Genomic DNA, 72,089 nt, shown 5'->3' with positions numbered 1-72,089 from the left:
GGTGGTTCTGTGGGCTCGGCACTGCCTAAAACTGATAGTCATTCACTTGTTGGATCAGTGATCTCCGGTATTCCAAGAGTTCAGTCAGTAGGTACCTGTCTAACTGGACATAATTCAGGATTTCCAGTGGGGGCTGGCACCACAGAACATATGGAAAGGGGTTCCCATGCAAAGCCCTCTTACATTGATAAATTCCACATACAAAGATCTCTGGTTGTGTGGGGTACCTCTGGATTTAATGGAAATAAAGAGCTATTAGACGCAGTTTGAGAGGTTACAAACCTCCAACTGAAAAGAGTTGGCAGCAATATGGTACGCTCTTCAGGAGTTTCCTCACTACATTGTTGAGAACCCATTTTTTAAATATCTGTTTTAATTGAGTTTGTGTTAAACTTCAAAATATACAAAACAAAAGCTGGCATCTTAGAAATAATTTGCTGAGGACAACAGAATTATCCAGTTGTATGAACACAGGAATCCACTTTGGACTCTAGATAATAGGGAAAAAGGTCCCCAAACAAAGTAAATATTGTGGTATGTGTTCACATGCCTACTATTCCAACAGTAAAGTAATATGTGGAAAACTGGGTGACGGGGTAACTGGAAGGGACTGGTGGCACCCCAGTGGATCCATGAAAAGATAGTGAAATGATGACAGAAGTAAAATGGGTATGACAGGGGAATACAGGATGAGGCTTTTTCTGAACCAAGGGACAGGCTTATGAGGGGAGTGGCCATAAGTAAGTAGATTGCAAGGAGGGTCACCAACTAAGGAGGGAAGGGGAATGCTCATTGGTAACTCACACAAATCAACTGTATCGGACAGAGCAGCCGGGCCCAAGGAACAATAGAACCATCTAAACAGGTGAATGGGAAAGCAACTCACCACGAAGGAACTCATGTGGAAGAGGAGCTAACCTCCCAAGCTCAAAAAAACAGGGACAAAGGATGGTCCCACATCAGGGCTATTGGGTGGCGGTGTACACCCCCTGGGTCCTGGAAACCCATTTCTCAGAAGGACAGACATTCAAGTAGAAAAATGCTACATAAACCAACGAGGGGGACAAAAAGCAAATGGCATGCTTCATTTGTTCATGGGCAGAGACACATCTGCTATCCCTAAGGTCAATTTATATTTCCGGGAAGGAAATATCCATGTAGACAGCTTAAGTTGGAACATACCGACTTTAGTAATACTTCATATCAGCCAACAGGAATTTCAAATAGTGGGACGGAGCACTTCGGCCAACCTTGTTTAGACCTATTTGCATCCCAACCAAATGCCATTCTTCCACACTTCAGTATAGAGATCTGGTGCCAAGCAGACTGATGGGTAGATTCTCTAGCAATTCTGTGGCTTAGGGGTTACTATATGCTTTCCCTCAAAATCCCCTCCTCACAAGGGTTCTGCCAACGATTTGGGAGGAGAGGCTGTGTGTACTTTAAATAGCTCCATTCTGGCCACTGAAGCAGTGTCCCAGACACTGTGGTTGTTATTGGTGCAGCAGCATTTTGTTCTCCCTTTTCTTCAACTTCCTCCACTACAATTTAATTCCCTATCCTAGAAGCAATTTCTGCAGCTTTGGTTAGATGCTTGGAAGTTGTGAGGACTGAGTTACAACACCTAGGGTGTTCAATGGATTTGGAATTTGAAGTTCAGGCTTCTAGAAAGAAATCTACTTTGAAAGCATTTCCTGAACACTGGAAATTGTTTAGATGCAGTAAGATGGGATCATGTAAAAATACTAGAATTCTTGAGAGATGTCTCTTGGAGGAGTTTGTTCCACTCTATCTTATCAGCCCAATAGACTGTAATAATAATAAGTGGCTTCAGGTTTCCTAGGGAGCCTTTATCTAAAGTCATCCAGATCGCTTCTGGTCTCCTTTAGAGTTTGAGTTCAAGTAAACCACTCGTTTCTAATGCTCTCTGCTTTGAGACTTAACAACTTTTATGAGCCCCTAGAAGATGCAAAAATGTGTTGGTTGACAGCTAAAGTAGCTGATGGCTATGCTAGCACGGGCCATGGCCAACTAATTTTAATCCCAGTAATCCATTATCGTATTAACATTGTTTTCCACGCTAAATCATTCTTCTTCCTCTTGCTGGACCTTGAAATGTATATTTGGAGCCAAAGAGCAAATCAGTCGTCTGAAAATTGAAATAGTATCAACAGTTTTAAGTTCAGTCAATTTTTCCAATACCTTTATTCTCATTAAGAGATTAGCAAGGTTCTCTTCTTATTTTTGTCTTTATTTCAGTTAGTCCATGAATGAAATAAGTTTACAGAAATCTCATCAAAAGAATGGTTAGAACAAGGCATCAAGTATATATTGTATAAAGCTTATTCCATAGGGGAATAGATTCCCTATTCTAAAGATCAGAAATTTCATTCGCAAGTGAATTCTCGACCAGCATGAAATGACCCTAATCAATGCAGCTTCCAGTGTTTGCGCAAATAGGTTCTGCTAACATCAATCAATATCAGAAAACAGATTATTAATATTTCTATTCCAATTTGTGTAGGTGGTGGTACATTACACTCTACACCACAAAATCCCTGCAAACAAGAAATACCATTTGACAATGGCTTATTCGAGTGTCTTCTACACGTGTCTCAATCTTTTATTATCCTAGGATCTTACACTATGCTGAGTCTGAATTTTTCTCTTCGCAAAGACACATAAAGGTCCTCTTCTTTTCGTCTTTATTTTTATCTTGTTTCAGTTAGTCCATAAATCAAATAAGTTTAAAGAAATCGCATCAAAAGAATGGTTAGAACAAGGCATCAAATTATTATTGCATTAAGCGCAATCCATAAAGGAGTGGATTCCCCTTTCTAAAGATCATGATCAGAGATTTAGATTTCAAGACCTCATGAAGAGTTCTATTTTACAGAAAATAGATCAGGGGAGCATGAAGCTTCAAAGTCAATTTAAGTAGCTATACTTCCCATAAAGGGTAGTCCATAAGACTCAGCCGAGTCTCAATATATCCAAGTACATCAGGATACAGGTGCAGAAGCAGTCTGTGAATTATCAATTAGCAAAGGTAAGGCAGAGAGGGAAACAGTAGTATCAGTAGCCGCAAAAGTCAGGGATCCGGCAAAGAAAAGGGAAAATGTAAAAGCATGAAAAGCATTGCCTCTACCTAGGAACATGCACTAATATAAAAGTCAGGAAAACATGTTAAAACATTGTATGAGGCTTCTTTCTCCACGAACCAAAAGGATAGTAAACGGGTTCAGCTCCTCCATTCCCACAAAAATATGCGCAGCTCGTACAGATTTATCACAAGGTTAGCTTCAGTCAGTCTTGCGTAGTTAGATTCTTTAAACATTGGACTTGCTTCCCATAAGCCTTAAAACACAGATCGACCTTCTACATCTATGCTTGTTTCCCTGCAAGAACAAGAAACTATTAACTACAAGACAAAATCACTGTTAGGTAATGCATTCTTTTTACTATGAATCAAGCATCATTGTTTAAATGCTCACATTGTTCTATTTAAACATTATATGAAACACAAGAAAGTAGTTTGCTTATAAGATAGCACATTTGTTAAACTGGCTCATTCTGCAGTAACTTATAACAGTATTTCTAAGCATGTCAATTTAAGGTCAAGTTTCTAATTCACGTTATGCACATTTCAGCAATATTAGGGTTGTTTCTAGTTAAAAGAAAATTGCTTCATAGCTTTTCTATGGCCTACTGGGGTAACTATGACTGCCTATTGCAAATCGGCACATTTCAAATATGTCGATTTTTCTGCATCACGTTTTATATTTATCATTGCACCTTTAACTACTAGAATAATTATTTTCATGTTAATTAATTAACTTTCCCGGTTATTACTTCAGTAAAGAGTCTGGAGGAGTTAGGAGCATTATTTATTCCTTATGTCTATTAACGTTTTTTCCCCAATAAGGTAGTTCTTCATATTTATCCGAATTATTCACTCAAAACTGAAATCTCTATTTCATTATTCTCAAGGAATGATGCAGCACAAAGAATAGCTGAATCGTTAGGTTTTAAAGGATCTATTTTATTCTGTTTGGACAAAACTAAGAACTTTTGGGGTTTCAAAATCCCTGTAGGTCTCTTATTGGCCAGCAAACAGAGGTAAGCATACCTTGTCAGTCACTTTGAATGGGTGGGTGAGGCATGCTATAGCCCAGGCATACTGTTCAGAGGGGTTGGTTGTCATGTATACTGCTTGGGTAAATCCTTATAATAGAACTGACTGTGACGAGGGGGCCTGATGCTGGGGTAATGAACATATACTTACCAGTAATCTTCATTACCCTAGTTCAAGTCCTGCATGTCCTCGTTCGCTTTTAAGTTTTGATATAGCAAGAAGAGGGAGAAGAAGAGAGGGGCTTTGCCTCTTTGGGCAGCATGCTACACCTCTCAGGTTGGGTGGTTGAATGTGTGTTGTGTTTTTTTTTTTTTATCCTAAGTGCGTGATGACCACCGAAGTGGGGTTATCATGTTGTCTGATGCATCGCTTAGCAATGTGATGAATGAAGAACTGTGAGGGAGAAGAGCACAGTTTTGGGTTTTTCAGTTAGCCTTCAGCTTTGGACCGCTTTGCAGTTCCTTAATATCATTTATGATCATAACCCACTTTTTAGATTTCTGTACTAGGTGTCCAGTCTGAGATATTTTATTTAGAGTTTATGTTCTTGAGCAGGCATAAGTCAGAGTGTGAAATGGTGGAGAGATCTACTGGAACAAACTTTGTTAATGTCATCACATATCTGATTGTCATTGTGAGATGTCAGGTAGTGTTCATAGTATGTAGCTTGTAGGAGCCTGCTGTGGTGAACTAAATTAAAGTCCTTCGCTGGTCAGCATTGTGTAGCAGTCCTTTTCAGTTATTGCACGCCAGTTCAATTGGTGATGGGTTGTTTGTTGCTGTGAGGGACTGGTGGACTACTGGGTGATGGACATAACCCATGGCAGTTTTCTCTTATGTGAGTGTAAAAGTGTCAAGAATTATAAGGGAGTTATTATGCAGCTTCTATGAACTACAATGTCCTGACCAACTCCTGAGTGTTATGATATTATTGTGGGCCAAGAGGATTATATATTTAATTGTATTGTCATTTCAATTGTCTAACTACCCCTGAAAACGCACAGAAGCACTGTACGCCAGACAGCACGCTGCTCAGGAATTCAAAGTTAGTGGTTATTGGAATTGGTCTTGTGCTCTTAAGAAACCCATCCCATGCATTTGCGCCAGTTTCTTTTTGGTGGTTTAAATTAACAGCAGCTATGTGTGACCATTAGTGGGGGGAGGGTATGTGAGTTCATGCAGATGCTTGGTGGGATTAACAGTTGAGATAGGAGAGATTTGGTATTGTTAGTGTACAGGTATGACTTTCAAAGAAGGAGAGGGTGTGATTTCGAAAGTTTGGCATGAAATGAGGGCCACTGGCAGAAATACAGTGATAAAGATTAAGGCAATCATGCACGTGACTTAAAGTAGGCTGTGCTCAGAAAGAAGAGAAAAGCAGAGGATGGAAAGTAAGAAGAGGATCCCTCGTAATAAAGGGAGAGGAGAGTTTTTTGTGCAGGGTTGGGAATACAGAAGAGGTTTTTTTGAGGTAGCATTCAATCTGAAGGTGCAACACTGTAGAAGGAAACAACATTATTTGCAAGTGAGATAGTGCAGTAATATGTACTTTGACAGAGACTAGAATGCGTGAACAGTCTATTCGCTGGTGGGCTACCACTAAAACACTACTCATGGAGGCCAATTCACCAAAATGCCAATGGTAGCGGAAGTGACATTGCACCCAATATGACCTTTAAAGAGACTCGCACACACACTCTAACACACTCTCACCCACAAGCATGCATACAACATGCATTTAACTGCATTTTTGACTTACCTTAGCTGCCACATAGGGTCATATTCCAGCTAATGTACTCTATTTTTACAGACAGAGAGAAACCAGGAAAGTGGAACTCCAATCAGCGTCCATTAGGAAGAGCTGTCCCTCTGTTCCAGGCACTGATTTTGCCACCCCTGAGGCCATGGTTCGCAAAAGTAGTGGCAGAAGTAGCAAGGGGGTAGCCAGGGGTCGCAGCCACTACCCCAGGGGACCTCTAAATGACATCCATGCCACTACTTCTAAAAGGACAGCTCATCAGCTCAGGGGTTGGAAGGGAAAGTTAATGGCTGGGTGCATATATAGGAAATGGCTAGAGCTTTAAGCAGCACTGGCAAGAACCAGTAACTTCATGATCATAGCATCCGTATAGACATTGAAGAAGATGGAGCTTTGAGAAGAGCCTAGAGGGACTCTGCAAACCGAAGGCTGATAAGACAAATAAAAAGGGGGAAGATGCACTGATTGAAAGTGTCCTTTCAGGAAGAAACTAAACAATATAGGATCCAAATTGCTAATGCCCACATCAAAAAGGTGGATAATCTTGGAATCATTCCTAAAACTAGTAAGGAAAATGTTACTTGTCCTGTAAGCATCTGTTCATAGCATGTAGTGCTGTAGATTCACATTCTCCTCACACTCCTGCCATCGAGCACCGGGCCTGGAAACCTTCAGGCTACCTTCCCTCGAAGAAGCCACCGAGTCACGAGATGCACTGCGACTCGCGTTTCTTCTGCAACTGCAGATGGATCTTCAGCAGGATCGATGGCTGCTGGAGAGCCAAATCATCCTGGCATATTAAAACTGGCATGGCCAAGCTGGCCTCGGAATATCAGCGTGCATGACTCTGCTATGGCCTTCCTCAGAGCTCTAGGACTGAGAGGAAATGACAGAAAGCCACAAGCAAAGCATGTTTGCCAATGACTGCTTGTGTACTCTAGATTTTCCTGATGTCAAACAGGTCTAAGGTAGTATGTAAGTGACTGTGACGAAGACGTGAACCAATAAGTAAATGTTCATTATACCTTGGTGGGTTGGTCAAGGTGGACATAATTTGCACACTTCGCCTGGTCTGCCGAGACGTACTTAAAACCTCTGGCCTGCCTCCTCGTTAACAAAGTTTTGCTCCAGGGTGTCAAGTGTGGAAGAAAAACCTGGAGCAGGAAATCATGGCAGCCACACCAGCTGCCACCATGCGCATTTCACCCATCACGCTGCACTGAGTGATCAGTAGCGCAGGCAGTGTGCCAAAGGGCCTAGTGCAAAGGAGGACGTGGTCCCCTGGCTGCTGCTACTTCAATTACAAAACAACAGCGATAATCTGGGCACAGGGGTCACCTCAGGCCTCCCGGTTCCACTGCGCCTGCTGCACCAATGTAAGCTCGCCCCTGCCCAGCTGCAAAGAGCCGCCTGCACCTCATCGCGCAGCTCATTTACAGCAAAGGAGCGACACACACGAACGGCGCGAGCCAAGGTGGCACTGCCAATACTTAAGCTGCCGTTTGATGTTTGGTTTGCTCATATTACAGAGCGCAAGCCGAGCTGCGGCCTTCTCTGACTCATGCCCCATCCCCGCCCCCGCTCACTCCACTTCCAGGGAAAGCGGATGGAGTCTGATTATTTCCTGACTCCTTCCTGGCATTCGTTTCCACGCATAAGCCCGCGGAGTCATGAGGTCAGCGCTCTGTGCCTCCAGTGAACCCTTTCCATTCAGACGGAGTCCCAGCGAGCGGCAGAGCTGCAGATGTGTATATCAAGGGGATAAGTGCACAACGCGGGATCATTATTCCGTTCCCCTGCTACCGCCGTCATCTGCTGAACATATGCTTCCCAGCAGTACTGCCACCGCAGTGCCCCCAGATCGGACTGCTCGGCTCTAATCACAGCCCTAACTTTAAATTGGCGGCATTATGCTGCAGAATCCCCGCTGCAGCGTTCTGTCTCTTCTACCAGGAGGCCCCGCTCGCGCAGGAAGGACTGCGTGTTGTGTTTTTTTTTCTTTTCTTTTTTTGTTTTGTTTAATTCAACTACCGTTTTGGATACATGAAACATTATGCGATGCGACCCTTTCAAGTGTTTGAAGTAAAGCATTACAAAAGGCTGTTCAAAAACCTACAGGCTGATTCACAAAGAGCATTTTGGACCACTAAACTGGTACACTGTCCTTTTTACAAACCTATACGTGTGTATCGACACATCCACCTCTCCTATCTCTTCTTGGAGAGATCCTCACACATGTAAGTCTACTATTTAGTAGTAAATGTAGGGGAAACCAGAGGCAGTGGCTGGAAAAAGGGACACACTTCCTAAATTCCTACTAAATGGGAGGTGTTTAGGGAGGAGTAGCGAGGGGTTTAAGGAGGATTAGGAAGGGGTTTAGGGAGTAGCATTCACCCTTCCACAAAAGTGTAATAATGTTAAAATAATTAAAATTGTTAAAATATACTCATATATATAATTCAATGTAAAAAGAATCTAAAGGTAAAACACGCTCACTTTTTAATTTTAAAATATTTTAACAATCTTTTTTGAATGTATTAATTAATGTAACATTAATGTTTATTAAAATATAATTAAATTCGTTTACAATAATACTGTACATCACTTTTAATAATTATTGATGGGAATTTATTTTTTTATTTTTAATTTTTTAATTTAAGCTTCAGAAAAAAATAATTTAACTGATTTGAATTAATTAAAGAATTTTATTTTAAAAATTAAATTAAAAGTTCTGTTGCATTTTTTATTTTAGTTATTTAAAATAAATACATGGAATTAATGTATATATTAATATTTAACATAAACATGTTTTTACTAATGTGTTTTAGTTAAATGTACACTTTTTTACTTTTCTTCATATTTTACCATAGGGAGACTCCACCGTCTGGGTGGATTTCTCTTTATGGTAAAGTATAGGGAAAATTAAAACAGTTTATAAAACTTGATAGTAAACTAGTATGCATATTTTTATGTTAAATATTAAAGTAAATTAGTTTTATATATTTATCTTAAATGTAGAACAAAATAAAAAATGCTACAGGCCTATTAACTTCATTTTTAGTTAAATAGTTCAATACTTTACACAAACTAAATTAAATTAGAATTACTTTTCTTAAGTGTAATCCAAAAATCTATTTCCACCTAAACTAACAAAGTATTTTATATTGTTCATTTATAATTATTAAAAGTAATGCATAGAATTAATTAAAGGCAATTTAATGGAATTTTAATAAAATCCATAAATCTATTATCTTCTATAGGAGATCATGTTTGATGCTCGAATTACTACTGTTTCTTTTTTGTAAGTATACACTTTTGAGTAACTTTACACTCAAATTATGTTAATTGTCAAAAGTAGTAAAGTTATTCAAAAGTGTATGAGTAAATTACATGTGTAATTTGCTCATAAGTGTAAGGTTCTTTTGTGAGAGAGCCCCTCATATCCTGCAAGGAGGCCCCATCATTTTGCATAGGGCACCAAGTGTGGTAAGCAACGGAACAGTACATTGGTGGTAGGGAAATGGATGTACATTATAAAACATCTACCCCTAAAGCATAAGAAATGCAGAAGTAATCATGTACACAGTAAGTGTGGGTGATTTGTATATATCTTGAAGAGAGAGAACCAAAAATTACATCTGGTAAAACTGAATAATGTACACAATGTGCAACAACTATTTTTTTCTATCATGTAGATTGTGAAAAAAACGGAGGATCTGATTACGAGTTTGGCGATGGGGAGAGGGGCAGCACGACACCGCCCTGCTCCCCTACCGCCAAACTCGACTGTCATCCACCAACCAGATTAGAAGGTTCCTTGTTGTCTGGTGGGCGGTCCTTTGGCGTTCCCACTGTGGTGCCTATAAAAAAGGTGCCGCAATGGGAACACCAAAGCAAGTTCCTGCACGCCATGGAAAGGTAAGTCCATGCTGTGCAGGTCCTGGGCATGCATGCGGACAGGGGGCACACCATGTGCCCACCTGCATGCATCCCCATGGCAAGAGGCACCTGGGGGCCCTGTAGGGCCAGCTTAGTTTCCTCACAGCCAACAGTTTCATCGAGTAAACACCGCTATGAGACCGCTGGCAGTGAGGAAAATTGTAATATGCTTGGCGACCAGGCATATTGTGGCCTCACACCGCCACGCAAGCACGGTTCCCTGGCAATTGCGGTGGTGCCATGGAGGTCTCACCGCCATAGTTGTAATGCGGCGGTCGGACTACTGGTGCGGCGGTCCCCCACCGTCACCGAACCTCCACCACTGGTTCAGACTGCCAAACTGATAATCAGGCCCGAGTATTTATCTAATGTATTGTCTCCTCCAAAATGGAGACTGTGCATTTCGTTAGGACTGGCGAATAAGTCTCATTACCTTTTGGCTTCCATTCCTAAAAGTAGACGAGCATTCACTGTTTCTTTCCACTGTAGCTTTGCAAATCCTTTCCATGTTGACCGTTTTCAAGCTGGATTTTATCTATCCTCTTTGGCTCCCTGTAAATAGACGTCCTACTTCCCTGAGACTCGGGTTGCTTCACTTGCCCAAGATCCCCTATATACCATGTACCACTCCTTACCCCTCATTTGCAGTTCTAGCAGAGTCTTACTAACTTTGGTTTAACCATACTGTTTCATAATACACTCCAGTTCCACTTGTACTTGCTGATTTAGATTCAACCATGTTGGCACTAACTATGTTCCTGGAAATCAACCAAAGGCACAAAGGGAGACACCCTATTACAGAGCCTGGGCTGGTACGATAGGCCCACTGCATGCTTTTTAGAGCAATTCTTCAATGAGTGACATTCACTGTTGCTAACTGAAGACATTCATTTGTTAATTGGTTCATGCTTTCTACCATCTCATTAGCTCATAAACAATTGAGAGAAGAGTTACAATATTTAATTGACATTTCTTGCAGGAACCTTTTTGTATAATCTGAACTGAGTTGCCAACCATTTTCTGTTGTACTGTCCTCGATAAAGGCATCCTTCAGAAACTCAACTAAGGTCTGCGTGGTGGTTGGACTCACAATCTTGATTATAGCCCACCTGGAGTGGTAATCCAATTGAACTAACATTAATCTACGTGCAACCCCTAGTCCCTTGATCAGTCCAATAATATCCTCCATGGCAGGTTTGCACTTAGGCCTCTATTATTTAGGATTCAAAGGCAGTTCACTTGTTACCTTAACCTGTTTCTGATGCACAACTATCACACTTTCATACTTTGTGGTTCACCATAAAATCCTGGCCTGGTATGAGTAACTATTTCTAACTCTGCCTTTAGTTAATCTTCTTCCTAACTGCCTCTCATGTGCTAGATCCACAAAGTTCTCGCTTAGCAAGGTAGGAGGTACAATCTTCACCCCTCTCAACAACCTTCCTTCCCAGTGGCGGCTGGTGGATGGGAAAAGTGGTGAGCGGAAAGTAACAACCCAGGTAGAACATGCAAATGAGCAGGAACTGAAAGAAGAGGGTGGGGTGTGCACAGTGGGAAAGATGCATTTCACAGCATACATTTCTAGAAAATGTAATAGGAAATTAAACATAATTAGTACAAATTGTGCATTTTACAGCCAAAACATGCCTTTAGCCCTAATCCCCAATCTCCGAAAAGCCCTCCAAACCCCAAGTCAAGCTCAAACCTACCCAAACAAGCACACAGTCTTTCCTACCTGTAAAGCCTGCCTTGCACGTTCAGATTAGGATGATCTACATTCCGTCACTTCTTCATTTCTAACCACACAGTGATTGGTTATATTTCTGTCCTTTTGCTCGTGACTAAGGACTCTCATAGGCCTCATCCCTCATAGCACCCGGCAAGTGCTTTTCTCCATATTTCGAACCGGAGGTAGCAGCGGGGCGCAGGATCTAGGAAGGTGCGTGGCTGAACAGAGGGAAGACAGCGACTGAAGCAGGTAAAAACATCCCGTCTGAAAGTGTGCACAAAGTGTTCCAATAAAAAGCAAGGACTGAAAAAGGTAATGTTTTACTTCTGTGTGCTGCCAAGTCCAGCTATAAAAAAAAGCGGCATTCTGCCATGGCATTCTTCATAGTGTAATGTGGGAGCCTTCAAGTAGCACACCACAGGATGGGGATCCCAGGGGCGCATCACATGAAGCTCTGAGGGGATTTAATGGCTAGCTACAGTGGTATTTTTGTTGTAGGTGTTATGGCACCACTAAGGAGAATACCACTAATTAATTTCTTGGGGTAATTATATCTGGGTGACGGTGCTTGCAGGATGGGGAGTACCACCAATCTCCTCAAAATCTTTGTGACCAAAAGCCAACAAATATATTCAAAACTTTTATAAATCCCCAGCACACGTCAGACAATAACTTTCGGATTAGAAATCAGTGCATAGCAGTAAGCATAAATTATCTTCAACATATGGAAATGTTCTTGTTTTTTTATTCTTGTGTGTCTTCAGGCTGAAAGACATCTTAGGACAGCAGCAGCCGACACGTGTTTCATCGCAAAAGGGAAAATATCCCGCGACTTTTTCAAGGCTCTGTCCTTTCAGAAAAAGCTTATGAATCGTGGTTTTAATTCCGTCCCACGAGGGATTCTATGTCTTCCAAACCCTGACTGTATGGGGTCCTATGGTTCGGATTAGCAAGTGGTAGTAAGATGTAAAATCTTTTGTGCGAAAATCCAAAATCGAGGATCCAAGGCGGTCTCTGTGTGAAGCCGAGTACGGTACATCTTTCTACCACTCCAAGACAAGACATAGAATCCCTCGTGGGACGGAATTAAAACCACGATTTATAAGCTTTTTTCTGAAAGGACAGAGCCTTGAAAAAGTCGCGGGATATTGTCCCTTTTGCGACAAAACATGTGTCGGCTGCTGCTGTCCTAAGAAGTCTTTCAGCCTGAAGACACACAAGAATAAAAAAACAAGAGCATTTCCATATGTTGAAGATAATTTATGCTTACTGCTATGCACTGATTTCTAATCCGAAAGTTATTGTCTGACGTGTGCTGGGGATTTATAAAAGTTCTGAGGGGATTTATCTGCAGTATGGTGGGCAGAATTAAACTCCAGGAATTGTATTTGCCGCATGTGTCTTATTGGGCCAGCAGTGTATGATACGGGAACTGTGTACCCCTCCTAAAACAAGTGGTCTGGCCTCAAAGTGCAGCAATAGCTTTTGGTGCAACATTACAACACTGTGACAGTGATTGGCCACAGACTTTAATATGCCTCCCCCGCTCTGCCTTTGAAGGTGGGGCTGCAAGGAATGTTTAATCTGAAGCTCCGTTGTCACAGCCAATCCTTGCATTTCTACCATGCTGAGGAGCCAAACAATGATTGGTTGGAGCAGGGACATCCAACACTCCGAGGGAGACTAGGTGGCACTGCTTGCTTATCCTGGGCTGTCTAAACACAGCTCAGGTTCAAAAGGCTGAAATGTGCATGCCGGGCTGGACACTGCAAGACACCTGTCCAACCCGTCATGCACACTTGACATTATCCCAATCCTCCAGCCTGCCAATCAAAAGGATAGGCTACGCCCTGCCCAAACAATGCAATCTATGAGGTATTTTAGTTTTTATTAGGAACATAGCAGTACAATGTTTAAGGGGCATTTGGCATCTTGGAGGGGCAGTGGGGCAACGCGCTTACACTCCTTGAGAGCCACTACCCCTGTTCCATCCTTGATATTCAGTTCCTTTCTAGTTTCTCATTACTCTTTCAGGGTGTTATCTACAACATGTTTAGCTGGTCACAGCAGCAACACATCCTCCTTGACACACTTCAGCGTTTCATCATTGGTCTCCAGAAATTCCCATTCTCTCTGTTCAGTACCACATAGTTGAAATGACATACATCCTCTGTAGGATAGTCTTCTTCCCAAATACTATCTAAGGTAGTTGGCAGCAACAGTCCTCAAACCAGGAAGGTATTCCCAAGAAATACGGTGTCCTAATCCCAGGAACCACCTAGCACTTCTGGATATTGTGCGTGTTGAATCCTTTGTTGTTAAGGCAACAATCATTTATTTATTGTGCATGAGGACTACAAATGACAAACCCCATAAATAGAAAGTAAAATGCTCAGAACTTCTGTTTCCATGACAGAATACTTTTTTCTCTGACTCCTACATGGTCCTGATTGCACATGCTGCCATCCTCTCTTTTTGTCAACATGACAAGGTAGTATGGGAGCAAAAGGGTACCCCAAGTTTGAGACACCTCAAAATGTACCTTAATTGGATTTCCAACAATTGACTAAACGAGAGTCGATGGTAAACCTCAATGTCGTGAGGCAATGTATCCCCATGTTGAGGCACCACCTATACATCAAAAATCAGAAATACAATTAAATAATTAAATGAGATTGATTAAGTGGACTCACTCTATAACTGAGTTCTAGAGCAATGAAAAGTTAAAGGACTTGATAACAGAATTACAAAATAAGCAGTACAAAGTCAATGCCATGAAGACTTTCAAATGTGGAGTGATATAGAGTTTGTAAAAATAAGAACGGTTCTAAGTCACAAATAGGCAGCAAAGTCAGGAAAGAATTAGACAGCATACCTAGTAGAATAGGAAAGTCTTCTGGCTCACATCCATAAATTGAGAGTTTTTATACACCATTTTTACATATGAAATCAAAATCCCTGCAGATTCATTGTGGTGTGAGCAAATGTATTATTTCTTCAGCAAACCAGAGCACATGAAAAACAGACATCATATCACCTAAGCACTAACTCACTACATGAATAACTATTCAGCACCTTCTATGCAAATATCCTCTGGAAATGCTTGAACAAAACAAGATCCAATAACAATAACGTTATGCAAATGAATAGGTCTCAGTTGAAAGAGTGGAAGGCCTTGGAACATGTTGCAAGTTACAGCTCAACTGGGAAAGGTTCACGAGCAGAACAAAAATAACAGTGAAAATAATCCATTACATTTCAGCCTGACTGCGTACTGCGAAGCTTGGGGAGAGAGAATGGGTGCACGTGGGTAAGTACAGAATGAGCGACAGAGGGGACTTCCATTTTGGTCAAGATTGTGTTTTGACCTAGAATGTGGGCAAGTTAACATACATTAAAAAATGCACTTCCACATATCATAGACAGCCTACTTCAAATTGAATCACACTACATGAGTGTGTGCTAATGAAATCAAGTGTAAAATGTATTCTACTCATTGTTAATAATTCACAAAATAATAAAACGATTAAAATCTCTTACCGTAGCAGCCCGTCGAGCAGCACTAGCATATGTGATTTATATGTCTTTTTTAGTTGTATAAAATAGGTATTTGACATCTATAGGTATTAAAGGCACCATGACAATCTTCGACCTATATGCACCATGTGTGGTGCTTGAAGAGAGAGCTTAAGGAACGTACCAGATTAGCAAAAGTTTTAACAAATGTAGAATAGTAGTACTCTGCAAGCCAGAAGAAGGAATTTAATTCATCCTTGTTTTCTGGGAATAAGCCTTTTTTTTCAAAGCAGCTACCAGGTTGAGCATGTGTTTTACTACATTATTAGAAAGACAAAGACCAAATTATGTTCCTTATCCTACCCTTTTTGGCATTTGTCCTTCTACACAGTTAAACCTGTGTCCTTTAGTCTCTGAAGGACTTTTCTCAGGGGGAGACTGTGGTCAGAGAATTCAATGCCGTAGATGAGAACATCAGTTTGAAAACAGATGACACCAGGAAGATCTATCAATAAGTACTACATGATGTATTGGAAGAACATTGCAGAAACTAAGCCAGAGGAATGTCATGGAACTGGAACTCTCTTAACGGGGTAGTGAATGATGTGATAGGTCTTGAAGCTGAGTTAATCCCTACCTGGTGAAAAGCAGTGGTTTTGTCAAGAGGGTAACAAGCCACCCAAATAGCATACAAAGATGAAGGCTACCTCTTCTAGCTTTCTTTGGCAAAAGTATGATGGCAAGCTATTGTAGAGATTAAAGGAGTTCAATTACCTCTTCGCTAAAATGTTTGTTCAGCGCTTCATTGAATGGCTCATGCATTAAGTTTAGAATATATCTGCAATATACCTAGAGAACCTTTTGTTTTTTTCCTTAAGTCCTTCCAAAAAAATGTGCCTTTCTACTACCACCCTGTCCTTGATGTGTTCCTCTTGTTTCTTTAAGATAATTTGGAAAACATGAGCTTGTTTATCCCATTCCTCGACTTTAGGAGGATTTGTAAAGCTTCCAAATGATTTCTTTCCTTCAACACCAAAATTATTAATTGAAAAGTGCGTTTTTCTCAATAGAGAACATTCCTCCCCTCCAAGAGCAATCAGATACTTCCAAGGCAGGACTGGATCATCAATTTCTTTAGAAAAAGGAGCAGGCTTGTATATATATTAGCTGATGACATTTTAAAATACAAATACACGGACGGAAAATATGCTGCTCGCGCTGCAATTTTGCGCTGGTAGTGCGAGCAGCACTGAACATCAGGGCGAACTGCACCATGCTTTGCACGAGAGCGCTCCCATTAGAGTTTACTTTGCTGCCACTCAAGTAGAGAATCTGCTCAAGCAGCAGCAAATCTACTCGCACTGCAGCCCTCTCTGACCACGACCGCTCATGTACACCGGCATTATAAGATGGTGCCGGAAGACTTTGTGGCGACTGGAAATGGCTCCAAGGGCTGGCAAATCTTGTTCGAAAGCATGCGTTGCGGAGCCTCATGTTGTTCCTGCAAGGCACGAACAGCAGAATAATTCCGCCAAGCACCGATTGGCAGAATTTGGCAGCAACTCTGCATTACAAGCGTAACGCAGAGTTACCCAAAGTCTGCCAAATCCTCGAACGGTATTATAATTCCACCCAGACCTAGCATTTACCAAGATATTGGCTCTGGTAGTTGCAGCTTTACAGTTAGAAGTGGCTTAAATATTCACATATCTTGATGATTCGCTAAAGCCAGTTTCTTTTTTCTTTAAGGTTGGGAAGATGGGAAGAGCAGTATGTTGAGTCATGGAGTCACCAGGTTTCCTAATAAATCTTTAGAAATCACAATTGCAACCAGCCCACCAGAGAAGATTTTGTCGGGGTCTTCTTCGACAACCACAGGGTAAAAGTGTTTCTATTGGAAGAGAGGAGGCTGAAACTGCAGAATAAGTTGTTTCATCTATTAGCTCTTCCAAATACTTCAGCCCATATCTGTTTAACACTATAGGTATTAAAGGTGTCCACAATAGCTGTTTATCCATGGGCTCAACACCACCTAAAGACACTAGTCAATCATTTGTTATGCCATTGGTCTCCAGTATCCCAGAACCTCAAACAGTTGATTCCGATTTTATCTGAGATAATACAAGATGTCAAGTTTTGGTTTGTTGTGGAAAACCAAAAGAGCCCCTATGCAGAGCCCTTTTCCCTTAATTGTCTCCACAGACACAAGTCTTTGGGGATGAGGAGCAACTCTAGAGTTGATGTAGGAAAAGAATCTTGGACATAGTTGAAGACTTTAAAAACTCCAATTGGAAGGAGTTGACATTGATATGGAATACTCACCAGAAGTTTGCTCAGCGCATTGTGGGGAACCCAGTTCTCACGAGGGCAGACAGGAAGGAAGCAAATTGCTTCATAAATCATCAAGAGAGAACAAAGAGAAAACCTCTCTCCCAATTAGCACACTCCACATGCGTGTGGGCTGAGATACATATGCTATACACAAGGGTGATGTAAATTGCAGGAAAAGACAATATACATACAGACCATTTGAGTCTGAACATAACATCCTTGGTGATTTCATTTCAGTCAAGAGGCATTTCATACGTTGATCAAGACTTTCGGTTAACCTTGGTTAGACCTATTTGCTTTCCATTGATTTCCAAGCTTCCCCATCTCTATAAGGAGATCTGGTGCCCAACAGCTTGGGGATCAAAGGCTCGAGCACTTCTGTGTCCAGAAGGGTTGCTGTATGCCTTTGCTCTAATTCCCCTATAGCCGATGATTCTTTTTTTGTATTTTTATCCTCATATGACCTCCTTAGAAACAACGACCTCTCAATCTGTACCGCCCTTGTCGCTTTTTTTTCTATGGAGTGAGAACTCAGCTGATGGTATTTCTGTGGAACCCAGCCACACCACTCATCTAGAGCTGACCAAGAGGTCTAATCATCGGATAGTACAATATAAATTAAACACAAGTAGTGCGATCTAACAAATTCCAGAACAACCCGGCGTCAGCTCTGTCCCGATTATGATTGGCCTTTTGGTCCAAATCTCTAAAGTATCGTACCGCATTCCACCAGGCTCTCCATGTAGGGGGGTTAGCTTGGCGCCAAAGCTTACAGATCTCCATACGTGCCAAAAGAACAAGATAGAATAACAATTTGCTCTCCAGCCCCGAGGGCCCCAACGACCCATCAGGCTTCAATATAATACCAAAAATGATGAAAGATGGGCTTACATTAACCTCCATTCCCAGCACCTCAGAGAGAGTCTTACCAACTCTGCCCCAGAAATCTTGCAACAGGGGGCAGGCCAGAAAGATATGAACATCATCCGCTTCCGGGGCTCCGCATCTCGTACACCTAGCCTCTCCACCACCTTTTATTTTGGCAAGCTTCACTGGCGACCAGTATATCCTATGCAAAGTAAAGAAATAGTTCTTCCTGAGTGCAGCAGATTTACTCAAAGGATATAAAATTTCCAAAGATACTTGCCATAAATTTTCCAGATCTTCATTCGGCAAGCATCTCTCCCAGGCCAAATATGGTTTCTCCATTTTTTTATCCGCTGCCGCAAGAAGATATTGATACCACCGGCCTACTTCCTTTTTTTTTTGCCGTCACATCTTGCAACTCATCTTCCATGGAGGTATCCTCGGGGATTGACCTACGTTGGCTCTTGCACCATAAAGAGATTTCGTGAAATTTAAATCTCGAAAGAGCACCACTAGTAAGGCTCCTCCAAACTTCCCAAGGATAGCAGGTATTCCCCTCCATTATATCCTTCCAGTAAAAAACTCCAACCTCCTTTAATGGCTGAGAAAGAGTATCCAAAAGGCATTCCGGTGTACCTGGAGAGTCCCACACTGGGGCCCAGTCACTATAATACGACAATCCCAAGCTGACCCGGCACTCCGCCCATAGCTTAGCCGCCATATATATAGTCTTAAGCCTAATCTTTTTAAAGTATTTGGGGTCTCCGAATTTGTACATAAAACCCATCTTATCGAAATCCGAGAGCATGACTTTAAACATACTGCCAATCTGGGAGCTGTCTAGTTTTCAACAATAACATCCTTAGTTGATAAGCCCTACAGTATAACTGGTAAAGCCAAACCTCCCTTAGCCAGTTTTCGCCTTAGCTTGTTCCAGGATAGCCTGATACCTTTGCATGCCCAAATAAACAAAGAAATCTTACCCTGTATTTTCAAAAGAGCAGTTTTATCAAATTCCAGAGGAATATTGTTAAAAAGGTAGGCATATTTAGGAAGGACATACATTTTAATCAAATTGACTGTCCCATAATGGGTTAACGGTAGAATCTGCCATTTCTTCAATAAAGACTCCACCTCCCTCGTAACCTTATCTAGGTTTGTTTTAGGGATCTTTCCTATATCCTGAGTTACAGTCACTCCCAAATACCTTAGCTCTTTAGAAAGCCTTACCCCCTGTGCAGGGGTATTCCAAGCCATAATCTCGGTCTTGTCCTCATTGACTTGACTTGATATCCTGACACTTTCCGAATGACTGTACTTCAGCCAATAATTCAGAAAGCGTAGGATTAACATTTGAGGAGAAGAGGACAAGATCGTCTGCATATAATGCTACCTTCCTGGCAAACCCGTTAATCTTAAAAGGGGAAATATTACCGTTCTGCCTTAGACTCTGAGCGAAAGGCTCAATATACAAGTCAAAGAGGATAGGTGACAGTGGGCACCCTTGCCTGGTTCCACGCTGTATTGTAACCTCAGCAGTGAGAATACCGTTAACCAGGATCCGGGTCCGTGGAGAATTATATATCTTTTTAAGGATTTCCCTAAAATCAACTCCAAACCCAAAAGCTTTTAAAGTATTATTCAAATAGCGCCAGTTAACTTGGCCAAAGTTTGACTCAAGATATAGTTGAGGGTGAAATACGCGCAATATTAAATAAAAACAAGAAAGGGAAAGCAGCGGGTCCCGATGCAATCCCTTTGGAGATTTACCCGTTAATAGTTGATGAAATTATCCCGATCTGGCTGGGTTTGTTTAATGGGATCCTTAGAGGGAGCTTACCCTTGCCAGATTCCTGGAATGAAGCGGTCATTTCCCTTATTTTGAAGCCGGGTAAGGACCCAACTCAGTGTCATTCTTACCGCCCCATATCGTTACTAAACAGTGATTATAAGATCTTTGTAGGTATACTAAATGCTCGGCTTAGTAAGGTAGTGGGGTCTATTATCCATCAAGATCAAAAGGGGGTTTTACCGGGTAGGTAAATGCTGGACTTGGTTTATTCTTTAATAGGGTCAGTTGACATAGCAACAACATCAGGGGCACCCCTCTCTATTATCTCGGTCGACACGACAAAAGCCTTTATAGCCGATGATTCGGGAGGAGAAGGTATCGATAATTCTGATAGCTCCTTTTTGCACACAAAGGGTAGTGCTTTCTGACATTGAAGAGGTTACTAGTACAACATCACCTGCTTCTTTCTCTTCATCATCTTCTGCTACAATTTCTAACCCACTCACAAAATCAATGTCTACAGTTGAGGTTAGCTGCTTAGAGGCTGAGACAACTGAAGTTTCCAGTTAGGATGTTCTGAAGAGTTAGCTTTAGAGATTCAAGGTTCTAGGTAACAATCAACCTTAGAAGCATATACAAAACTCTGGAGGAGCATTCAATTATGAATGTTTGGATGTAAAAAGTGTTATCCAGTAAAGATCTCAGAGCTCTTGATAGGCTTTTTGAAAGGTTTATCTCCTTCAACTTTGGCAGCCCAATGGGCAGAGATAAAGGGTTTTAGAAGCCCAGTGAATATTTAGCTAAGATTAACCCTCTACCACCTAGAGTCTTTAAGAGTTTTTCTAGCAAGAAAGGCGGTCATCGCTACTCCACTTGTACTTTGGAATTTGTTGATGGCCCGAGAGGTCTTCAGGAGTCTTCATTTGAGCCTATTGAAGAAGCTAGCATTTGTTGGTTAAGAGCTAAGGCAGCCTTCCTGGTTGCAATACGTTCCACAAGGAGGCTGGTCGAGTTAGGGGCATTACCAGTTTCCTACCCATATTTACGTTTGTCCTGGAGACTGTAGTTCTTTGCATTGATCCAAAATGTAGACCTAAGATCCAAATCTCTATTTGACTATTCTCCAGATGTTGTATTGCTGGTATTCAATGAGCCTCAAGGAATTCCTAATTCTTAAGATGTTCAAAGATCACTCTTAATCTACTTAGATGAGACTGAGCAGTGCAGACCCTCAAATTCCCTCTTTGTTTTTTCTAGGTAAGTAAATAAAGGCAAGAAATCATCTACAGCTACATTGTGTAGGTGGGTAAGGCAGACAAGCTTATTGTTCAGTGGGTCAGAATGTCCCAGGTGAAGCAAACGGAAGATCATAAGAGCTATAGCAACTACTTATGCAGAAGCTGCAAAGGTGTCATTACAGGAGATATACAGGGCGGCAACTTGGTCTACCCCACCTACATTTCTATTCATTATCGTCTGAACCTGTTTTTCTATAACTGTGAGAATTTTGGTACTTTTGTGATACAATGAGCAATGAAGTAATTGCTAGATTAAAGATTTATGATGCATTTTTTTGCGTTGTAGTGGTGTATAGTTGGGTAAATTCTCAATATGTAATGGACTGTGACGAGGAGGATAGACGCTGGGGTACTGAAAACTTACTTACGAGTAATCTACACTACCTTAATCAAAGTCACCTTTGTCACAGTCAAGACCCCTCCCTCCCTAGGTGACACCTGGAACACAAATTATAAGCTTGGATTTAGCAGAAAGTTACAGGGAGGAGGGGGGGTATTTATAGCATAAGACTAGAGAAACGCTAAAAATAGAAAAAAACACATTTAGGTTTGTGGGAATAGCAGGACCTCAATATGTAATGGACTGTGATGGCCAAATTACTGTAGACTTGGGTCCTGATTTAGATTTAGGCAGACAGGTTACTCTGTCACTACGGTGAAGGATCTCACGTCTGCCAAAATATAAATCCCATTGGATATTATGAGATTTATATTTCAACAGATGGGATATCGTCCCCGTTGTGACAGAGTAACCCATCTGCCAGAATATCTAAATTTGGCCCCAAGTCTACGGTAATTTGGCCATTTTCCTGTATGTTTTTCTGCAGGGAGCAGCCATTGTAACTTTTGCTCCGACTGAAAACTTGGTTTTATCTATTGTTTGTGGGACTGAATTTAAGCGTGTGTGTGTGCGTGTGTGCGAGCGTGCGTGTGTGTGTGTGTGTAAATGTGATAACACATTTCTATTCACTGAAAAAGCCTAATATTGTTGGGGGAATATTGGATAACATTGGAGGAACACTGCGGTGTCAATGACAATAAATTGCTGCAGATTTGTCAGTCAAGAGGTGGCAAAGGTATTAATAATACAAAATGTCGGACTCCTATGCAAGCCACAGTTCAGCCTTAACTACAATGGTGTGAATGTGCCGCCCTTGATATAACCTCCATGATGCTGTGTAATAATAAACTTCTGCGCATATACCAAACTTTACACACTGGTAAAAAATATTGATTTTATTCTTTTTGTCGCTTGTCGCAGACTCACTTACTCACCTTTTCTGGCAGCACATATCTTCACATTGACAGAGAAAGAAGCCCTACTTACCTTATGAATATAATGCGAATTCTTGTTATTACAAAATACAAGCGGCACTATGCCATACAGGTGAACTATTTCCATAATTTAAAGAAATAAAACCATCCCTTTGAAATGTGAATTTTAACCAGCAGGAAGCCTAGACACTACTCTATGCTACACTAATCAACAGTACAGCATTACTTAGTGTAATGTAATCAATATATCCAGTAGACGAGTAAAAGCGGAATGAAGCTTTATTCCATATCAGATTCACCCATGACCACGACGTCCTGCTGCCACGGATTCCAGCATCAAACTAACGTTGCTTGGAAAGCCGGAGATGATCGCACGCGGAGACCTCGTGAAAGACTCCACGCGCTGCGATCATCTCAGGTATGCGAGTATGACATCACTACATCATCTTTCCCCTTAACAATTGATAAAAAGAATTACATGTTTGTAAAAATAGTAGTCTACATAAAATAAAAATAAGAACACCACAAACTAAAACAGTTTACATGAGAAGAATGAATAACCAAAAACCTTAATTCACTCTAAAATGTAATCCTTGTATTTTTCTGGTAACCTTCTCATGCGAGTTTTCCCACACTTATCCACCTCTTTGTCACTCAAGTGTATATTTGCTGGTACAACCGAAGAGTGTGTTTGAACCGCATGAAAGGAAGGTACAAGTAAATCTTCTGCACTTTGAGTTATTACAGGATCAACATCTTGTAACCAATTGTAGGGTTGTAAATAACCTGCATTAGACCCCTGATGGTTGGAAATAATGTCGGCTTGAGTATTGGAAACCAACACCAAGTCTCTTTTGTTCCACCAACCTCTGTTAAATAAAAAAGCTGAACCTTTAGACACTTTGCACACTCTGACTGGACTAGAAAACTTAGAAGAGCCCTTCACCACTTTCTTGTTTTTTTTTAATTAATACCCAATCACCAGATTTCAGTGAATCCCCACTAAAATGTTTTTTTGAGTCAAAATGGCTTTTCATCTTTTCTTGAGTGTTCCTCACCCTGTCTCTGACTGCGTCTACAGAATCCATTTTCCGTTCAGATTTATCAGACAACCAAGTGGGAAATAAATTAACAAACGCCGAAAATGCGTGTGGTGAAAAGAAACGGAGTCTCCAGGGTCCGGAAAGCAATCCAACTTCCACATTCAAGGCTGCGTCTTGCTCGAGTACAGACGGTAGAGGGAGATAGAAGGTGCAATCCGACGCTGGCCCGATGTAATTGAATGCCGAGAAATCAATGAAAATGGTAGGTGGGTGAATAATTTTGATCCAAAATCGTCGCCAATATGTAATGTAATCAATATATCCAGTAGACGAGTAAAAGCGGAATGAAGCTTTATTCCATATCAGATTCACCCACGACCACGACGTCCTGCTGCCACGTCCTGATTCCAGCATCAAACTAACGTTGCTTGGAAAGCCGGTGGTCAGGGAACGCCGCGGAGCGTGGACGCATTTAACTCATAACATGTTTACACCGGAGATGATCGCACGCGGAGACCTCGTGAAAGACTCCACGCGCTGCGATCATCTCAGGTATGCGAGTATGACATCACTACACTTAGTCTCACGTTTGTGATGTCTGCTGTGCGGTCCCACCGCTGATCAGGTCAGGGGCATGAGAAGAACACTCGCACACTTTATTAATAATGACACGGAGACAGGTATGCTTTGCTTTCAGATACCGCGTACGAGCGTCTACTGACGTCATGTCCGTGGCAGTCTGCTTTATTAATCAACTGTCATGTGACCAGGACCACTCTATCTGGTCAGGTCCTAAGGGGGAAACACTCTGGGCGCCCCTCCCTCCAATGCAAGGTCAGGACGCCCTGCTTGCGCAACTGTTGCGTCATCACAACGTTGTATGCACATTATTCTGAATGAAAACCAAGCAATATGAAAGCATATAATGGGTAACGTGTGATGTGAGACAATAACACCCTCTTAGAATTCTGGTAACCTGCAAACCATTAAGCCTTTATACTCGGATTGTTATCATGTCACCAGATGTCTTCATTGCGTAATAAGGCCATATTACAGTTACCCATTGTGGATAATTTATTGCACATATTAAGGGATGTTATGATTGAGATCTATTCAAGTTCTAAAAAAACTGTAATTGACAAGTTATGGTTACCAGGACAGTGGAATGAATTAAAGGCTGGATGGGTGATAGAACCCCAAGGCAATTCAGTCCTGAAGGTAGCCAAGAGGGAGCATTGTCCAATTGTCTTAGCAGAAGATACCTGATTCATTGCTGCAAAGAAATATCTGTAACTTAGGTACATTAATAGCGTTCTGTATTCGGAAGACGTCTAAGGACATGGCACTTTATACAGTAATCTAAGTTATTGCATTGGAAGCCATTTGCTGGTAGCGCCTTGTCAGTAGATCCCACAGTGCCAGGACACTGTGATAGGTAATTGTGCACTCTATGCATATTCTAAAATAACACAATATTTCCCCGGGTTACTGCGGCAGACCCTGAGATGTTGCAATATGGCTTCTATCCAATATACTCAGACAAGTGCACTGTAGCATGAAAGATTGTCCCCTTTTTAATATGAAACAAGATTGCTGTGCATTGGTCTGGAAGAGCAGCAGGACTCTTTGGAGCTGGTGCTGCTTGATAGCTGACCTGTTGTGAGAAGAAGTACAAACCAAAATCCAAGGTTTTCCACATTGTTGGCAGGGACGAGGGTATACGCCGGGCCATGGTAATGGTGCTTAGATCTAGTGACGCCTCGGGTACAAGGGTCTGGTTTAGATGCTGTTCACCTGCAGAACCTCTAACTTATCTAAGTGTGCCTAAAGCACAAATTATTTTTTTGTTGGAAGCCTACCATACAGCACAGCTTCTCTGGTTTGCTAAAGACATCTTGGGGACATTCTGAAAGCTTCCTTGGGAATGCATTCCACCCATTGCTTACCATTGTATGTGTGGTTTAACAACTCACGTTTGCTTATTTTCGATTTGCATGCTTTATTTGTTTGTAGGCTGTCTAGCTTGACTTTGTCCTTTCAGTTGCCCATACCCTATTTACTGTATTCTTTCACCAGTACACGCTTTCTGTAAACAGGCCTTTAAATCTTTTTCTAATCTTTTCAAATTTGCTGTGCATTCAAAGACAAAGGGCAAATGTAAGGCTCTGTATTCTGAAGGTGCTTTCTTAGCCTTCAAAGTGAGTGGGTTTATTTGACAATCATGCTGACTACTGTAGGTGTCCTGGAGGAAGGCTGTACAATGTAATTTCTTTTTGTAGCACACAACTAAATTTAAATGTCTGTAAATTAACTTTGCAGATATTTCAGACTATATCAGAATTAGGAAAGCACAAATGAAGCACTTTTTTTGGTAATTCTGAAGTGTGGTGGAAACAAATATTTTAATGCCATCAAAACAAATCAGTACACTAGGTGATGATATTTCCAAACATTATTGTTTGTGCACTGTATACTTTCATCAGTAAAATTGTACATCTGTGCAAATGTAATGCACATTTGAATTGAAGATGTGTTGTCTGTCATGTCAGTGTGCTACTACACCATGCTACTACTCTGCACCACTCCACATGACTTCACTCAACTCTGCACTACCCCACACTGTGTCACTGCACTCAACTCTGCACCACTCATGCCACTTCACTATATGCCTCTCTACTCTGCACCACTCTACTCTATGCCGATGCACTCTGCCCCACTCTACTCTACTATACACCACTGCTGTCTTTGCCACACCACTCTACACCACTCCAGTTTAAACCACTCCACTCCAATCTGAACCAGTCCATTCTTCGCCACTCCCCACTATGCCACTCTACTCTGCAACACTGCACTCTATGCCACTGCACTCTACTTTGTACCATTCCACTCTACGCCAGTACACTCTATGCAAATCCACTCTACGCCACTCAATTCTACTCTGCATCACTGTACTCTATGCTATTGCACTCTATGTCACTGTACTGTACCCTGCACCACTCTACACCACTTAGCTCTACTCTGAAACAATCTACTCAGTGCCACTGTACTCTATGCCACTGCAATCAACACTGCAACACTCTAATCTACCTCACTCTACTTTACTCTGCACCACTCTACTCTGCTTTGCACCACTCTACTCTATGCCACTGCACTCTGCTCTAACCACTGCACTCTACACCAATGCACCCTACACCACTTTGCTCAAATCAATGGACCCTACGCCACTGTAATCAACACCAATCTAATCTGCACACCATTGCACTCTATGCCACTCTATTCAACTCTGCACTACTGTACTCTACGCCACTGCTCTCAATGCCAATCTACTCTGCACCACTCTTCTTTACGCCACTGCACTCTACACCAGTCTACTCCATTCCACTGCACCCTATGCCACATCGCTCTAGGCCACTGCACTCTACACCACTGCACCACTCAACTCTATGCCAATACACTCTATGCCACTACACTCTAAGCCACTCTACTTTGCACCTGACCGTTCTATGGCACAACACTTTACCCTGCATCACTCCACTCTGCTCTGCACCACTCCACTCTACGCCACTCTACCCTGTGCCACTACACCCTATGTTACTGTACTCTACTCTGCACCACTTCACTCTACGCCATTCTACTGCATTCTATGCCAATCCACTCTTCCTCACTCTACTGTACTATGCACCACTGCTCTCTTCGTCACCCACTCTAAATCACTCCAGTTTTGGCCCCTACACTCTACTCTGCATCACTCCAGTCTACGCTAATCCACTATATGCCACTCTACTCTGCAACACTGCACTCTATGCCACTGCACTCTACTCCAGGTTCTCCACGCCAGTGAACTCTATGCAAATCCACTCTACGTCACTATAATCTACTCTGCACAACGGCACCATATGCCAATCTACGCTACTGCACTTTATGTAACTGCACTCTACCCTGCACCATTCAACTCTCCCCTGAACTACTCTACACCACTTGGCTCTACGCTGAAACAATCTACTCTATGCCACTTCACTCAATGCCACTCCACTCTGCGCCACTCTTCTTTGTGCCACTCCACTCTATTCTACACCACTGCACTCTATGCCAGTGCAACCATCGCTGCACCACTCCAATTTGCTCCACTCTACTCTACTCTGCACCACTTTACTCGATGTCACTGCACTCTTACCACTGCACTTTATGGCAATCCACTCTACACCACTTTATTCAAAACCAATACACTTTGCGCCACTGCACTCAATGACAATCTACTCTGCAACACAGCACTTTACACCACTGTATTATACTCTGCAACACTCTACACTACTGCACTTTATGCCACTGCACTCTACGCCATTGTAGTCTACCTCCCTTCACTCTACGCCACTCTACTCAACTCCTCACCACTGTACTGTACACTACTGCTCTCTACACCAATCTAATCTGCACTACTGCACTCTACACCACTCTACTCTATTCCACTGCACTTAATGCCACCATGCTCTATGCCACTGCACTCTACGTCACTGCACCACCCCACTCTACACTGCACCACTCTACGCCATTTGGCTCTACTCTGAAACAATCTACTCTACACTACTGTACTCAACGCCTCGCCACTCTGCTCCACTCCACTCTGCGCTACTCCGCTCTACTCTGTGCCACTGCACGCTATGCCACTGCAATCACCTCTGTGCCATTACAATCTGCAGCACTCTTCTCTACTCTGCACCCCTCTACTTGATGCCACTGCACTCTACGCCAATGCACTGTACACCACTTTACTCAAACCCAATGCACTCTACACCACTGCACTCAATGCTAACCTACTCTGCATCACTGCACTCTATATCAAAAAGAAGAGGGGGGACCAGGAGCTATTTATGGTCCAGTGCCCGTGCTCCAATGTCGAATGCTATATCCAAAGAGGGGGGTCACTGTTCCGTCGGTGTGTGGGTGCTAGAGAGTCATGCTCACCTCGAAGAGAGAGTAATGAGAAAGAGTGGGAAATGTAAGAGGGATAGAATTAAGTCCGGGACCCTCTTTGTGAAGGGGGAACGACACTTCTTGTCTCTTGTTGCCCTCACACACACCGAGGGATGTCATGCTTCATCATCGGGCGGTGGCTCCTCGTCGGGCCGGCGCCGCAATGCCCTACGGGTCCCCCGAAGGGTCACTTTGGCAGAGATCTTTTTAAGAGAACGGCCGTGTGATGAATGCGGGTATGTGGAGAGGGTCCTAAGTGCACAGTGAAGGTGGTGGTAAGATAAAAATGACTAAGGGATACCGGAAAGGTTAGTCTTTAATAGTGTAGGCACCCTTGTCATATTAAAAACGCCTGACCTTTTTTAGGTACTCAGGGTACATCATTACCCGTAGTCGTAACTCACAACCTCCTGTTAGGGGACCCGTAGGGCATTGCAGCGCCTGCCTGACGAGGAGCAACTGCCCGATGATGAAGCATGACATCCCTCGGGGTGTGTGAGGGCAACAAGAGACAAGAAGTGTCTTTCCCCCCTTCACAAAGAGGGTCCCGGACCTAGTTCTATCCCTCTTACATTCTCTCTTCGAGGTGAGCATGACTCTCTAGCACCCACACCGACGGAACAGTGACCCTCCTTTTGGATATATCACTGCACTCTATGCCACTATACTCTACTCTTCAACACTCTATGCTACTGCACTCTACAATACTGAACTCTATGTCATTGTACTCTATGTCACTGCACTCTACGTCACTCTATTCAACTCTGCACCACTGTATTCTACTCCACGCCACTCTATTTTGCACCACTCTACTCTACACCATTGCACTCTACAACACTTAACTATATTCCACTGCACTCTATGCCACCTCTCTCTATGCTACTGCATTCTAGAATACTGCACCACTTCACTCTACGCCATTCTACTCTGCTTCACTGCACTCTATGCCACTGCACTCAACTCTATGCCACTCTCCTTTGCTCTAGGCCGAACCACTCTAAGCCACTCTAATCTATTCTGCACCTCTGCTCTATAAGATGTTCTACTCTATGCCACTGCACTCTAAGCAACTTCACTCTACTCAGAAAGAATCAACTCTACACCACTGCACTCTAAGCCACTCTATGCCATTCCACTATATTCCACTCCACTGTACGCCACAGCAATCTACCCTGTGCCACTCCACTCTACTCTACTATGCACCACTCTACCCTACGCCACTGCACACTGCACCACTATAGTTTATGCTGCTGCACTCTACGCGAATGCACTCTACACCACTATACTCAAAACCAACACACTCTACACCAGTCAACTCTGCATCAAAGCACTTTTTGCCACTATACTCTACTCTGCAACACACTACTCTGTGCCACTGCACTCTACGCCACTGCACTCTATGCTGCTGCACTCTACACCATTGCACACTATGTCACTGAACTCTAAGCTCTTCTATTCTACTCTGCACCACTGTACCCTAGGCCACTGCTCTCTGCGCCACTTTACTTAGCACCTCTTTACTCTATTCCACTGCACTGTACTCTACGTCACTGCACTCTATATCAATGCACTCTACACAACTTTACTCAAAACCAATGTACTCTACACCACTGCACTCTATGCAGTGTGGGCAGTACCATGAGTAGCCCCCCCCCTTTGTTTTAACATTTTAAACAACTTGTAATTGGCAATCCCCATTTTTACGCATTTTATTCTTTAAACATTGTGCACTGTGAGTTTTGTGAACTGTTGACGGTATAAAACTTAACTTGTACTCCCTAATCATCCTCACCTGCTTCGCCTGCCCATCCCCTTCTTCTGCGGTCTTCCAGGACTGCTCTCCGGTCCGCCGAGGCCCTAGGTGTCGTATGAGCGGAGAGAGCAGCCCGGAAGGCAATTTGGAAGGTCAACGGCCATCATCTTTGGTTAGTTGACGCTCTAGTCTAGTCTCTTACGCGCCTTCCTCCACTTGGACTTGCGGACTTGACTTGATCTGGATCCCGACACGGACACGTGTAGTAGGCGCGAGCTGAAGGCAAGCCCGTCTGCGCCCATCTGCGCTCATCTGCGCCTGGATGCAGCCAGCTGCCAGGCGGGCTGTATCTTTTTTTTCTATTCTTTACTTTCTTTCTCTCCCCTAGATATCCCTAGATATCAGAGTGCTGTACACAAAGGATGCAGTATGAACAGGAAAGGTAGCAAATTTGACATGCAAGTAGTCAGTTAAGTAGTAATGTGAGAAAGAACAATCCGGGTAATAGAAGGTATAAAACAGTACAAATGCATCGCTGAACATTCAAAGAAGGCTGTAGAACTGAAGTAGAAGTTAGTTCAGGTGGCTTCAGGTCTATCATTGCAGGTAGCTATTGAGTAGCAAACCTTTGACTTCTTATTTTCAAAGTGGCAATCAACGGGTTAAATCTGATTTCGGGAGCAAGAGCGTTCCAAATTCTTGGAGCCAGACCAGGGAAGACTTGTCGAAACTTACGACACTTCACTCCATGCCACTCTCCTCTAACCCACTATCAACGCTGTTGTACAAAATGGCTAAAACAAATTGGGAAAGCCAATAGCTATTGCATAGGCGAGACCTATTGGCTTTGCAAATGTTTGTCTTCTAAAGCTCTGGACATGCAATCCGAGCCCATTTTTCTAGCTATGAACGAGATTTTAGCGGCCAACTGTGCCGTATTTTGTCCAGAGGATACTTTTTAATTCAGACTGTCAGTGTACAGATTACAGTTTGCTTCCATGTTGTAATAAGTGTGTTCTATGAACACCCATGACATAGGAATATGTGTGCCCATATATCATACTATATTACTGTACATGTTATGTCCCCTTGAGGGAATCACCATAAGCAGATTTATTTTGCTGTAAAGCGCTAAGATTGGTGTCTTGTGTGGTCCGCGCTCCATGAAAATCGTGAAATATATACAAGATACACAACGCAGTGCAGTGACTTTTCCTCGAATGCTGTTTTGCGACTATCCTTTGGGAACACCTTTTAAAGGCTTCCTGCCTCTGCCTCGGAGTTCGATCCTGCAGGGGGCAACCGAAACAGTGAAACCAATCTGAAAAAAAAAAAACAGAAGCCTGACAGGTAATTCATCATCACCATTCCCAGGTACTAAGAACACATAGATTTCGAGCGTAAACCTTTGCTATGCATTTGGGATGTTCTCAGGAAACCCCAGTTGTGGTCATTCTCAGTCAGGATGAAGAGCTTTTTATTTGCCCACAGGGAAATTGCTCAGTCCTGTATGGATCAACGAGATGATTGTGTGGCATGAACTCGGGGGTGAGGAGGGGGGGGGGGGGGTTAGAGAGCGATCCCACCCATCGAGCAGCAACATGAGGCACACATAAAGGTTTTAGCAGTGTCTTGGAGCACAGGCTGGAAATACAAACATTGGGCACTGAGTCGAACATAAAACTGATGAGAAGGATATAGACTTCAGACTGAAAATTTGAATATAAGAGAGAGCTCTCAAACAATCCAAAAATCAGATTAATAAATGCTTGTGATTGGGTCCAGTGCAAGACAAGTGAATAATGAGAGCATAAGTAGATTTATGGCACAGCTATGGGAAGTAATGCCTGGGGGTCCAGGGGAGCAGAGGCGGCCAGCGGTAATGTAGCCCTGTAAATATACAGTAGAGTCAGGGTCTGCTGGCAGAATATGTGTCCATCGACAGCCATCAGCATACGGTTCTTATTAGATGTGGGCTGGCTCAGACCTGCAATGAGAGGTGCAGGCCCCTGCAGAGATTAGACCGCGGTGGGAGGCACACCAGCAGTAGCAGCGCCGCCTAGCGACCAGTCCTTGATAGCTCCTGTATGTTTTAATACCCTCAGCAATTGCAAATGAATGGCCTGGCCTGCACGCTGCTACCAATGTGCCCACTAGGTTTGATAAAGCAACACTTAACTGGAAGCTATTTGATGTTATCGCTCCTGCGTTTTGGCCTCAACCTTAAACTCCAGCCACAAACTACTAACCTACACTCTTATTTCTTGTTGCTGCAGCACCCTCAGCGCTGGATACCCTCATGGGTGATTAGCCGCGCTTTACAAATCCAGATTGATTGATTGATTAACAGTAACAAAGTCTGGAACAATTTTGCACGCAAGGTTATTGAATGGCTTTTTTTAGTATCGTAATTGATGTATGTACAGACCTCATACCCAGCATGAAATATGGTAACTATGATGAACCTACAGCATTCTTTACCTGCACTAAAAGGATAATACAAGAATGTTGCAACTTATACATCAATTTCTGAATGCAAATTAAGCATTGTGTTGATAGCCCTAAGGTTTTTACAGGCACAGCTCTCTACTGCTCTTCACAGAAGATGCTGTGCTTCCACGCCTAAAGATAAGTGGCATTCAATTACTATAAACCTACGTTTCCTAAATTTATTGCAGAGGACTATAAACTAACATCATAAATTCAAAAGTGATGCCCTTTCACCCCAACAATCATGAAACTAGAGCTATTTTCTGTAAATAACAGTGAAGACCTGTTGATGTCAGGGACTGTCCAGGACTGTCTGGGGCACAGTCAGGGACTTGGGCAAGGACTGGTGAATGGGTAGAAAACATAAGCAGAGGAGCACAGCACTGTTGAAAATCTCACAGTAGAAAGGGCATCTAAAGGGGAGGTCTGTACAAGGGAACAAGATGGATAGGCACTTAAGAGACACCCAGAACAGATATGCAAAACACACACACATATATATATATATATATATATATATATATATATATATATATATATATATATATATATATATATATATATATATATATATATATATATATATATATATATATATATATATATATATATATATATATATATATATATATATACATATTTTAATATATATATATTCACTGAAAAAAACATAGGTTTCAGGGACGTTATAGTTAGTTGGACATTTCACTCATAGAAAACCATAGAAATTCCCCTGTTATAGTTAGTTGAGCTAACTATAACTTGAGCCCCCGCAATGCACTGCTGATGACGTCACATATTACATCATTCATGACATGGTCAGTGACATCACTGATGACATCACTGATGACATCTCAAATGACATCACTGATGACATCACTGATGACATCATCCCGTGACTATGTGTTTTTATAAAATGTAAATATGTTTTATATATATATATGCCAAGGTGTATTGAAGAATGAATGGGTGTATAAGAGTCAGGATGGATGATTAAGTAGGTGTGTAACTGACTGTATAAGTGAGTGCTTAATTGTGTCTTACTTAATGCATGTTTTTGGACTGATACAGACATTCACAAAGTTTAGGTTGTCAGTTGGTGTGTAAGCGATTGCATGCGTTGGTTAGCAGTTAAATGAGGATCTATATAGGTATTGATTGGTTGTCTGAGTATCTGTATGGGGTGCCTGAGTGTCCGTGTGGATGGGTGGGGGGTGTGACTCTGTGCATAGATGTGTGAGTGGATAATTCATTGGATATATGTGTTCAAGTCTATATCTGTGAAGGGCTGTATGGCTCGATGAGTGTGTGTATGAGTGTATTGGTGAGTGAATGGATGCCTCAGTGGTACATGTGCGAGTAACTGCATATGTGAAAGGTAGTATGTATTAGTGTTGGAGTGTATAAATGACTATATGTGAGACTGAGTGATTGTGAGAGTGCCTGTATGGATCAGTGTGTGCTTGTATTAGTTATTGTATTAGAGTGGAAGTATGTGTTAGTATATGTTTAAATAAGTGAGGTGGTATATGCGTAACGGTACAGGTGAGTAAATAAAACTGTGATTGATTATTTCCATTACTTACTACATGTGTGAATAACTCTATCAATGAGAGGCGGTGTGTGAGTGTCTGTATAGATATGTGACTGGATATGATAATGCTGTATTGATGGCTGACTGTATGTATGAGTGACTGTATGGGTGAATAAATGGATGTGTGTGTGTAGACCTAGGAATTAGTGAGTGGATATGTACTAACTGGTTTTGGTGTGTTCATGGTTTTGAAAATTATAGTCTCTATTTTAGAGTGGGTATATCAACTATTATATTAGGGTCTGATGAGGTGCATCAGATTTTCATGTGGATGATATCATCAGTGATGTCATCAGTGATGTCATTTGAGATGTCATCAGTGATGTTATCAGTGATGTCACTGACCATGTCATGAATGATGTAATATGTGACGTCATCAGCAGTGCATTGCGGGGGCGCAAGTTATAGTTAGCTCAACTAACTATAACATGGAAATTTCTATGGTTTTCTATGAGTGAAATGTCCAACTAACTATAACGTCCCTCAAACCTATGGTTTTTTCAGTGAATTTCTAAGGTTTTTTAAATGCTAATTCCTAACTATAACGTCTGTAAAACCTATGGTTTTTTCAGTGAATTTCGAAGGTTTTTTAAATGTTAATTTCATATTTTAATATTGATAAAACCTATATTTTTTCTAATTTTTTAAATAATATTTTGGAACACTATCAACCTTTTTTAACTTTGAAAATTATGTAATGTTTTATATCTTCAAAAAAAGAATCTATATAAATTTTTTTTTTTCTGAGAAAACTAGATTTCCGTACCGGTAGTCTACCAAGCTCCATCAGCACGCGAATCCTATCCGCCATATTGAAACAATGCGCATTTCGTTTCCGACGAGTTAGTGGCACCACGTCTCGCGTAAGAACATATACGTATGAGGTCGCGCTAGCTGCTACTTTGGTATGCGACGGGTACACAATACCAAGCCGCGTGTTACGTCATGAACCTATGGGGTCGCGCCCGCTGTGCATTGCGTATGCGATGACTGCACGCTGCCAGGCCCTGTGTTACGTCATAGACGTATGGTGCCACGCCGGGTACGCAATTCCCTCATTTTTTTTGTATGTCTCAAAACTATATCTACATAACTTTATAGTGTATATGAGAGCAAGCGATAATCTAAAATATTTTAAACATTTGTATATTTCTAACTGTAATAAACCTTTATTATAGTAAATATATTTTTTCAAAATAGCATTGGGTGCGGTTTACTTGCACTCTGGTTCATAACATTTTACATTCTACCAGTTGGAAAACGCCACCCATTTTCGCCATTCTCTCTACAGCATTTGATGAAACACACCTCTTCTGCTTAGAGAGCTTTTTTGAAAACGTTTTGCTATATACACATATCTTACACTACACACAACATGCAACCATCATCTTCATCAATATTCATGGTCTGTAAAATAGCCTTGCACCTGTGATAGGCACACACCTAAAACTTACATAACCGAAGTTTTCCCCACTGACATAGGTAACATGCTTGCATACGCTATCCACAGCACAATGTAATGTGGTACGGCACAGGGGCACTATCATCCATATATAATGAACACGCGGACACAGATAGATAGTGGAACTGGGTACGGGCACGTGCGCTCGACTCCTTTTTATTACCAGGGTCACATATCCAGTGACGTCTGTGCTGGATGCGTGTAGGGTGAGAGTAAACCAGCCCTCAGAGAATGGTTGCTGCTAGCATCAACTACAACAGTAATCATTGGATCATACACAGAGATTCAATAATAAAAGAGTCAATAGTTTGTGCTGCAGTAAGGTAGGGACAGTAGATGTAAAATAATACAGAAACAATTCTATCGTAAAAGAACCACAACTTGTGCTATATTCAGACACAGACAATAGATCTGAAATAATACACAAAAAGATTGTATCATAAAGGGTCCAGCAGTTCTAGTGCACTCAGATAGCCACATCAAAAGCATTCAGCATGTGCACAGCCAGCGATGAAGCGTGCTGCGAGCGGGCTGTACAAGCAGCAATGTCTGTTGCCATCAACACTGCAGCATCTGCAATGGCGACTCAATCTCAATTGTGAACACTGCTGTCAGCAGTGTAGGCCAGAGAGAGCGGTCAGCAAAGACCCACAGCTACGTAAGGTGGACTTGAGCTACACAGTTTGTCGTACGCGAAGCAAGAAAAAGCGTATGCATGATGCGGACAGAGCACTCTGCAGCAATGTCTTTTCCTACAGGACTGCGTCATTTACAATACCGACTCGATCTGAATTGTGAACACTGCTGGATGCAGTGTAAATTGAGGGCTTTAGTCACACAGACATCCATTAATACTTTTTCTCACTTCCTCTTCCCAAAATACAACAACATAAATTACATAAAACTCTGCAATAAATAAATCAAAACAATTCGAATTGCGACTTCTACTGTCCACAGTGTAGACTATTCACTGTTCCTTTGAACTTGCAAGACGAATTTCACCATTGTACTAAACATATAACTCATCTAAAAAAAATTCTTAAAGCAAATATACTAAAAGAATATTCTGCATCTTTCAATAGACGTTGTAGTTAGTTGCCTACTGAATTCTGTAATTAAACAATCACAACTCGATCTGAATTGTGAGCCCTGCTGACCGCAGTGTAAGCCAGAGGCAGTAGTCATTAACACCTCACAGCCGCGTGCCGTTGCATTCGGATGCATGGAGTTGGTTGCACCTGGTCGGAGTGGGTACACAGAAATCATCACAGACTTTAACTTCTGACATCCTCAAACATATAATCAAGACCCCATTTCACTGTTCGGACCTTCTGTACGCGGTGTAGTCCTCCGACTACCGTCAACCAAGCCCAATAATCATGTGCAGCAGTTAACTACGGAAGCACAGACACTGATGCACCTCAACGGAAACAGTTCTGTGAAAAGCAAGCAGCAGTTAATATCGGACACCGTCCATTGTGGGATCAAGACACCGTTCCACTGTTGGAACCTAGAGTTGATTGCACCTGTTCGAAGGGAGTACCTTCATCTCCACTCTCAGATTTAGTTCTAACATAGTCCATTGTGGGATCAAGACACCGTTCCACTGTTGGGACCTAGAGCTGGTAGCACCTGGTCGAAGGGAGTACCTTTATCTCCACTCTCAGATGCAGTTCTAACATTGTCCATTGTGGAATCAAGACACCGTTCCACTGTTGGTACCTGTTCGACTTCTGTGTTAGTAGTATACAGAGCACTCCACGCTGCTGGGCCTCAAACTGAATGCTGTGTGCCTGTGTCGCGGTAGCCAGCGTTGATCTGAGGAACCTTCCGACCTCGCAGACCTCGCCCCAGGAGCTTCCGCCGGCACGTTGTGGGCCCTCTTTCACATAATGCGGTAGCGAAAGGTGAACTGTGGGGCATATGTGCGTCGCGGCGGCCACGACGATTTCTGAGTACCAGCAGGCTGAGAGCATCATTCACGCAGCCACCTTCACTCATGAGGTCACCCTCGTGGCGATGAAAGCTGCGCAGACCTGGCAGACACGCTCGCCATTCCGGAAGAGAACCACACCCAGAGAAACGTGCCTTTTATTCATACCCCTATGCTAGCCTTGGGTACGCCGAGCCAGCCCACTACGCTAAAGATTTTGGGGGGGAAAGGGCACGTACGCGCTATGTTTTTGAAATCTTCCCTACTGACTGTACTATTATGGTTCCGTCCACTATCTACTTCACTCAATAGACCATCAGTGTATGTTCACATGTACATGTGTGTGCTCTGCATACTCAAGTCTGTTGGGCACATCCCCTCAACACTTTGCATTGTATACTTTTATAATCAAGAATCACTTGCCACCTTCGCACATACTTTGCTCCCATCTCTCCCCGCATTCTGCATTGTGTAACAGAATTGCTATGCCATGTTTGCTTTGTGTACATGGCTAGCCCCGGTTCCCACAGTACGTAGTGTTGTTGTGTCTGATAGGTGTACATGTTGTTTGTCATGTTGTATGTGATTGTATAAGGTAGCGCATTTATTCACGACCAGTGGTTTCTCCCATTTACATATCGCTGTCTTAAAGAGCATACAGAAGTTTTCTCACAGGTGCAAACTGTGACCACAATGACAGTCATTCATTACTATGCAAGAATTTCCAACTGCATGACACCTCTAAGCTTAAAGCCCCCAATCTTGCCTGCTTTCTTGAAAGCAAGCCAACTCCCACAATCACACCAACATTCACACAGCTTTCTAACGGCAGTTATCTGCTTCTCAATAACATGCACTCCTACGGAATGTGAGGTGGCATACCGTATGTCCTTACTGTTTCAAACCGAGTAACTTCCTGTAGCAATGTCTATTCCCACCCACACAAACTAACTCCCAAATTTCAACTTGGCCTAGAATCCCTACTTTGCAAACAGATTTCATTAAACTAACCAAACTAAAGCACTTTTCTTCAGAACAGAAGTGTCCCTCACTTCTAAAAAATAAATGTATCACCTGCAGATAGCACGAACTTCCAGTAAAATACAGTCCCTTTTAAATTCGAACCTCCCATTACACTATGTCAATTGTTACCCAATTTTCATCACATCTCACACTCAAGGTCTGGCACACTTTTTTAATACGGTCTCCTCCGGCCATCTCACAGCCTTTCAAACACTTTTTGGTATAATACCACACTTATTCATTCAATCATCTCTGCAATAACAGGAACAGTGCCCAAAATTCTCGCTCTCTTTGCGGCCATCCTACTACTATTTTTGATTGTAAAAAATGACTGTGCTCCCTGTGGTAACAAGCATCTCTGACATCAATACCGTGAAAAAATTGAACAACTTTTCGGCTGCCTGCCTCTATCTATTATCGGAGCCAGCTACAACATGACATTTATTTACACATATACAATCTGCGTGCAACCATCTTTCTATTCCAAAACTTGCCCATTCAACTGGTGAATGGATGCATGCGTTGCCAACAATCGCTCCCGATATCCAGCAGGTAATGGAGTATCTTGAAAATCATGAACTCGATTGTTCAGGCAGTAGAGCAATGGCAGATGCAACGCAAAAAGGTATCGTGGCGGAATGGGATTTCTGCGCAGCCGCGAAAGATCTACTGCAACGTACGACCTTTGACAACATCGCAGCTTGCTTGCCAATTCAAATTGCCGCTCCAACATTCGAGGAACATTACTGTCCCTTCGAAGATATGAATTGGATTGCTTCCCTTTTCTCACACAATGGCAACAATGACCTCTTGGAACATTACGCATCTCAAGCCGCTGAAGAACTTCCGTACTTGTAAGAAATTCACGTTCTTCTTGGATTGATTTTTAGCAACTTTTTTGACTTTTTCCTTTCAATTTGTTTAATACACTTCAATTGAACTATTGTCATATAATAACTTTCTAAGTATGCTCAGGCATTTGAACTCTGTTTTCATTATTGCCCCTTACGTCTCCACTCTAACCAGGGATGGGTGGTGTATGGCCTATCCAAATACGCTATTTACTTCCTAAATTAGCCTAAACCCGACATCCGTTTTGAAACCATCTCTATTCTTTGTGCACACGTCTCTCTGCCTGCCTGTTATCCACGACGCCCTTTCACACAAATTTACTCATCCTCAGCCTCTACTCACGAGCTGGCGATCAGCATAAAAAAACACGACATTGTTTAGGAACTGGTTGGCACAGTGTGCTAATCGTATCCTACCTTTATTTTCATTATAGAATTGAGTCATTCATGTCTAATAGCTATTGTTTATGTCATATGGAACTGTTACATGTAAAGTGGAATTCACTAATGCAGCAGCTAAAGATTTGAATATAACAGAATTGGTTGGAGTTTGCCTCAGCTCGGTGCCTTAGCTCTTTGCACAAGAATTTTTTTTGAAGGAGCTGAAGACAATAATGTATGGTTTGACGAGAAGGGTGCCTAATGTGCTTCTCAGAAACACAATTTTGTGCTCCTCCTCAAAGTTCCGATGTGAGTAGAACTATTACCAATTCTAACACGCACCAGATTGAATCTACCGTATAAGAGATTGCTGACTGTTCTACTGTTGATAATTTTGTGTTACAACAAAGGAGTACCAGGGTACCGAAGAAGTTTGATGATTACACTTTGCAATTATTTGTTTGTTTCTTTTCTTAAAGGATACATGTGCTAATCGTATCCTACCTTTATTTTCATTATAGAATTTCGAGTCATTCAAGTGTAATAGGTATTGTTTATGTCACATGGAACTGTAACATGTAATGTGGAATTCACTGATGCAGGAGCTTACGTTTGAATACAGCAGAAGCGGTTGGAATTTGCCTCAACTGAATGCCTTACCACTTGCACCAGTGGATCCATTTATGGCACTTAAATAAAGACACTCTTTATATGACTTTCAGACTCCATCACTTTATTACACACAGCCACTTTCTTAGACACACCTGATATCACCATTTCCCTTCTGTAGCATTGCAACATTCTGCATTATATTCTTCACGATTATTTCTTTATTTCTCCTTCCTATTACACACACCCACTTTCTTTGACACACCTGATTTCACCATTGCTCTTCTGTGGCATTGCAACATTCTACATTATATTCTTCATGATTATTTCTTTATTCCTGCTTCCTAAAATACTGCATTCGAGTCTTCAGAAAGTATAGGTAAGTAGTTGGCTTCCCACTCCCTGTATCGTATAAACACATACTAACACTACTTACACAGATATGCTAAAGCGGCCAGTATCCTACAACGCCCACACACATCACTTTAAAGCAATCAGCCCACGGCTTACACTCACAGTTTCATCCCCGAGTCTTCAGACCAGTACCAGTGAGTAGTTTGCGTCCCACTCCCGCTATACTCTAAACGCATACCAACACCACCTGCACAGCTATCCTACAGCGGCCAGTATGCTACAGCGCCCAGACCACATCAGTTTACAGCACTCAGCTCATGGTTTAGACGCACGCTTTCGTCCCCGAGTGTACCGGCACCTCACCTCAACACCATCTCACTCTGCGCAAAACAGCACTTTCACACCGGTAGGGATAAATACTTCAGCACATCAGTTTACAGCACTCAGCTCACGGTTTAGGCGCACGCTTTCATCCCCGAGTGTACCGGCACCTCACCTCAGCACCCTCTCACTCTCAGCAAAACAGCACTTTCACTCTGGTAGGAGTAAATACTTTGCTTCACACTCCCTGTATAGCACATCCTAAACACCCCACAGACGTTACAGTGTTCCTACCTTCCCCTTTCCTACTTTTTTCTCCCTTTTTCCCCCTTACTAGTTTCAACGGAATCACAAAATGGTGGCCAACACTTCCTAGTTGCAACCGCTCACACCGCTCACAGCCAATAAGCAGCAATCTCGTGCTCGTAACGCCTCAGCCAATCAGATGGCAGAATTCCCAAATATCTGTAAATTTGGATATCTCTCCAAAACTACTGAACGGATTTACACCAAATAAACAAAAGAGTGCTTTCTAGACCAAGACCCTTCTCCCTGCCAAATTTGGGGCAATTCCGTTCACCCGTTCGACCTGTAGCCTTGTCTAAAGTTTCCTACGGAAATTAACATGGAGAAAACACGTTTTGGGACCCCCTTTTTTCTCGGCCCCCCTTGATGAATCACCCGCAAACTTCCCACATAGGAGCTGATATGAACAAAGAATTAGTTTGGAAAATTTCATGAAGATTCATCAAACGACGCCAAAGTTATAAGCAAAACGAAAAATGGTCTTCTTATGGAAACTTGGTCCTAACTATAACTACCTACTGGCGACCACCAGTAGGTAATATATATATATATATATAAGTATATGTGTCAACGTGAGATCAAGGGCACTGGATGCTCGAAACGCGTCACTTATGAGGTCTTTGGAGATATAAACATCTTTGCCACCATATCTGTGGGTTCGTGTGCTTTCCTCTCACTGGCCAGGAGGTTTGGAATAGCTTTGTTGATTGGATATATAAGTATTATCTACTGGCGGTCGCCAGTAGATAGTTATAGTTAGGACCGAGTTTCCATAGGAAATCTCAAAATTCTATTTTGAATAACTTTGGCGCCAATTGACAAATCCTCGCGAAATTTTCAAAACTAATGGGGCGCTCCGCTCCGCTCCTACCCTGAAAGTCTCGGGGTGATTCGTCAAGTGGGGGCCGAGAAAAAGGGGGGGTCCCAAAACACATTTTCCCCATGGATTTTTCCATAGGGACTTTAGTCGCAGCTACAGCCCGAACGGCTGAACAGAATTACGTGAAATTTGGCAGAGAGGTAGCCATAAGGTCCATGAAGTGCCTTTTGCAGGTTTGGTGTAAATCTGTTCAGTATTTCCAGAGAAAATAGCATTTAAATCAATATATATATCTGTACGCGCGCAGCGTGCGCGCTGGGTGCGCGCACCTTGCCGTGCGCGAGCGCAATTCTGATTGGTTGTTAGATCTTAGTAAACATTCGAATCGGTCGAAACCAGGAAGTGTCGGCCGCCATTTTGTCTCTCGCACTCTGAGGGGGTGAAAGACAAATGTGGAGAACGTGAAAAGGGGGCAGGGTGGACAGTTCCTGACCCCCTAGCCGTGGTCAGGGGGTCCCAGAAGGACCCCCAAGGGCCAAAAAAAATGTATTTTTTTTTCGAAAAATCGCCGAGTGCGCGCACCCTGCGCGCACCACCCAAACGGAAAAAATTCTGCAAAGTTCGCGCAGCGTGCTCGCACTCCGCGATTTATCAAAAAAAAAAATTCTTTGGCCCTTGGGGGCGAAGCGCTCCGTGCGCGCACGGCACGAACTGCGTAAAGTGGGTGCGCGATGCGCGAAGCGCACCGCGTGCCCACCGCGCGCGCACGGCGCGCGAAGCGCACCGTGAAAAAGTTTTGTTTAAAAAAATATAGTAATAAATACATAACTTAGCATTTAAAAAACCGTACAAATTCACTGAAAAAACCATAGGTTTCACACACGTTATAGTTAGGAATTAGCATTTAAAAAACCTTGCAAATTCACTTAAAAAACCATAGGTTTCACACATGTTATAGTTAGCTGGGCATTTCCCTCGTAAAAAACCAATGAAATTCCCCAGTTATAGTTAGTGCAGGCAACTATAACTCACGCGACCGCAATCCTCTGCTGATGACGTCAGATATTACATCACTGATGACATATGTGTCTTTCTGAAAAAAAAAAATGTAATATATGTATAGCTAAAGATGAATGGAAGAAGACATGGGTAAATAAGTGTCTAAATACAGTGATGTAATATCTGACATCATCAGCAGAGGATTGCGGTCGCGTGAGTTATAGTTGCCTGCACTAACTATAACGGGGGAATTTCATTGTTTTTTTACGAGGGAAATGTCCAGCTAACTATAACATGTGTGAAACCTATGGTTTTTTAAGTGAATATATATATATATATATATATATTCACTTAAAAAACCATAGGTTTCACACATGTTATAGTTAGCTGGGCAACCTATGGTTTTTTAAGTGAATATATATATATATATATATTCACTTAAAAAACCATAGGTTTCACACATGTTATAGTTAGCTGGGCATTTCCCTCGTAAAAAACCAATGAAATTCCCCCATTATAGTAAGTGCAGGCAACTATAACTCACGCGACCGCAATCCTCTTCTGATGATGTCAGATATTACATCACTGTATTTAGACACCTATTTACCCATGTCTTCTTCCATTAATCTTTAGCTATACATATATTACAAATATTTATTTTTCAGAAAGACACATATGTAATCAGTGATGTAATATCCGACGTCATCAGCAGAGGATTGCGGTCGCGTGAGTTATAGTTGCCTGCACTAACTATAACGGGGGAATTTCATTGGTTTTTTACGAGGGAAATGTCCAGCTAACTATAACATGTGTGAAACCTATGGTTTTTTAAGTGAATTTGCAAGGTTTTTTAAATGCTAATTCCTAACTATAACGTGTGTGAAACCTATGGTTTTTTAAGTGAATTTGTACGGTTTTTTAAATGCTAAGTTATGTATTTATTATTATTTTTTTTTTTTCAGGTTTTTCACCGTGCGCGCACCGTCCGCCGCACTACGCTTCGCGCACCAAACGCCCACGATGCGTTGTGCGTGCCGTGCGCGTACGGTGCGCGCACCTCGTGCTTTTTTGGATTTTTTTTTTTTTTTCAGACTGGGGGGTCCTTCAGTGACCCCCTGACAAAGGCTAGGGGGTCAGGAACTGTCCACCCTGCCCCCTTTTCACGTTCTCCACCTTTGTTTTTCACTGCCTCAGACTGCGAGAGACAAAATGGCGACCAACACTTCCTGATGTCGACCGATTAGAATGTTTACTGACATCTAACAAACAATCAGAATTGCGCTCGCGCACGGCAGCGTGCGCGTACGGTATGCTTACCGTACGCGCACGGTGCGCGCTTATAGATATATATGTACATTTAACTGAAATATTCTCTGGAACTACTGAAAAGATTGACACCAGATATGCAAAAGGCACATCCCTGACCTGAGGACTACCTCTTTGCTAAATTTAAAGTAATTCTGTTCAGCCGTTTGGGCTGTACCTTGGACTAAAGGTCCCTATGGAAAATTGCATGGGAAAAACGCGTTTTGGGACCCCCCTTTTTTCTCAGCCCCCGCTTGACGAATCCCCCCGAGACTTTCAGGGTAGGAGCGGAGCGGAGCGCCCCACCTATTTTGAAAATTTCACGAGGATTCATCAATCGGCACCAAAGTTATTCCAAATAGAATGTTGCGGATTTCCTATGGAAACACGGTCCTAACTATAACTATCTACCGGCGACCGCCAGTAGATAATGTATATATATATATTCACTGAAAAAACCATAGGTTTCACACATGTTATAGTTAGCGGAAATTTTACTGATAAAAAACCAATGAAATTCCCCCGTTATAGTTAGTGCAGGCAACTATAACTCACGCGACCGCAATCCTCTGCTGATGCTAATACTGTATTTAGACACTTATTTGCCCATGTCTTCTTCCATACATTTTTAGCTATACATATATTACAAATATTTTTTTTTCATAAAGACACATATGTCATCAGCAGAAGATTGCGGTCGCGTGAGTTATAGTTGCCTGCACTAACTATAACGGGGAAATTTCATTGGTTTTTTATCAGTAAAATTTCCGCTAACTATAACATGTGTGAAACCTATGGTTTTTTCAGTGAATTTGCAAGGTTTTTTAAATGCTAATTCCTAACTATAACGTGTGTGAAACCTATGGTTTTTTCAGTGAATTTGTACGGTTTTTTAAATGCTAAGTTACTTTACGCCATTCGTGGCGTGCGCGCCCACTTAACGCAGTTCGTTCCGTGCGCGCACGGTGCGCTTCGCGCACCGTGCGCGCACAGTGAGCACGCGGTGCGCTTCGCGCACCGCGCGCCCACTTTACGCAGTTAGTGCCGTGCACGCACGGTGGGCACGCGATGCGCTACGCGCACCGCGTGCCCACGTTACGCTAGATGGGCCATGTATGCACGATGCGCTTCGCGCACCGTGCGCACATGGAGGACATAAGATGCACTTCGTTTTGAAAGGTAATATTTTAATTTTTCACACCTCACACTGCGAGTAGGTAGTTATAGTTAGGACCCTCTTACCATAGGAAAACCGCAACATTCTATTTTGAATAACTTTGGCGCCGGTCGGCGAATCCTCGCGAAATTTTCAAAATAGGTGGGGCGCTGCGCTCCGCTCCTACCCTGAAAGTGTCGGGGGGACTCGTCAAGCGGGGGCTGAGATAAAAGGGGGGTCCCAAAACGCGTTTTTCCCATGCATTTTTCCATAGGACCTTTAGACACAGCTACAGCTCGAACGGCTGAACAGAGTTCCTTGAAATTTGGCAGAGAGGTAGTCTACAGGTCAAGGAAGTGCCGTTTGTAGGTTTGGTGTAAATCTGTTCAGTAGATTCTGAGAAAATAGCCTTTAAATCAATATATATATCTGAGCCAGCTTACGGTGCGCTTATGGTGCGCTTACCGTATGCGTACGGTGACGTGCGCGAGCGCGATTCTGATTGGCTGTTAGATCTAAGTAAACATTCGAATCGGTCGAAACCAGGAAGCGGCGGCCGCCATTTTCTCTCTCGCACTCTGAGTGGGGCAGCAAAAATAAAGCCAAAAAATGTCTAAAGGGGCAGTATATTGAGATCATAACCACCCATCATTGATATAGGGGTCCCCAAACAACCCCCAAGGCCCAAAAAAAATTTTTTTTTTTTTTCGAAAAATCGCCGATTACGCTTACCGTACGCGTACGGTAAAAATTAAAAAAAAAAAAAAATTATCCACACTTTTCCCTACCCTGTGTGCAAACGGTGCCCGAAGGGCACCATTTGTACATGGCATATCATATAAGTGAAATTACTAAAGAATACATTTCACAACGATGCGCATAATTTGTCCCCCATGTGCGCACGGTGCGCGAAGTGCATCGTGCATACATGGCCCATCCCGCGTAATGTGGGCACGCGGTGCGCGCAGCGCACCGCGTGACCACCGTGCGTGCACGGCACTAACTGCGTGTGTAGATCTAGGAATCACTGAGTGGGTATATAGAAACTTGTATTGGTGTGTCAATGGATTCAAATACGGTACTCTGTATTTTACAGTGAGTGATGAAAGGTTATACTAGTGTATGATGAGGTGTATCTGATTGTCATGTGGACGATGTCATCAGTGATGTCATTTGAGATGTCATCAGTGATGTCATCAGTGATGTCACTGACCATGTCATGAATGATGTAATATGTGAGATCATCAGCAGTGGATTGCGGGTGCGCGAGTTATAGTTAGCAGAACTAACTATAACGGAGGCATTTCAATGGTTTTGTACGAGTGAAATGTCCAGCTAACTATAACACCCCTGAAACCTATGGTTTTTTCAGTGAAATTCTAAGGTTTTTTAAATGCTAATTCCTAACTATACCATGTCTGAAACCTATGTTTGTTTCAGTGAATTTCAAAGGTTTTTTAAATGGTAGTTCCTAACTATAACATGTCTGAAACCTATGGTTTTTTCAGTGAATATATATATATGTATATACATTACAACATTAACAATAAAGGGAATGTGGGGCAAAGCACGCGGGAGAACTCCACACGGTAAGACTGAAGCTCAGTAAGTTCCACACCCGCAATTGCTGTTACGGATGCTGACTGCAAATACCCATTTATAGGATATACATGTAAAGGTAGGGTCTGTGGAGCTGATGATTAAGGTGATGTTATAAATGTAACTCAAAAACAATAGTCACAGTAGACAGGAAACAACACCTACGTTTTCAGCTGTGCCCACAGATCCTGGCAATCAAACAGGAACACGCAAAGCGGTAACAGCCAGAGTGTAGAACTAAACATAAGCCCAAAAGACAAGGAGCTAGCAAGGAGAAGTGCTTAACAGGAAAAGAAGGGAGACAAGGACACACTTGGCAAAAGGCAAGTAACAAACACTCAATGAAACCTGAAGCAAGACAGTAGAAAAGGAAGAAGCAACTAAGGACTGAAACAGGGTTAATGGGAAGAAAAGCAGGAACTGGGACAAAGTAAATGCAGGAGAGAGGATTCAATGGTGCATTAAATAGTACTAGTTCAGAAATTAAAGAAACAAGGACTAGCTTAGGGTCAGGAGTCTAGGTAGCACTGAAGACAGTGCTAATTCAGGAACAAGGAATAGCTGCAACTCAAGAACAGTGACAAGGAATACTATTGCACAGACACAGGAATCAAGGTAACACTACAGGCAGTTGCTAATTCAGAAACAAGGATAGCAACAGCTCTTGAACAGGAATCAAAGAAATACTGATGGCAGTGCTAGTTCAGGAACAAGGATAGCTGTAGCTCAGGAATCAAGAGAGCACTGCAAGCAGTGTTATTCAGGAACAAGAAATAGCTGCAACTCAGGACCAAGGAATAACTATAGCACAGGAAACAAGGATATCAAAATCTCAGGAAATAAGGATCAGTCTCACCGGAAAACAGCTACAATGAGCAACCCTGAACTGAAAGGAGCTGGGGCTTTAAAGAGCTCACAGTAATCACATGCAGCAGGTGTGAGCAGGCTAGTAGCAGCCTTCCACAGGCGAGCTGAATTCCAACACCCATCCTTGGCCTGTGGGGGTGGAGATGAAGCAGTGAGTAGGGAATTCTAGGTAATAGAGTTTCAGGCATGAGCAGGCTGGCTTCCACAAAACCCGGCAAGGATTGGAAATGGATGGCAATTTCCATGTAGAGTCTAAATGGCTGGAAGTCAGTATGTCCATGAAGGGGAGGGTCCAGAAGCTTATTATAACAGTGTAAAGTACCACAAGTCGGCCCCCTGGTGAGACACATAAGAGCACAGGGAGCAAATTGTGACAGTGGATGTTTAGGGGTAACATTAAATTCTAATCTCACCTGGATATCAAATGTTTCAAAAGGATCTACCCTTGTTGCATAGGCTTATGGAGTCATTTTCAAATTTGGACGGTAACATGGTGGGAAATGAGTGGTCCTGATGCTGAAGGTGTACAAGGCAAAATCTGTTACCATGTCGCAGAGTTATGGGGTTTAAACCTTTTTTTCCTGCCACAAGCAACTACAATGTAGTTCCTACCACAATCAATTTGTTTACGCATGGTATGGATATTAATCCAGTCAAATCTTTTCTATTTGGCATTTGATCTGGTGTCATCCAAGAATTATTCCCACTCATTCCATCTTAGAAAATATGGTGAGTACCAAAGCTGGACTGGTCACTTTGCCACTCTGTTATTTTCCCAGCAGGCTGTGCTGCTGCTTTCAAAGCAAGATGGGCTGCCATGCTCTGAGCTTGCCTTCACAGTTCCATTCTAGTGGAGACCTCCTGCTGACATGAACAGTTTGCCTGGGCTGCTTTTGGTTTCCGGTCAGCCATGGTGTGTATCAACCTGGAATGATGTGTCTCCTTTGTGAACTTTCTTAGGTCTCGGCTAGACAGCGCATGCACTGTCTCGAAGAGACCTGTTGTGTTCTATTTGTGCGTTTACAGGCCACCCATCTCCTACCATTGGTAACCTTCAGCATCGCTCTCATTTTCTTTGATGCCATTTGTCATGGCACGCGGGCATCATGCCCTCTTCTTGTGTTTGGCCCTCCAATAGCGCATGGACCAAGTACATGTCTCCTTGCACTGCTCCCGATCTGGAGGGATATTTCTTTCTATGTTTTCAAACATACCATAGGAGTTCTTGTGTTTTCAGGTAATCTCCCTTTTACACATAGCACTAAAATGCATGTGTGTGTAAATAAACAAATGCATTTCTTAAAAAGTTGTTAAAACACAAACATACTTTTTTTTTTTTTCATGATCTGATGGTATTGGAGCGCTCGCTCCATCTTGCCATAGGGTAGTTACTAGCCAATGGCATTAGAGTGCTTCCTCCTGCCCTCTCCCGTCGTTGCTTGCACATATCCCCATCCCCTCCTGCTTCCCTGCTTGACTTGTCTCCCCACTACCTGCCTCATCGCTGCTGCTTTAAGTTTGCTTTTTTTTTGTTTTTTTGCACGATCCAATGGTATTGAAGCACTTGTTCTATCCTCCATCTTGCCTTTGTCCTAACAAAGCCAATGGTATTGGAACGCTTTAAGTGCTCACCAGTTACATTACACAGTGACACATTAATTGTCATGGGAAGGGGGAACTGTAAATGATTTGCCCAGAATTGAAAATTGTTCAGCCGACCCGAGATGCAAACCTGGTTCTCCAGTTCCCTTGTCAGCAGCTTTGGCCATTATCCAACATCCTCACTTCACTTCAAATCTCCTCAACTGTTTCTCACTATTACTTCCACATTTGTTCAGCAAGACCCCATCAACACCGAACGAGCCTTGGCAAAGCCAATAGATCTTGATAGTGCTCAAGCTATTGCCCTTGTCAATGTGAATGTCTTTTAGCCATGTTGTCTACTAGCACATCTGCTGTTCTGCGAGCTAAAAGTCGCTGATAAAAGCGCTATACTGTGGCCAGCACAGGCCATTACATATCACTTTTTTGTTAGGAGGGGCAGAACAATAAACTCAACATGGGGGGGGGGGGGGTGAAGAGACTCAGCGTTGGCTCAACATCCTATGATTCTGGGCTTTCAGTAACTTTCAGCCATGTTGACAGCAGATGTGCTCCTAGACAACATGGATAAAGGGCATTCACATTGACAAGGCCAAATGCTGGGGTATTCCTGAGACCTACTGGCTTTGCCAGTGCTTGTTACGTGCTGCCGTTTTATTACTGGGTGCCTGCAGGTACATGTAGAATCCCAAAAACATCAGCAGAACTTAAGGAGGTGAGAAAAAAACAGCCATTTGGACTCGTCAGAATGGCTAGTGTGAATCCATGCAGTTTATAAAGGCTTTAGTTCTTTTGTACCTTTCTCATAAGCTTGAACCTGGAATGGAAGTGTACCTGTTGGTGACAAAAGAGACAAGCCTGAGATGCTTATCGACTGGGTTGAACTTTGTTTTACTTCCTTTAGCAACTAGTAGGAACAATGGTCTCTCTGACTCACCACCAGCATACCATTGTCTGTGTAATGGCACGTCACTTGAGACACCTATGCACCTTCTATTTTTGTGTGTGTTGCTTTCTAAGGGGTGACCTAAATTCTTGAAACTCCCTTTTCTAACTCAAGAGGCTGGATCACAAAACATTTTTGAATGACAGTATTTCATGTCCTCGGTGGCAAGTTATGCAGTGCTAGGTGCAAACACATTTTACCGCTGAGTAATGAAAACAGGGTTCTGGGGGTGGTAACGTGTGGCAATGATTTCTTTGTGCATTTGCTTGACAATTTGTTGAGGCAGTGGTGTGCTTTGTTGTATTTTTTTGCTGCTGTGTTTTTGTGCTGCATTATTGCAAGATGACATGTAGTACTGTGATTGTCTTGTTTTATGATTTCGAGTGTTTTTCTGTGCTTTGCTACGCTGTGATTGTGGTGTTGTGTTGCTCTGGGGCGGTTGGTGCACTAGGTGCTGACTTCAGGGGACACCGTGTTTGGAAGTTTATTTTGGTTTTAAAATTACCTGCTGCCCCTTCCTTGCCTCCAGCAATTTCCAGGCAACAATAAAAATGTCAAGATAATGGTGATTAATGTTCATCTTGGCAGAGATTTGTGTAGTTGAGGTTTTGACTGATCATAAAATAGCACAGAAGATTAAAATGCCTGCTGCAAAGAAGATGTATCATGCAGATCGCAAAGTACATTTAATGTAAATAGGTTTGTGGGTTACTGCTTTTCTAAGAGACTTCATTTTGTTACTTGCAGTTTATAAGTTAAAATCCTAATATAGAACAGTGAATTATTAACTGTCATGAAAAAAAGTGCATACACACTGCAAATTATAGATTAGAGCATAGATTAATGTTGCAAAAAGGGTTAATTTGGGTAGAAATCCATTCTTATTATTAAAGAGTACCCCCAACCATGGTGTTCCATTTTGAATTCTGAGTTTCTGCTTCTCCAGACCAAGCACTCAAACTATACTGCCTATCAGTATGGATGACATGTGACTCCAACACCTTGTAGTCCTCTGTTTTACGTAACATTTCCTATACATTTATTTACACAAGTATGATTGATTGTCTCTGTAAATTGTGTGTGTGATGCAAAATGCTCTGACATCCTACACCAGTATGAGTGGCACTATATTGCTAATTAATTGGATTGAGAGAGAGTGGTTATGTAGAATTGACAGCCACTGCTAAAGGGTTGCGGTGAGGGGATCCGTGGTGGAGGTGGTCATTGGGAGGCACCAACAAATATTGTCGCACCGGGCGCCACCAGAGCTGTGTTGCTTTGTGTGTGTTATGTCCACTTGTTTACTTTAAAAATGTCCACAAATCGTGCTACGTTTGTAGCCAAGAGCAGCGCATGCCTCTAAAGTTCAGTAACAGGCAGTCATTTACCATTGTCTAAGGTTGTAAAATACCGCGTATCCACCTCTTCAGCTATTTCAGATACCAGTCACTCTAAAATTGTCGCACGGGCTGTGTTTTAAGTTAACACTTGCAGTGCTCACTTTATATAATACGGCCCCAAGCGTTGGTCAGTGTAGGTCGGACCTATTGTTTTTGAGGCTGCAGTTCAATTTGTTTCTAAAAATATACCTGTGTGACAGACTGTTTTAAAACATGTAATGAGATCTTAGTTTATTTCGATATCGACCTGCGTTTCGACATTTGATGTTGTACAACGGCGGTCGAAGTGTATTAAACATATATGGAAACTGTGACAATGCATGCAATGGGGCATGGTTAGTGAGTGTGGGGGCGGGGTCAAAAGGTGGCTAAAAAACTACATATTCTGCAAGCTTTTACGTCTTTCAGCTCCGGGTAGCTACATATAAAATAGCGCACAGCTTAAGTAAGAAATAAATTAAAACAGTCAAGTTACTCAGTGGCTAATGCACTGTAATACATTATGAAATGTCTATTAGTAAATGCTCTGCAGAGGTCTGGGTTTAACAGAGAGCCACAGAATTAATTCCTGGTTAGTGCAGTGGAGAGCAATAACGTGTATTTGTAGCGCTACAAGGTCCCAGCCTGTGACAGAAAGCACTGTGAAGTTTTAAGTCATTCTTTTAAACTTGCATTGCACACAGTGCAAACTAGACTGCTACAAAATGTGCAAAATGTTTTAAGATAAAATGGTGGTTCCAAAATATAGATTTTAGTAATACCTAGACTGCACATAATGCATTTTTTAGGTCTCGGCTGTCGATAGCAGCGAGCATGTGCTGCTCTCAGCATCCGAGAGCTTCTTGAAATCAATACGGTCGAGGAAGGGGACTTGAAGCCCCGCCCCTTCCTCCCATTGACTCGCGTCATAGCTTAGGCAAAACACAGGCTTCTCATTGTAAAGGAGGCGTCTTAGTCCCTCCTTGTTGCCGCCTTGTCTCCTTTTGGCCCCGCCCACTGGGATTGGATCATGTACTCGCGGAGTTACACGCTCTCCTTTATAAGTCTGGATGCACTCTTTGTCATTTTGAGCATGGGCCGCCTCGGACGCGCTTGTTGGTTCTGCCTGTGTGACTCTCTTTGCCCTCATGCACACGACTCTCATTTTATCTCTTCCATGTGCTGTTGAAGCGATCACCCCACTCCCTCCTTGTGTGTCCGTCTTCATTTCACCAGATTCTCTGCTGTTATTGTCTTGCCAACAAAAGGAATCCACCTGAATGAGATTAGTATGGTCCCTACAATGGTGGGGAGCACACTGTGTTCTTTAAATACCCCTCACACACCAAAAGGGCCCTTGGTGTCATGCTTCATCATAGGGGTCTTTGCATCCCTCTACGGAATGCGGCGTGCTACTAACCAATGACTACGCGGGAGCACTGATGTAATAACTATGTGTGGTGTGTGAGGGTTTAGATGGTAAGTGAGTGGTGGGGTCAGATGTGAATTAATGCGTGAATGTTAAAAAATACCTGGCATGGGAGGGCTAAAAATATTTTAATAAACCTCCGTGCTGGTATTGCTAAAAGGGGTGTGGTGGAGGTATCTTGTATTTAATGTACAATACCTCTCGTGTGCGTCGACATGTTTCGAAGCGTAAAGCTTCTTCTTCAGGACGGGGTGCACAGATCCCCACCTTACTCACGTCAGGGTTGTGTATTGTCGTTAAATTACAAACAATATATGTGATATAAATGCGAAAACTAGACTAAATGTGCCTAAATACTAGATTCCAAATCGTAAGTACCTGAAGTGAGGACTTGCTACAAATTGGCGAATTGCATCATGAGCCTGTAATTCGGAGGGACCCCGTGCTTAATAGCACTAATACGGGAGGTACTCGGAGCCGCGGACGGGACAGCCTTGACAGGGAGTATCTCCCGTATTACGATTTGGAATCTAGTAATTAGGCACATTTAGTCTAGTTTTCGCATTTATATCACATATATTGTTTGTAATTTAACGACAATACACACCCCTGACGTGAGTAAGGTGGGGTTCTGTGCACCCCGTCCTCAAGAAGAAACTTTACGCTTCGAAACATGTCGAAGCACACAAGAGGTATTGTACATTAAATACAAGATACCTCCACCACACCCCTTTTAGCAATACCAGCATAGAGGTTTATTAAAATATTTTTAGCCCTCACATGCCAGGTATTTTTTAACATTCATGCATTCATTCACATCTGACCCCACCACTCACTTACCATCTAAACCCTCACGCACCACACATAGTTATTACATCAGTGCTCCCACGTAGTCGTTGGTTAGTAACTCGCTGCATTCTATAGAGGGATGCGAAGACCCCTATGATGAAGCATGACACCAAGGGCCTTTTTGGTGTGTGATGGGTATTTAAAGAACACAGTGTGCTCCCCACCATTGTAATGACCATACCAATCTCATTCAGGTGGATTCCTTTTGTTTGTTAGAATTGTGGCCGGGGAGATCGAATCCACTTGTGTGTCCAGGTGCACACTTCCTCTCTCCACTCCCCCTTTTGTTATATTTGTTCTTGTCATGCCTTCATGCGTGACACCTCAGACAATCACAGCCAAAGTAAACACGTCCCTCCTGTGAAATTAAGCACGCCTTACAATGCGCGCGCGGCTATTAGTATTCGGGAGCCCGGCCCACACGGCATTGTTACAGCAGTGTCTGCACGCCGACAAGAGATAACACTTTGATGTTTCTGCTGCTGTCTTTTCTTAATCTTTTCGCATCAGGTCTCCTCATACCTTAATCGCAGACCTGGAGGGGGCAGTGCAGGCGAAAGGCCAGGCTCTGGCTCAGTCGAGGTCTCTCGGTAGTACAAGTCCAGAGCTGCTAACTTTAGTGCTGGGGGACCGGGTTCGAATCTGGGCACGGTCTCAGCATGCTGTGATTCTGGGCAATTATTTAATCTCCCCGCAGGGCTGGCTTTAGTGCTGGTGGAGCCCTGTGCGACAATGTTTGTTGGCGCCCCCCCAATGACCACCTCCACCACGGATTCTCTCACTAGCACCCTTTAACAGTGACCAAGTCTCCATTACCACTCTCTCAGATGCATTGAATTAGTTATACAGCACCACTCAAACCAGTGTAGGGTGTCCGAGCACGTTGCATCACACACACATTACACAGAAACAATCAATCATGCGTGTGTAAATCAGTGTATCGGAAATGTTGCATAAGCCAAAGGACTAAAAGTGTAGGAGTCACACGTCATCCATACTCTTAGGCAGTATAGTTTAAGAGTGCTTGGTGTAGACAAGCATAAACTCAGAGTCCAAAAAGAAACAGCATAGTTGGGAGTTTTCTTTAATAATAAGAATCGATTCCTAGCCAAATTAACCCTTTTTGCAACATTAATCAATGTTCTAATAATGTATACTTTGCAGTCTGTATGCAGTTCTAGGATGAAAGTTAATGGCTCACTATTCTATATTAAGACTTTAAGTTATAAATTGCAAGTAACAAAAGGCTGTCTCTTATGAAAGCAGTAACCTGCTGATCTGTTTACATCATACGCACTCTGTAATCTACTTGGTACACGTTCTTTGCAGCAGGCATATTAACCCTCTGCACTAACTTCACCTAAAAGTCAAAACCTCAACTATACAAAATGCTCATCTCTCTCCAGTAAGATAATTAACCACACAAGTTATCTTGACATTTATGTGAAGCCTGGTAATTGCCGGGGGAAAGAAAGGCTGCAGCAGGTGCTTCAAAAGCATAATAAACTTTCAAACAGGGCGCCCCCAGGAAACCAGCACCCGGTGCGGTGGCACCGGTCGCACCGCCCTAAAGCCGGCCCTGAAGTCTCCCCGTGCTAAACAAAAATGAATGTGTCCTAATGTAATGTAACTGGTGTGTCATGTAAAGCATCCATTACCTTCGGATCGAGTTCGAAATGAAACGTTTTTGAGGAGACGTGCTGCGGAGCACGTGCAGGGGTAATTAGCACACTATCGCATCTATATTGAAGCTTGGGACAAGAAAGGAACCTCACCAGCCTACCATTAATTCAGAATAAATGTTGCTCAGTGCCTTCTTCACCATAAATCTCATTTTGACCAAAGAGAGGGACCACACGCTTTGAGTACCGACATCATGACCCTAGTGCACGTGCAAAATGCCCTTTTGTAAACTTATTGAATTTTCTGAGGGAGGAAGCCATCACCCTTAGAACTGAGATGCTCTTTTGGGTGATCACGCGCTCTGCAAATCCTTTCGCCGTCCTCATTATCATCAGCGGTGCTTGCCACTGGGATGCAAATCATTTCACTATATTTGAGGCTAGTCCCATACCTCCGGGTTCTTTTCACCACCATCAAAACTACCCTTTAGATACATTATTGTCTAACTAACTACACCTGTAACAGCTTTTGGTAGGACAAACCAATATGCATTTTGGGAATTGTGGTCCTAGTTTATGGATGTGACAGGCAGATCTGTCTGCCCGTGAAAATTGCTTTAAATGTGGGACTCGAGAGACAGGGTAGTTTGATTCTCGCTGTCCTCTGCTGCAGATGTTTTATCATCTTACTGTATTTTTATATCATTTAACATACTCTGTTTTGCAATGGGAAGTCACTGCCAGGCTGTGACATCAATCGCTTCTGTTTTAAAACGAATTCTCAAGAGGTTAGAGGTCGGATGCTTGCACTTCTGGCCAAACTTGCTATATTTTTTTTATCCAACCAGCACTTCTCTGTAGATCTAAGATAATTTGACTGAAACTAATAAAGAGGAAAGACAGCTCCTAGGCACTTTGGGCCATATGTAGGTAAATATAATTTACCGACTCTTAAATACCGAACTTTACCGAATCGGTATTTAAGAATCGGAAAGTTATATGTAGGTAATCATTCGGTAATAATTACCGATTCGGTAACATTCGGTATACAAGAATCGGAATTTACTGAATCGGTAAATACCGCGGTGGTATTTACCGAATCGGTAAAATCCGAGGTGGTATTTACCGAATCGGTAAATACCGAATCGGTATTTACCGAATCGGAAAAACGAAATCACATGACTGGATGAAACAGCCAATCCTGTGCAACCAAACCCCACCCAACCAGGGAGTGGCCACACCCAGGCAGGTGCAAACAATCAACAGACTCTGGAGAGGCTGGGATTGCAGAGGAGAGGCAGGGAGCCAGTGCCTGATTGTGCAGCTAAAAATCACAATGTCCAGCCAGGAGACACAGAGAGATGGAGGGGAAAGGAGGAGAAAGCAAAAATTTAGCCCCAAGGAACTCCAGGTACTAGTGGAGGAGGTGGTGAAGCAGCACCAGAAGCTGTTTGGGAGGCAGTCCCTGCAAGTGCCAGAGTCGGAGAAGCGTAACATATGGCTTGGAATCCAGGCACAGGTCAATGCTGTTGGAGTGACCCCCAGGGACATTGAGGTACTTAAAAAGCGCTGGTACGACCTGAGGATCGTCACAAAGAGGAAGATGGGGGAACTGCAGAAGGAGGCCAGCCGGACAGGAGGTGGGAGTAACAGGGCACCTGCCCTTACCGAACTGGAGGAGCTGGTGCAGTCCACAATAGAGCACAAGAGTGTCGTGGGTCTTGGGGATGCCGACAGCTCTGCCAGAGCCGCCACCCAACAAGGTAAGACGAATGCACAGCAATGTAGCCCCCCCTACCCCTATCCCACATCCCCCATTGTGAAATGAGTATCCCACTCCAGTCCATGTGTTAGTGCAGACTGGCAATGCATTATGGGAGATGTAGTCAGGGAAACCCCAACCATGAACTGAATAACACAGAACAACAAGGCATGGTACACACATTAGCCAAAAGCAGGCAGAGGACAATGTGAGAGTGTTACAGAAATGTATTGTGATGCTTGCAATGCAGGGCTTCAGGTACACTGAGCTGATGTTGCATTTCTGTCCACAGAGGTAACATCGCGCAGGACTGCAACAGGAGAGAGGGCACACCGACAAGACAGTACAGGGCTGGCCAGCACAAGTTCTGCCCAGATATCATTGCCACAGCCAGCATCACCACTACCACAGCCAGCATCACCACTACCACAGCCAGCATCACCACTCATGCTTGAGTCACCGGCCACATCACCGCCTGCATTTGTGAGGTCGAGGAGGCGTGCAGCTGCCAGGTTGCGAGTGTTGGAGACCTCATCTGACGACAGCAGGGGCCTGGATCCAAACACCATGCCCCAGGATGGGAGCCATGCCACTGTGCCCTCCACCTCAGAGGGAGCACACACGGGTGCCAGACGGCGCCGCAGGTCGCGGGTGCAGAGTCCACCAGCACACGTTGACAGCCATGGGGTGTTCTCGGGGCTCGAGGGCAACATGCTGAAAATACAGCGCCTCCAAACAAAGGCAGTGATGTCAGTTCAGCGGCAAATGCGGGGACTGAAAGCCACTTTTGACATCATGGACAGGGGCATCAGCGCTATGGCGGTGGGGATGAGTGACATGGCAGCGGGCCTTCGGGACATGTCCCAGTCCATCAAGCTGTTGTGCAGCAAATATGATGCAGACAGAGCTGCACGGCGCCGCGAACGGCAGAGGAGAGACAGTCACACCAGGGCACTCAACCGGCTGGCAACTGCCACGTCACTACTCTGCAGGTGCTCTGTGGCTATGCAGGAGGGCCTGACACACTGCAGCAGCGACGTTTCTAGGGGGATGGTGCAGGTCACCAGTGCACTGGAAGTGCTATTGACAAGCCAGGCGGCCACAACTGGTGCTGGGGATGCTGCGGAAAGCATCGAAACCAGCAGCAGGAGCAGCATAACCCCCCTGGTCCCAGATACACGCAGGAGCAGCAGGCGGCATGGGGCTGCCACTAGTGAGGAGGCACAATCCGTGGCATCCCACACTGTAGCGCGTGGCCGCAAACAGTAATGCTGCACGGCATAGCCTAAGACAATTGGGTGACGTAACCCTGGACTTGCTAGCAGTCATTACGCAATGTTGCCAGAATGGCATTTTCTTGGTGTTGTGGCGTAGTGCCGCATTATTAAACTACGTCATGACATCCAACAACTGGCTGTGTCCCCTTACTTACTCAGAAATAGTTGCATGTGATCTCTGCCCGTCTCTCTCTCCCATCTGTTGCTGTTGGCACTCCAGCTGCGTTGGCCTCTGGCTGACCTGACTCATCCTCATTGTCCTCAAAATCTGTTAGTTCCACCTCTGTACCTCTCTTCGTGGCAAGGTTGTGCAGCATTGCACAAGTGGCAATGATCTTGCAACTGATGATGGGTGTGTACTGGCGTGCGCCTCCGCTCTTGTGGAGGCAGCGGAACCGGCTTTTCAATAGTCCAAACGTGCGCTCCACCACGTTGCGTGTAGATTTGTGTGCCACGTTATATCGTCTCTCACTCTGGGTTGATGGGTGTAGGTAGGGAGTGAGGATGAATGACCGCACGGCATATGCACTGTCGCCTAGGTGAGTAAAAGGGAACCATCAGTCACATGCCTCAATACACTATGATTTGCAAGTATCATGGGGCGTCACTGTTACTTACCTAGCAGGTATCCTTCTCCAAATTCTCCGGCAAGCAGTCGTGTGTAGATCCCACTGTTCTGGAAGATGTAGGAGTCGTAGGTGCTCCCAGGAAACTTCGCAACAATATCAGTGATGATGTTCCCTGCATCGCAGATTACCTGCACATTGATGGAGTGGGTGGACTTTCTGTTCCTGTAGATGTGCTCAGTGGCAGCTGGTGGGCAGATTGGGATGTGTGTGCCATCAATACAGCCAATGACATGGGGGAACTGTGCCATGTGATAAAAGTCAGTTTTGGTTTTCTGCAGTTCAGCCTGTGTGTTTGGGAAGCTGATGTAGTGGCGCATTCTCTGCATCATGGCATCCAGGAACTTCCTGAAGAAACGGGACAGGCAACTCTGGGATACACCGCCCACCGCAGGCAGCTATCACCCCCTGGTAACTGCCAGATGCGAGTAGATGTAGGCTGCAGAGCACCTGCACATGTGGTGGTATGGCATGCGCCCTTCTTGTTGGCTGGTCCAGGAGTGGGTGCAGGTCCCTTATCAGGTCCATGATGGTTTGTGGGTGTAGCCTGTACCTTTCATGTATCTCTGCGTCAGTCTGTTGAAAGAGTGTGATGCACTGTCTGTAGATGCGTTCCTCCCGTCTCCAAATCCTCAGACCTGCTGCCTGTAGACGTAGGCGCCTTGCAATGACATACAGAGCGGCCATGTTGTCCACGCTGTTGCATTTTGGGATTGCTTATATGCACTGTTGATGCTTACCACCTGCTTTCAATCTGTGTTAATTACCGACTCTTAATTACCGAATTTCATGGATTTCTTAATTACCGAATTTACCTACATGTCTTTTTCCGTTTTACCACTTCATATTTACCACTTCATATTTACCACTTCATATTTACCACTTCATATTTACCGAATCGAAAAATATGTATTCGGTAAATATGAATCGGTATTTTAGAAATCGGTAAATATAAATCGGTATTTACCGCTTCATATTTACCGAAAATTGCTTTTTGGCCTCCTACATCTCACTTGACTAAATACCGGTCGGTAACGGGATATTTACCGAATTTCGGCCGTTACCGACCGGTATTTAGCTACCTACATATGGCCCTTTGTGAGGCTAGGCGCTTGAAATGATCAAACTGCACACAGGAGAATTACGAAGCATTGACAGGATGTGTCAGAAGCCAGTGTATTCGAACTTGTAGAGAAGAGGGCTTAGATTGTATTTCCTCGAGTCTTATTCGGTCTCACTGAATTTGCTGCAACCATAGAGAGAGACCTTCCACCCCCCCAGGGGCACCGTCTTGGTAAACTCCTTACCTAAACAACAAGCATTGAAAATGCAATAGGTCTCGCCTTTGAATAAGTTAAAGCCATTTGCTTTGCTAATGGTATTGTATATCAAAGCAAATGGCTTTAACTTAATAAAAGGCGAGACCTATTGCATTTTTAATGCTTGTTTCATTTAGCTGTTCCTTAAAAGCATGGGAGACTCCCTGAATGATGCTTCAGCTGAATCATTCAAACTATCGTAATTAACTGTCCCAGGACGGTGTGTCTTTACAAAAAGTAGGGGAAGAGTCTTACATAAATTAAAAAAGTATGGGCATGTAGTGCCCCTCCGATCTTGCCCACTTCGACCACCGTGTATACACTGGTGAGGGTGCACGCGGCTTTAATACCATGTCACATTGTTATCGTACTTATATAGCGCTTTTACCCCTAAAACCAGAATATTATGTAGGTTTACCTCAGGAGCAGCCTCGAGCCCGCAGGGTCATAATTAATTGTACTTTTTAGTGAGTGGCAGAAGGGGGATGGTCCTGGGTGGGAACAGGGACCAGTTAGATACCCAGTGGGGCTGAACAGGCGTGGCCGGCACAGGTGAGAGCGTGTGGTGGGGGGGGGGAGTCAACAGCTGATGGGATAAAAATGTGAAAAATGACTTACCTTGCACTCTGCGCACCGCCAAGTCGGCGATGCGGCAAGCGCAAGTTCAGTGGCTTTATTTATTGTTTTATTTAATTTTACCTATCCCATTATCTGCTGACTCCTCTCACTCTGCCCCACCCCGCCCCATTGATCTTACCTGTGCCGGTGGTGCATGGAGGTGAAGGGTGCGGCAGCAGGGAGGAGGATCTGCCCGTGGCACAAGGGATATGCAACAGTGACCATGAAGGGGGCCGCCAGTCCTAAATATTAATTAAATACACAGCAGTGGATAAGAAGTGGGCACTGTGGACTGTTGCAGGTGGGTGCTGGAGCACACAGAGAACAGACATTTGGTAGTGCGTGATGATGAAAGGGCACAGGAGACAGTAGCAAAAAGGAGCCTGATGTGATGAGGAGCCGTGGGGACCCAACCACTGGCCCTATAAAGAAGATAAATGTGGCCAAAGTGAGAGGAGTCAAAAGGGGGGGCAGAGGGAGACACCCGCAAGGAGGCCTGTTGGAGCTTTGGAACATGATAGGGTTTACTTAGTAAAGGTTACGTAGGAGCTTGTGAGGCGTGGCAAACTTTTGCACTGCAGCAGTAGTCCTTTATAATGGTAAGTAAATTGACACGATGTTTTGCGTCACTTAAAGCCATTAAAGGGCCTCTGGAAAACCTTGGTAAATAACTCCTTCTGTTTCTGGTGTTTGGTCATGAGCTGTATGCGTTTACAAACTAAGGCTTACTTAAGCACCTGGAGGAGAGGAGACACCTTAATGTCAATATTAATCTAGGAGGAAAAGGAATTACGAACTGGTTAGGTAATCTTCCTAAGGGATTGTGTTGTGAGTTCTTTGCTGAAGGTAGGGGTATAGAAAAAAGCACAAGCGGTTGGATTATAGGAAAGATAATACTTGCATTCAGTGCCTCCACTAGATGTAGTGCCGTCCACAGCTAGCATTTAATTGTTGGAGGTGGTCTTGCGCACGCAGACGTCAGTCGGGTAATGTGAGTAAGCACGAAGAGCTCTCCTTTGAGAAGGAACGTGATAGCTGCCGTGCCTCGCGCCTCGGCGTCTGCAGCCTTCCTCTGCCTGCTCTTCTATGTCATTATTAAGCTTGCACTTCACGTGCCCAGTTAGATGGTAATTTATTTAGTGGTTCTTTTTTAGGTCTGGCACTAGCCGAGGCCTTTTGATTTTAGTAAAATGATATGTTTGCTTACTTGCAGGGGTTTCAGGCTAGCCCTCTTTGTTAATTGACAAAGTGTTGAGTCATTCACATTTTGTTTCCATTCCGTACAGCATTGGGCAACAGGTCTGTCCACTTCAGCCGTTGGCTATCTTCACTGTGAGTGACATCATTCTGCTCTTTCACAAGGCAGTGGCGTAACGAAACTTGAGGGGACCCCCCTGCAAAGCACATGGAGGGCTCCCCCCCCCCCCCCCGTGGCACGGCCCACCACCTACAGTGTATCATCTCGACATCTCAGTCCAGCAATTCCTCAGGTTAAACTCACAAGTGGTAGAAGTACCGCATTTATCACAGATGGGTATATATACACATTGCTCCTCGTAGAATGCTCTGAGGTATTTGATAAAGGCAGCTCTAAGTTTTGGGGGGGTGAATGGCCAAACTGCCGGAATGTCTATCAGGAATAACTAATACATGACTGAGACATATGTGAGAAATGAGAGCACAGCAAACATTATATCAGCCAAACTTAAAGCCACATTAAAGACTTTAGTATGTCACTGATGACGTAAAATAGGATTTAGTTCGACAATGATCGACTAAAGTAAACAAACAAGTTAAAGTGGTAAGCGAATTAAGGAAACATTGCCTATTACAGGGATCATGATGTTCATCAATATATACTGACTCCGTTAGAGCCCCGATGTGAGATTAGACAACCACAAGTATAAATACTAAAATATAGATATTGTTTGGAAAGGCTTTCATTTTGCTTGTAGATTGATCTATTGATTTTATATTATATGCGGGCAAATTTTCTCCAGGTGTATGACCGGCATGAGATGGAGAGTGGGTGAAGTATGTACCGCCCTACACTATGTTTTACTTTTATTGCCGGCCGGGCCCCAGCCGCCCCACCATGATGCCCTTCCTGATTCCAAATTATCCGATTACCACCCCGCCACCCACTGAGACTCCGACGGTCCTTAGATGTGGGACAAGGTGGGTGATCCCTCATGGTCAATGGCCTATGCTGACCGAGAGCTTACCAGAACAAATCCAGGACTGGATTCAAAAGCGAAACCCACTGAGGAAACATGTAGGACTGAGGTGACTGCACACATTTTAAATATGGGAAACAGCGTTTACAAAGCTGCTGTTACCACGCAGGTAGGTAACAACGCGGTCGTTACAACGACCGCGTTGTTACCACGCGTGGCTTGGCATCGCAAGTCATTTCTACAACTTGCGCTAGGTGGCGTGCAACACCAGGGAATGTGTTGGATTTTAAGTCCAACACATTCCCTGCTGTTGCTCTAACTGGAGTAGGAATAGTAATTTATACTATTCCTAAGTCCAGCGCGCCATCTAGCGCAAGTGGTAGAAACGTCTTGCGATGTAAAGCCACACATGGTAACAAAGCGGTCGTTGTAACGACCGCATTGTAACCTACCGCGTGGTATTTGCTGGCGTAGTAACGTCATACATTCTTTTAATATAGCTTGCACATGCCATGGAAGATGCCGCAAGACACTTAACATCTGCACGCCCTTTGTGAGAAGAGGGAAACGTAATGCAATGGGGGACATTTAAATCCCACCAACCCACATGTTACTCAAATAGAGAGGGCTGGCAATAGAAGCTTAATGGGGAACGACCCAATACTATTTCTTTGGTAATTCCAAAAAACTGTTGTAAAAACTACACACTTGCAGACAAAATTGCCCTGGCAACAATCATTAATGGATATGGGTGAGCAACGGCCAGCGAGAGCCATATGGCCGCATTATGAGGATGCACACAATTATACAGGCGAGGGCGGGAGCATTTTTAATCACAACGTCATTGCTGTGCCAATAGCTGACACTTTTGTGTGACCATTTTCGAGTCAAATGCTACACATTTGTCTTTTGTATTTTTATTCACCCCTTAGCCATCCACAAGTCGTAACCTATCCATCCTTACCCATCCAACTAAACCACCCGAATGACCCATCCACCCACCCACTTATCCAACCCCATCTATCCATCCATCCAAACCCTTTATCCATCAAACTAGCAAAACCCATCCATCTATTCACCCACCCAGCCATTCAGCCAACCTAACACATCAACCCAACCGTTCATCCATCCCCACCCATCCACCCTCTTGCATTGAAACACATATCAAACCAAGACCTTCTGTCCATATTACCATCCATTAATTCACTCATCTACCCACCCATATCTCTAGATACAAGCTGTGAGCAAGGGATAAGCCTTTCAAAGGCACAATAGAAAGAGATTTTCAGAGCAGCCTAGTTTTTATTCCACCCCATGCCTGGTTCTTCCACTACACACTCCCACCCTGCCTCTTAGCTCACAGCTGGGATTATTTTGATCCCGATTCCTGCTTTTATCACTGCTGCTGTCGTATCCTTTTCTTCCTGCTTCTTTCTCCATTGTCTGCCTTTCTCTCTATTCCACTAGATCAATCTTTGGAAATGAAAAATAATTCTGGATGCCCAAATATTGAGCGCCCGAATCTACAACATGCATCCACCAGCATAAATTAAGCATGTTTGCCTGAGAAACGACTGACTCTGTCCCGACCCGCACAAGCTTTCAGAGACACTGTTCTTTTCAGAAAATGTCCCAGTTTTGAGACAAGCCAGCCCGCCGCTGATCTCTGCTTATTCTTTTAGTATTACTTTCTTGGACTCTACATCCGCCCCCCCCCCCCTCCTCCTCTACTATGTATGGGCCACAATCACAAATTCCTGAAAAAACAGGACCTGGATTTGATGATTTTGTAACACAAATTTCACTTATCAATTGGAAAAATCGGACTATACCACCTGTGTAACTAGGGAAGTGTTTCTGCTTTCAAGGGGACAGGCAAAGGCTTGAGTAGTGTCCCACCGTCGACAATGGAAGTGATATTACGCTACCCATTAGCTGCTACGTTGGCGCAAACCCCCCTAAAATGAAAACTTTAAAAAATATATTTGATCTGTTAAATTGGCATCTGTCCTTTCATGGCTAGTGTTCTGCAAACCTTCAAGAAGGTGCGACCCCATGAAGTCCTCTTGCTGACATGCCCCGGACTGGCCCAACATGTCTTTGTGCCCACGACTACAGGTGTAGGCCCCTGTGGAGTATTTAGGGATGACCCGCTGTTTCTATAGGTCATAATGCCACAGGAATTGTCCATTAGCAGATGGGTTTTATAGATCACCAAAGGAAGAACCCCATTGCGGCAAACACTTGCCAACACTGCTTTGGCCACCATACATCCTTCTCCGTGGCCAAGGCTGTCATACTCTTCCGCAGCGCAACTGTTACGCGCTGTAGAAGTGACACTGATAATCATCCAATGGGGCCTGGCAGAACACACAACCATGTCGACATCATATACACGTCATAGGGAGACCTGACAAACTGATCTACTCAAAAACTCTAAAAAATAAATAAAATCCTTTAATGTTGGATGTAGACACAAAGATTTGACCAATACGTCAAAGTCACGCACACAACACTCTGCAAGAACACCATTGATGTTAAAGAAAATGACATGAAAGCCAACATAAACAAATGAAAAAAACCAGCCTGTCACTACTGTCTAGGTGGGTGTAAGGCACTTCTAACTTTTTTAGTACGTATCTAACTGTAGCGCCTTTAATGTACTTGGTTGCCACACGTCACAACGAGGAACACGGCACTTTACGTGGGGCGATCCCAGCACTTTCCAACATGACTGCATTCATATAGTCAGTAGCGGCACTTTACAGATAGAGCTGGCACTTTCATATAACTACATTAGCTCTTCCCTGCTTGGATGGGCAGCAAAATCCCCACTGTCCTGAATGAGTTAACGGTGACGTGACAACAACAGCTACAAATGCAGTAACTCACCCAATACACTACTGTTAGATTTGGAGGTCTCTAGTTGGCACATGTAGGCACTTGTGACAAATAGGGACCCTTGCCTCTAGTCAGGGTAAGGGGGTACACTCTTAAAATAACCCCTGCTCACCTGCTTGGTAGCTTGGCACGAGCAGACAGGCTTATCTCAGAAGCAGTGTGTAAAGCATTTGTGAACACATACAGTAATCCAGTGACAACACTACAGATGGACACCACACAGTTGTATATTAAAAATAAGTATTCTTTATATAGATTTAACACAAGACCACAAACGACAAAAATCCACAATACTGTACTTAAAATGGTAGAATTGGCTTAGTTCTTTTTAGATCTTGAAATGCGACACTTTGAGTCAATGTACCTTTAGATGCGACACGCAGGGCAATGAAAGTGTTGCAAAGATAGTGATGCGTTGAGTACTTACTGCACTTCCGGGGCGATGCGGCAAACAACTCCAGGATGCGATGAAATTTTGGTGCAAAGAACTAAAGATGTTGTCTTCTTCTTGATGCGGCACGCTTCTCCGATGTTGCGAGAAGTCTCAACTCGATGCGTCAGCTGCAGCGGCGACACCCTTGTTCTGTGATGCGAAGACAGCGGCTTTGGCGGCGACACTCTTCTCCGACGATGCGAGATGCTTCCGCTCGATGCGACAGCTACAGCGGTGACACCCTTGTTCCGTGATGCGACGGCAGCGGCTGCGACAATGACACGCTTCTTCTTCGTTGCAAGACGCTTCTCGTGATGTGGTGCAATGCGACAGCTACAGTGGCGACATCCTTGATGCGATGGCAGCGGCTGCTACGGCGACACGCTTCTTTTTCGTTGCGAGACGCTTCCAGCTCCTTGCGACACGCAGTCCCTCAGAAGGCCCAAACAACTGCAAGCACTTCCAAAGAACTCTTGGGGAGCTGGGGGTTGAAGTCTGTTGTCCCTGAGACTTCAGCAGGAGGCAAGCTCTTCTCTCAAGCCCTTGGAGATCCTTCACAAGTTGAATAAAGTACACAAAGTTCCTTTCTCCTCTCTTTGGCAGTCAGGCAACCACTGCAGGCCAATCCCCCAAGCAGCACTTCAGCTTAGGGATAGTCTCTCCTCAGTTTCTTCTGGTTCCACTCCTCAGCAAAGGTTTCTTCTTGTTTCCCAAAGTGATCTAAAGTTCTTGGGTTTGGGTCTCAATATTTATACCAAGTTTCTCTTTGTTCTCTGAAGGCAGAGATGCCTTTGCCTAGTCCAAACCAGTTCTGGTCAGTCCTGAAGCACTTTGTTTACATGACTCCTTCTTTCCTTCCAGAGTGCGGGCAGAGACATCAGACGCACCACAGGAGGTGGAGCCAGCATTGTGGAGGGAAGGCACAGCCCTGTTCAGGTCCCAGGTGCAACTCCTCCATCCCATCTAGATGCAGATTTCTCTTTTCACCACTGCGCTGACTCACCCTGTCTCCTGAAATCCCCCAGCCCTGTCACTCAAACACCAGACAAGTTATACACAGCCTCGCATAGGCAGGTTTGAATGGTTAGACAAGAAAATACCTACTTTCTTAAAGTGGTATTTTCAAACACAGAATGTTAAGACCAACTTCACTAAAAGATGTATTTTATCATTCTGAGTTCAGGCATACTAAATTTAAATTTCTACCATGTTCCCTGAGTCAGTTAGGATTATAGGATGTAATAATCAAACTGCCCATTCTGGCCTATGGAGAACAGGTAGCCTTGCAATAGTGAAAAACGCAAATGGCTGTAATTCACTATTAGAACATGCCACACACACCAGGGCATGTCCTATCTCATACTTACAATGCACCCTGCCCTTGGGCCTACCACTGTGGAAATTTAGCTCGCAAACTGAACATTATCTGCGCCATCTTGCCCCTCCCCAGCACCACGCGCAACGAATGCACGGCCGCCATTTTAGGCACCCCGCTCTCTCCGCTCACTCTCGACCGCCAGCGTTTTCCCTTGGCGCTGCAAGCATCCCCCGCGCGCCGGCCACCCCCGCTCTCTCATACAGGCCATAAACCCTCTCCTTCTGCGCGACCCTGCTACGGAACCACTTCCAACCGACAACCCATACATGGTCATGCCTCTCCTTTGATAACCCCCTTCCTCTGCGCCCCATTGTCTGAACTGGTCCCAGGCCATCACCTAGCCCTGCGGATGCAGTTTACTGCCCCTACTGTAAGGGAAACACCCCACATCAAAGGGATTACAGTAGATCAAAGCCCCTACCCCCTGAGACCCGGCCAGTTGCACACACCCCGGGAATTAGCGGAATTCCCTGCTGCGCGATAGCCATCTCCCACTGCGGGTAGGGTGGGAACTTCTACTGTATCTATGTGTGGGATCGGATCTGAACCGGGGCTCCAGGGGATATTCCCCCGTACTTCAAAAGAATCTCAAGAATGTACTATGTGTAATAAAGCAATAAACCAGTGTATAAGAGACCAGGTCTCAGAGATGCGGTTAGAGCACCTCGTGACGATACCTTGCTGTCTGATCTGATGTGTTCTGCTCCGACGGAATAAAACCTTGTTTCCTGCCTTCCAGTCTCCGGCGCCTGCCTCTTTTATTGGTAAATTACCGAGTGGTATGAGAGGCGATTATCGCCGGGCAAATACTTGGAAGGTTATCGACTGAAACTGCCGCTACCATTTAACAATTGGCGTCCCAAACGTGGGGCCCATCAGCGACACGTGGATCCAGTGGGAGAGGTCCCGACGACAGAGTGAACGACTGCAACGATCGGGAGAGCTCCTGCCCAATAGACCCTCGTCTGGCAGCCGATCATCCGAACTTCACTGGTTCCGAGCAGACCTCTCTCGAGTGATCTACGGTCCTGACTGGGAACCATCAGGAGTGCCGCGGCAAATACGGAGAATAGAGGACGATCGGGCGCTGGAGGCGGAAGACGAGAAACTGTCCATGCGGTCCGGGTAAGGTCGTGAAACACGACAAAAGTGCGAAATAATTGATTGATTGTTTGAATACTAGTATTGCTCATTGATTGTTCTTTTTGAGATATTCGCTGTCTACAAACGGGGAGGAGTAGAAATACTCTCTCTCTCTCCCTTTGCAGATAGTGAAGGGTAGGTAACGCAGACTTTTGTCCCCATTGAAACCCGTCGTGCCTATCTTTATCTCCCCATTGATTGATTGTCCGAACATTGATTGTTTTGAAGAATAGTGCTTTTTGAGATATTCTCTGTTTGCAAATAACGTAGAATAGGAATATTCTGTCTAGTCTTTGCAAATAGTGAAGGGTAGGTAACGCAGACTTTTGTCCCCATTGAAACCCGTCGTGCCTATCTTTATCTCCCCATTGATTGATTGATTGATTGTCCGAACACTAGTTGTTCGATATTGGTTCTTTGGAGGTATTCTCTGCTTACAAATAACGAGGAATAGAGATATTCTGTCTAGTCTTTGCAAGCAGTGAAAAGATAGGTAGTGCTGACTTTTGTCCCCGTTGAAACCCGTCATGCCTATCTTCTCCCCACTGATTGGTAGTTGGTTCTGCCCGGACCGCTTATTAGAGGTGAACCACCCGGCTCCACTGGAAGGCACCCCTAATAAGGACATGTTCACTAAATATGGACTAGTCGCCGTGGCTTATAGCAAGCTGTGGCATAAATATACCAAGAAGGAGCCCGAAAGTCAGTGGCCACTGATGGGATCCTTCGACGACCGCAAGATAGAAGCGCTAGAAGTAGCTCTGCGTAGCAATAAGACAACGCCTACTATGCTTGACAGTATTGGCATGTGGCGCAAAGAAGCGACGCAACGGAAAAAGAGGGAAGAAGTAAAAGCAGAAAAGGAATTACGAAAGGCAGCTCACCTTGCCGCTAAAAAGTTAGAAGAAGACATAAAGGAGAGAAGGGAAACTAAACTAAGACAGGAGCCCGAAACCTCAGACCAGTACGCTGTTAGGACCCCTTCTTTGCTCTACCCTGTGTTGTCCTCCAAGCAGCAAACGAATGACGAATTACTGTTAGGTCCCCCGACCATTTACATGCCCCCTCCGTATGCACCCTCCCAACCAGTAGTGCAACACCCACAACCCCCGAACACGAACGAAAGCAGTACAGGGGCCTCGGCCCTCACGGCCTCCGCGCCGGCTGAGCCTCTTGTACTGAACCCAACGTCGGCTATAACGCTAGATGACCATGAGATGAGGAAGAACGATTCCACCAGAACGAATCGATTAACTAAAGATGAACGAGCAGGAATTGACAAGATAGTAGGGACGCTGGTGGAGCGAAAAGAAAGTGAGGAGTATATAACGGATGCGTATAAATCGTATGCCGACAACCGCAGACGACACTTTGTCGTACGGCTCTGTTATCACGCCCTGAATGCATATGAGGATAGGTACCACGATAAAGGTCCCGAAGGCTTAGCGGCCCTATATAGAAAGGTAGACATCGGAGAAGAAAGAGAGGGCGATGTAGCGAACCTCTTCACTCGTACACTCGAGGTCTACCGACAACTTAAAGAACATGGACAAACAACCAAAACAGAAACCCCCATAGCAACTAAACCCCAGGGAGGAAGGGCCGATGCCATGATGCCCATTAAAGAAGCTGCCCCCTACTGGGTCCCCCCACGGGGTCAGGGAACACACGACGACATCAACCACCAAGATGCGAAGGGAAGGGTTGTATATAACTGGGTCTACCAGCCGTGGGACCGGCAAGATATTTTGACCTTTAGAAAGACCCTACCCGACTTGAGAAAGAACCCGACTGCCTTCTACACTGAATTAGGTACAGCCTTAGGCTCAACGATAATGACGCTAGCAGATATCGACTTGTTCTTTGGGCTATGTCTGCCGGCTGATGTGTGGAAACAAATCCGGAAAGTTGACCACGCTGAGCCGTTCGGATATACCTGGGTACAACTCGATACCATAGATAAACAGCGAGAACCAGGACAGAAACCCCCGAAAGCCATCCTAGAGCTCCCAGATAAGATTGTACAAAAGCTGAAGACTCTAATCCCTGAAAGAAAGGTAGACTGGTCGATAGTGACGGCTTGCCGCCAGAAACCCCAGGAAGACGTGTCTGAATACTTCTCCCGATTCGAGACGGTGTTTTCCGACTAC

This window comes from Triturus cristatus, chromosome 3_1 (genome assembly GCF_964204655.1).
Source record: "Triturus cristatus chromosome 3_1, aTriCri1.1, whole genome shotgun sequence".
Classification (NCBI taxonomy): Eukaryota; Metazoa; Chordata; class Amphibia; order Caudata; family Salamandridae; genus Triturus; species Triturus cristatus.
The sequence above is the reverse complement of the archived record's forward strand: the minus strand, read 5'-3'. Positions refer to the sequence as shown.